Genomic DNA, 72089 nt, shown 5'->3' on the forward strand with positions numbered 1-72089 from the left:
TTCTTATCCAAGTAATGGGTCGGCCACATCCTTGCTTGGAGCGAAGGGGGTCGGCCAAGCATTAGCTTGGAGCCCAAGAGGTGGTCGTCCAAGCCATGCTTGGTGTCCAAGCATGGGGATGACCACACCATTAGAACTAAAGGGAGATTTTATTTTTTGTTAAATCTTTCCTTTTGTAGCCATTCATGAAAGGATTTAAAAGAGAAATTTAATTTTAAAATTTCCTTTTATAGCCATCCTCATGGTTTTAAAAGAGAGTTTTAAAATTTTAAAATCTTTCCTTTTATAGCTATCCACAAAAGATTAAAAAGAGATTTTAATTTTGTTAAAATCTTTCCTTATTTGTAGTTATCTATTATGTTTAAAAAAGAGATTTTAATTTTTGATAAAACTTTCCTTTTTTGTAACCATGATTTAAAAAGATAAATTTTAATTAATCTTTCCTTTTTGTCTACATGTTTTAAAAGAGAGAGATTAATTTTAAAACTTTCCTTTATTGCCATGTACAGTAGGAAATTTAGAAAAAAGATATTTTAATTGTTGTTAAAATTTTCTTTTTTAATGGGAGGCCACAAATAAGGAAGTTTTAATTATGTTTAAAACTTTTCTTTTTTGCCATGACCAAGGATTATAAAAGAGAAGGAGAAGGTGCCTCATAATAATATATACAACCTTAAGCCTTCTCTCTTTTCCTTGGTGTGGCTGGCCCCTTCCCTTCTCCCTTTCTCTTAGGTCGGAACCCCACTTATCTCCTCTTTCGCTTCCTTAGGGCCGGTGGTATCAAGGATTCAAAAGTCCTTGTGGCCAGTTGCTTGGAGAGGAAGAAGAAGAAGAGGAGAAGCACTTGGTGGCCGGTTGCTTGGAGGAGAAGAAGAGGAAGAAAGTTTCCTATTTTGACATCCCTTGGTGGCTCGAGAGTCTTGGAGGAGAAGAAGTGGTTCGGGTGGATTCCATCTTGGTAGATCGTTGCCCACACAACGTCCAAGAGGAGGAGAGGAATACAACAGAAGATCAAAAGGTCTTTAGATACAAATAAAGGTATAACTAATTAATGGTTTCCGCTTCGAATTAATTAGTTAGTTTTTTTTGCATGGATTCTAAAACACCAACACAAGAGGCTAGCGATTTTATGTTTCAATTTCGTACTATCGATTTTGTATTTCGATTTTGCGTTTCGATCTTGTGTTTCTATTATGGTCTCTATAATTAAACTTAGGGTTACTGTAAGAAGTTAAATATCCAATTTTTTTGAAAGGCTTTGTCTAGGAAGTGGTAGATGATCCCATAACCAAGAAGGCCTAGTGCTTCGCCATGTTTAACCTGGAAGTCAATTTTTGAAATAGATATTTAATCAACTTCTGTAATATGGTTTAACTTAGGAAGGTCACATTGGTTAAACTTGGAGTAAAAATGTTAAGTATCGTTTCCAATCCAAGTTTAACTTCTGAAGAGCAACTTGGATTAATAATGTTAAGCATCGTTTGCAATCCAAGTTTAACTTCAGTAGAGCACATGGGTAACTAGGTTAAGTTCTGTGCTTGTACAAATTTTTATACAGGGGAAACAGAACAGAATCCAGGTGTAGCAACCAATAATTGGTATTAGAGCTAGGTTTTTACCTCTGTGTGTTTGGTTTTTAGTTAATTATGTACTTTCCATACATAAATTTAGGCAGTATAATAGTAGGATGTGCAAATAGATTAACTCTGTGGTTGCAGGCATCTTAGATCCAACTATCATGACCCTATTGTGTTTGTGTGTGATTGGACCCTCGGACATGTCGCGAGCATTTTATGTGTGTGCATGATTGTAATTATTAAATAAAGCAGGAGTTGTATTAGTTTTAGGATTTTACATTTTTGTTCAATCTAGATTACATGAACATTCCTTCGTGGAATATAGGATTGATAAATGTAAAATTTTATTTTGTTGCGGATCGTATCCTTGCGAGGCGTGGTGCTATTTGAGGACCGGAGGTGCAGCGGAAAAGCAAGCAAGAAGGATGCAATGACATAAACCCTAGGGCCTACGACCAGAGTTGGCGGTGGCTAGGGTTAGCGATATACGGAGGACAACTATGGATGAGGCCATAATAGTTGGAAAATTAGTTTTCATATTTATTGCCTTTTATGCTGTGATGTGTGTGTTGTGTTTGTGTGCTTGTGTGCATGTTAAAATTCCTCGATTCTAAATAACTAAGTGGGAGAGGATTATTTAAATTCCACAGTCTCCATTACTAGTTTGTAAGTGATGCATTCAAACTTGCGCGTTGGCTCTGAGTGCCTTCCTCTATATCGAATGATTTTGTTTGCGGATCACTAGATCAAACTTCCTTTATGGATGATTATAGGAAGTTATTTAGGTGCGTGTGATCTTCTCCAACTGAAGGGGCACAATCCTATTTAATGGACTAAGTATCAAGCAATGATATACACTTAGGCGCATTTAATAGTATCCTCCCCATCGGAGTCACTGCTATTATTTGTGTGATCGAAGAAAATCAACTATTAATTTTATTTGTCATAAAGTTAGGATGATAAGAGAATAAAATTAATGGGTAAAACCTCCTCTTATAAATGTTTGAATTTGTATACGCCCACACTAACGTGACATACACAATTCACAGTGTTTTGAGGTGTTGGTAAATTTAAATGATATTATTTGAGGAATCAATATTATTTTAAATTCAAAGGTTTTGACAAAATATTTGATCAAAGACAGACCAACTATTAATTTTATTTGTCATAAAGTTAAGTTGACAAGATAATAAAATTAATGGGTAAGATCTTCTCTTACAAATGTTTGAATTTGTATACGTCTACACTAATGTGGCATACAAAATTCATGGTGTTTTGAGGTGTTGGTGAATTTAAATGATATTGAGGAATCAATATTATTTTAAGGTCTTGACCAAATATTTTGTGATTCTTAGGATGACCTTCAATCCCTTTGCTGTTATATTGAAAGAGAACAAACTTACTGGTCATAATTATATTGATTGGAAACAAAAAGTAGACTGTCCTCATAAAATTAAGAACAATAAATGTGTATCCTATTCATTAGTTATTGAAACATGTTTAGTGGTGTTATCTACCGGTACCTGGTGGGTAGATACGGGAGCCACTGATCATATCTGCAATTCATTATAGGGGTTCTAGGAAACCTGACGACTACATGAAAGGGAAATCACCGTCTACATGGGCAATGCTACGAAAGTGGCGGCTGTTGCAGTGGGAGATATTTATTTATCTTTTGATAGGAATAAAACATCGATTTTGAGAAATTATCTTTACGTACCAAGTTTTAGAAAGAACTTGATTTTAGTTTCTAAATTATTTAAGAATGGATATTCTACCTCTTTTGATGACAAAGTTGTTATCAAGAAAAATAGGAAAGTTATCTGTTTTGGTACGTTGGTTGGAAATTTATATACTCTAAATCCAATAATTCTCACGATGCAACAAATGGAAATTAATAACACATCTTCTAATTCTAATAAGAGAAAACAACCTTCAGAAATGAACCAAACATATCTTTGGCATCTAAGGCTAGGTCATATTAACATGAGTAGGATTCAAAGGTTAATAGCCGATGGACTTTTGGGTTCATTGGTGGTGGAAAATTTTCCAACCTACGAGTTTTGCTTGGAAGGAAAAATGACCACGAGACCTTTTAAAGTTAAGGGGTATAGAGCCAAAGATGTGTTGAAATTGGTTCACTCTGATTTGTGTGGACCTATGACTATCCAAGTAAGAGGTGGTTTCAAATATTTCGTCTCTTTTATAGATGACTATTCGAGATACATGTACATTTACTCGATGCGCTGCAAGTCTGAGTGCTTTGATAAGTTCAAAAAGTACAAGGCTGATATGGAGAAATGTCATGGTAAAAGTATCAAGACACTACGGTCTGATCGTGGTGGAGAGTACCTCTTAGGAGAGTTTAGAAGTTACTTGTCAGAGGCCGATATTCAATCCCAACTGTCTGCACCTGGTACACTCCAACAGAATGGTGTGGTAGAACGAAGGAATAGGACTCTTATGGAAAATGGTTAGATCAATGATGAGTTATTCAGAATTACCAAATTCATTTTGGGGATATGATCTGGAAACGACAATATACATTCTAAACATGGTACCTTCTAAGTCAGTACCCTCTACTCCCATAGAATTGTGGAATGAGCGTAAGCCTAGTCTGAAGCATATTTGGATTTGGGGTAGTCTAGCACATGTGCTGAAGGGAGACACTGATAAGTTGGAATCACGAACAGAAGTTGGCTTGTTTGTGGGTTATCCTAAAGGAACGAAAGGTGGTTTATTTTACAGTCCTAAAGATCAGAAGGTCATTGTTAGCACCAATGCCCGATTTTTAGAAGAGGACTATGTAATGAACCACAATACCATGAGTAAAATTGTTCTTGAAGAAATAAGAGAAGACATGTCTATTTTAGTACCAACAGTACAAGATGAGATACCATAAGAAATTGCAACACATGTCACAAATGATGCACAATTACAAGCAGTGCCACGTCATACTGGGTTCGGCAACCTAATAGATTCAGGTTTTTGGGAGAGTCTTCTAACTTGATCCCTGGTGAACATTAACCTGATCCCTGCACATATGATGAAGCACTCCAAGATAAAGATGCAGCATCTTGGCAAAGTGCAATGAACTCTGAAATAGAATCTATGTATTCTAATGAGGTCTGGGAGTTTGTAGAACCACTAAATGGTGTAAAAGCCATTGGGTGTAAATGAGTCTACAAAAGAAAAAGAGGGACAAACGGGAAGGTGGAAACTTTCAAAGCAAGGCTTGTTGAAAAAGAATATACTCAAAAAGAGGGAATCGATTATGAGGAAACATTTTCGCCGGTAGCCATGCTTAAGTCTATCCGGATTCTTTTATCTATTGCTGCTCATATGGATTATGAGATTTGGCAAATAGATGTCAAGACAGCTTTTCTTAATGGAAGTCTTAAAGAAAACATCCATATGAAGCAACCAGATGGATTCATTGCGAAGGGCAAAGATAATCTTGTATGTAAGCTCAATCGATCTATTTATGGACTGAAGCAAGCTTAGAGATCTTGGAACATCTGGTTTAATGAAGTTATCTAGTCTTATGAATTCATTCAGTGTCCAGATGAGTTTTGTGTATACAAGAAGAGTGACAGAAATGTGGTGGTATTTCTTGTACTATACATAGATAATATTTTGCTCATTGGCAACAATGTCAAAGTGTTGTTAGACGTAAGAGTATGGTTGTCCAAACAGTTTGATATGAAGGACTTGGGAGAATGTGGACATATTCTTGGGATCAAAGTAATAAGGGATCGCAAGAAAAGAATGTTGTCCTTATCCCAAGCTTCATCCATCGATACTATCCTAGCTCGTTTTAGCATGCAAAACTCCAAGAAAGGTTTCTTACCTTTTCGGCATGGAGTACCTTTATCTAAAGAGATGTCTCCTAAGATATGAAAGGAGATAGAGGATATGAAGGTAATTCCTTATGCTTCAGCTGTAGGGAGCCTAATGTATGTGATGCTATGTACGAGACCGGATATCTATTTTACCGTGGGCATGGTTAGCAGATATCAAAGTAACCCAAGACAAGGACATTGGACTGCCGTAAAACTTATATTGAAGTACCTGGGAAGGACTAGAGATTATATGCTGGTTTACCAGGCAGATGATTTGCTCCCTATGGGTTACATAGATTCTGACTTCCAATCAGATAGGGACAATAGTAAGTTTACCTCGGGGTATGTGTTTACTTTGGGAGGTGGAGCCATAACATGGAGGAGTGTTAAGCAGAAATGCATTTCGAACTCCAACATACAAGCTGAGTATGTGGCAGCCTCTGAGGCAGCCAAATAAGCTGTATGACTCAAAAACTTCTTGAAGGACTTAGATGTGATTCCTGGTTTGCCCAAAATTATCACAATTTATTATGACATCAGTGGTGCAGTTGCAAACTCGAAGGAACCATGAGCCCATAAGGCAAGTAAACACATTGAGTGCAAGTACCACCTAATACGAGACATCGTATAACGAGAAGAAGTTGTTGTCGCCAAGATTGCATTAGCAGATAACCTGGATGCTTTCACTTAGGCCCTTCCAGCGAGAGCTTTTGATGGGCATGTTGAGGGGATGCGAATCAGATGTATGGAAGCATATATGGCAGCATAGTCGTTTAGTATAAATGGGAGATTGTTAGGATGTATACTAAAAGCCTAGCTTTTTGAATAAACATGTCACGCCCCGGAGGAGTCCCTCTCCGAAGAAATTTCAGCAGCATCTCCCCTGTACGGCAGACAATCTGAAACTTTCTACATAACCACATACCTCAGCCACATGCGGCTGGAATAATAACAGAAATAAACAAACATATATATAACCATCACACGCAGTTAATAATAAACACACTGTAACAATGAACATATGACTCAAAAACAACCCTACTCAACTACACTCGTAAATCTCAAATCTGACGATAAGATTAACTTACCTCTTCTGTCGTCCAGGCAGGCATGTAGTAGAACAAATCCAAATCATACAAAAATCCATCGATCATATGAATCCATACAATATCCAAATCCTCAAATAGAATAAGTCTAACACAGTCTAAATAAGAAACCCAAAAGATAAATACTGCTTGAGATCTGCAGGGGACTAGCAACTGGAACTCTCTCCTGACAGCATTAACCTGAAAAATAACAACAATGGAGGCGGGGTGAGTCCAACACTCAACAGGTACAATTGATATGCAAAGTAAAGAAATAACACCTAGCACTAATCATGCGTACAGTCTCCTGATAAAAATAAAGATAAATGCAAACCAAAGTAGACAGGAGAGAATCTGTACTAACCAGGACCCGGTATAAGGACAAACAGTCCGAAAGGTATAGAAGACCTGTATGCATGTCAAACATAGGTATCCAAACAATATGCAGCATATAAATGCAGCAAACACAATCACAAACAATAAATGCATCATGCATATGATGCCAATGTCATGGTCACCCCTGACGCCAGTCAGCCAACTCATAACAAAAGTGGGACCGAGTGGGTAGAGCTGTGACAACCGTGCACTCTGCAACACTACTCCTGATGAGTGATCGAGTGGACGGGATGCTGTCGGAGTACACACGTACTCCTACCCCAAATCATAAATGGGAGCGAATGCTCTCATCTCCCGACGCTATGTAGGAGGGATCTCTAACGTGCTACACCGTCATACTACCCATGAGCGGACCAGCAGAGCCGAAGAGCCAAACCGGCGTTACTACCACGCGTGTCAAGCTACCCATGGCGTCGCACAGAGCACCAAAGCGGTGATGGAAGCGCAAAGTGCTCAACAATAATGGAGCAATCTATCGCACAGCATGCGATCATGCAAATGGTGCATGCCACTAAGCATGGTAATATACTAAACCAACCTCTGGACATATAACAATGGGCACCATAGTGAATAAATCATATCAAGATATACTGATCAATAAGGTATCAAACCTAGGTCCTGAACATGTGAAACCTGGTTATATCACTACCCATGAGCATGAAAAATCAGGTACGAGATCAATACGAGATGCAAACAAACAACCAATCAAACAGGTAACATGTATTGGGCAGTGATTAACCGAAAAAAAATAAGAAACATAATTAACGCAACATGTTAATTTCATTACTAAGCATATCAAAGACAATAAGTCAAAAGTACCCGCCTCCGATAAAAGAAAAGTCCAATTCCGACTCCGAGATACTCGTCTCGCGTCAAAGTCCTGTATCAATACTACATACAGGTTTAGCTAATTATATACAAATTAATTAGCTAAATCGAATCCCTGAAATCTAACTTAAATACAAACCCAATTTATAAACCTCAATTGGATCATCAATTAACTTATCCAAATGGAATACAACAAATACATTTATCAATCTAATATCAACTAATCAACTGGTACTATCCATTACTATTAATGAAATTAAATGTAGAATGGAATCACCTCTAAACTCACCTAAATCTGGATGTATCACTTTTAAATCCAAGGTCGAAGAATTTCTAATTGATACAACTGAAAACCTTGCTGCCAGAAACCAAAAACAATTAGCACATGATCCAACTACAAGAGATGGTTGCTACTGGAATTAGAACAAGTGACTTCACTGCTAGGGCACGAGTTAGAGGCTTCAGCATTAGGGAACTAGGGCCCAGGTGAGCAAGCAACGATCTAGGGTTCGGCTGGCCAACAATAGGGCGAACGACGGCGACACTGTGCAGAGGAGCAGCGGCGGTAGTACACCCAACTAGGGCACGAAAGTGGGCTGTGAGAGTCGGCTCGGCAGCACAGAGGGAAGGAGGATGGCGCTAGAGAAATGTGAAGGCTTTGCTCGGTTGTGCTTGCACTTCACCGGCGCTTGGACAGGAAGAAGAGGAAAGGCGGCGTCACTACTCCCTGTGGCGGCTGCGGCAGAAGGAAGGCTAGGGCACTGTGGTCGGCTGCCGGCGCTAGGGCATAGCAAGGACAACAACAAAATGGCCGCTGGAGAGAGATGGAACCGTGGCCGTCGGCTTCCGGCTAGGGCACAACGGCGGCGGGTAGAGGAGAGGTCGGCAGTGAATCAAGGCTAGAGCACAGAGGAGAGACCGGTGTCGCGGGCAGAAGGTCGGCGCTAGGGCTCCTATGGCCGGTGGTATCTCGGGAAGAAGAAGAAGTGGAAGGGGAGGAAGAAAAATAGCCGTGGCCGGCGGTTAGGGTTCGGGTGAGCAGGCGCGGGCGAAGAGAAGGAAACGGCGAGGAAGAGAGAAAATAAAGGAAAAGAAATAAGAAAAAGGAATTTATAAAATAAACAATTCCTCACTTAAATGGGTAGCCTAAACATGCCTTTTCAGGAACCCAAATTTTATCCTCGTTAACTTGTCCATACGAGTTCCAAAAAATTCCCGAAAAATTTCCAAAAATTTCCTTATTAATATTCGCCTATTTCCAGTATTTTACATTCTCCCCCACAAATAAAAATTTGGTCCCCAAATTTCATTATCTACCATCAGCAAGTACTAACAATAGACAGAAAGTATAAATGCTGAACGGTAAACTGAATCACATATCTCAAGTGAAAAGATGGGGATATCGAGCTCGGATCGTATCCTCGAGCTCCCAAGTAGCCTCCTCGTCCGAATGATGCTGCCATCCGACTTTAACCAGCCGGATAGTCTTGTTCCGCAACTGACGCTCCTTCCGGTCAAGAATCCGTACCGGAACCTCCTCATAAGTAATGTCAGGCTGAACTGGAACTGGAATATCTGCCAGCACATGCGTCGGATCGGGTACATATCTCCTCAGCATGGATACATGAAATACATCGTGCACGCCTGACAAGGATGGTGGTAGTGCCAGCCGGTAAGCTACCGCTCAGATCCTCTCCAAGATCTCGAAAGGGCCAATATACCGCGGAGCTAGCTTACCTCTGAGGCCAAATCTCTTCACCCCTTTCGTGGGTGAAACTCGCAGAAATATATGGTCGCCAACAGAGAACTCTAGTGGGCTGCGTCTCCGATCAGCATAACTCTTCTGGCGATCCTGTGCCTCTGACATCCTCTGTCTGATAGTACGGACCAACTCTACATCCTGCTAAACTTTATGAGGTCCCAACAACTGGGCCTCTCCAACCTCATCCCAGAGGACGGGTGTCCGACAAGGTCTACCATACAAGCGCCAAGCGGTGCCATCGGATAGCCGAATGAAAGTTGTTGTAGGCAAACTCTACCAACGGCGGATGGTCCTCCCAACCGCCTCGAAATCCATAACACATGACCTCGAGTCCTCTAAAGTCCGAATGGTCATTAGATCACCCATCCATGCTGGTTGGAAAGGCATCGAAACGGAACTATGTGCCTAAGCTGCTGAGCTGCCGAAAGCACGAGGCGTGAACCGTGGATCTCTATCCGAAATGATACTCAATGGAACACCATGTAGTCGATAATCTCCAGGCAATACAGATCTGCCAATCGATCCAGAAATCCTCTGGATCGCTAAGAAGTCGTGGATTTGGTTAATCGATCAACGATTACCCAAATCGCGTCATCCTCGCTCGTGTCCTCGCAAACACACCACCAGTCCATAGTAATATGTTCCGTTTCCACTCGGAAATAGGAATCGCTAAGTAATCCAGCAGGTCTCGGTGCTCCTTCACTTGCGACAAACAAGACATCTAGCTACAAAATCGCGATGTCTTCCTTCATGTCGCTTCATGTCGTTCCACCAATAGAAACACCTCAAATCTTGGCACATACGGTACCGCCTTGGTGGAAAGCAAATCATGAGCGATGAGCCCTCGGAAGTAACTCCTATAAGACCGGATGAGACCGGAAACGCATAATCTTCCTCAAGTGTAACACTCTCCTCGTCTTGTGTGAACTCGAGCTGCACGCGCTAAGCTATGCAAATAAATTACAAATCTCGATCGAGACTAGGGCTATCGTATCCTCGTCCCGATCAACGATCGAGCAACCATGATACCCTGCTCTGTCTATCCTTACCCTCAAGGCCCAAATCGGAGGAACCTTAAATCAAGTCTGTGACCACAACTCGGTAGCAAGCTAAAATCTCTCTAGACTTCAAGCTGAGTGTGTCGGCAAACATATTAGTTTTCCCCCGATGATAGTCAATCGTACAGTCATAATCCTTCAGGAACTCCATCCATCTCCTCTGTCGGAGATTAAATTCCTTCTGGGTAAAAATATATATTTGAGACTCTTATGATCAGTGAGAATCTCAAATGTAATGCTGCTGCCAAATCTTCAAGGCAAAATAATGGCAGTCAGCCACAAGTCATGTACTGGGGTAGTTCTTCTCATGCTCCTTCACTGCCAAGAAGTAGGAGACTACCCTGCCGTGCTGCATCAAAACAGCGCACAAATCCTGTAGAGATGCGTCGGTATAGAGCACGAATCCGTCCTCTTCATAAGGTAAAACCAAAATCGGAGCCGACACTAGTCTCCGCTTCAGCTCCTAGAAGCTGGTCCTGCCATCCTCAGTCCAAGTGAACTTCACGCCTTTCCTGGTCAGGCGTGTAAGTAGCATAGCAATCCGTGAGAAACCCTCAACGTATCTCCGAAAATATCGGGCCAAACAAAGGAAGTTGCGAGCCTCTTCCATAGACTCCGTCTACTCCCAATGGTAACAACCTCGATCTCCTGTGGAACCACGGTATACTCCTACTGATGACCGTGTGTCTCAAACATCTCACAGAAGACAACCAAAATACGCACTACTGATCTTCACATCTAGACGTTTCAGTCGAAACATCTCTAGAACTATGCAAAGATAGTGTACGTGATACACCTCAGATCAGGAATAAAACACCACATCATCAATAACGATAACGAATTATGATCCAATATCCTAGGGATACCCAAATCATCTAGTCCATGAAAACATCTAAGGCTCCGCAAGCCCTAATGGTAAAACCAATACACATAATGTCCGTATCACAGACATTCCCAATCCATAAGATCCTCGACAATAAATCTGAAATATGATCACCAACGATATAAATCATCTAAGCATAGATCCTCCAGTGTGAGAGCAACGCTCCATCACAGAAAATACCACATATGTGGGAGCAACGCTCTACCACAAGAAATCCTCAATATGTAGGAGTAACACTCCACTACAAATAATCTATAACATGTATCTGCAATAGATATGGGAGCAATGCTCTGCTACAAGAAATCCGAAATATGTATATGTGGGAACTCCGCTCCACCACAGACAATCCATAAGTGTCCAAGGCACCTTACTATCCAACTAGAGACTGCACGAGATCACTCAACCACATATCAATGTGAGTAGCCTAGGGTATAACAACCTAGTAAGCAAATCAAATCCATAGTCAACTCTATCATCATCCTAGTGGATCGGTCACCCACTAATAGAAGAATTAATTGACAGGATAATACAACTAATAATATAATGTAGACACTTACACTCTACATTCAACATACGTAGAATCATCATGATACTACTAACAATGAACCTGGCACACGTGCACACACAACATAGGTATGATCGACATAATCATCCAATTAGTACATACCAAACACACTCATAGCACAAGTATAAATCAGTGTAATACCTCTAACAATACCTACCGAACCCGTGTGCTTATATCGACATAGGTATAATCAACAATACACCTCAACAACACTCACATGACATATGCACACCTATGCCAAGAGTATAATCAACGTAATACTTCTAACAAATCATAATCGACACAAGTATACTCTCAAAACAATCATATAATAAACAAGATACCTCAAATATTACACCCAACACATCCGCACATATCATAACTCAGATTAGATCGATAAGATACATCCAATAAAACACTCAAACATATGTGCACATTCCACAACATAGTTTTTAATTGACAAATACCTCTAATAAACAATCAGACATGTATGTCTAACCACTCGGGTATAATCTACTAGAACCCACAATAATCATATGTATAAAGGTGTACGACCCAAAAGATAAAGTCAGAATTCAAGAACATCAAGACACTCTCATTTTTTTATCCTCAAAAATATCAGCCCACATAATATCAGATGAATAAGTCTCTACTCCCCATGAGAGCAAATTAATATTCCAAACATCAAATCATTATTTATCCACATAGTCCAATATCAGAGGAAGCAAATATCAATTTTATCATCCTGTTAACTAACCACAACTAACCAGATTTATTAAAATTCATAGGCACACTCAACCGTAAATTCTCTAGCACCTGATCTATATCTGATCACCAACTATAATCATCAAATCTGTGAATATCATACATGACACTTACTATATCACCATCAATGACAACCCAAATAATAGATCATCAAAATAGTTATCCACTAATAAATCATCAAAACAATATCTAGTAATAGATCATACGACAACCACATAACATTTACTCTCATAAATCATTAGAAATCAACATATCATAATAACTGATCTCACAATATCCCTCAACCTCAAACCTTTCTCAACAATGACCAAACATGATAACTCCCCAATGACCAATTTTCATCGTATCGGGTACTTTAATATCCAAAAGATATGAGTATAAAAATTCTACTAGCTAAGTCCACAGGAATATGTAGGTATCATCCATTACCCAACTAACAATAACAGAGGCTGGTATGTGCCTTCAACTCCTACTAGTAGTAACAGAAACTAAAACTACTGGTGGTAAGATATATAAAATCACCAGAGACTATAATCCTTGATCTTTATTAGGGTCGACTAAGATCAGTGGCTAACCCATCATTTGTAATACGGGCTACCACAATCAGACAGGTACTAAAGATAAAGTGCTAATACATGTCATAACTATCAAATTAAACATCATACCTATATGTCGTCTGGAGATGTTCCGTCGCTGTCCAGTCCCCAACTTCTGACCTCAAAATTCTGAACGAGAATATCGCCGGAAATCCAAATAAATCCGAAATAGAAATCCGAAACATAACCATATCGAAAATCCGAAAATGCCCAGTTTGACTCGCAAACCTAGCTAACCCAAATATCCAGAATACCAACAACAGGTATCCGATAAATCTCCAGAACACCAAAAGCAGGTATCATAACCCTGCTCAGATACCAATAAATTGGTATCAATTAAACCTCAAAATCCAACACACGGAAACCAACCAAGTATCGCGAAACTTTGGCGCTCTAATACCAAATAAATTGGTATCAGGTTATCCCAAATATCCAAAATACAAAGACAACGATCGTAAAACTGCCCTCTGATACCAAATAAATTGGTATCAGAATAAATCTTGAAAATCCAAAACACATAGCAAGTATCGTATACCTGCTCTGATACCACTAAATTGTCACGCCCCGGAGGAGTCCCTGTCCGAATATGTTTCGGCAGCATCTCCCCTGTACGACGGACAATCTGAAACTTTCTACATAACCACATACCTCAGCCACATGCGGCTGGAATAATAACAGAAATAAACAAACATATATATAACCATCACACGCAGTTAATAATAAACACACTGTAACAATGAACATATGACTCAAAAACAACCCTACACAACTACACTTGTAAATCTCAAATTCGACGATAAGATTAACTTACCTCTTCTGTCGTCCAGGCAGGCATGTAGTAGAACAAATCCAAATCATACAAAAATCCATCGATCATATGAATCCATACAATATCCAAATCCTCAAATAGAATAAGTCTAACACAGTCTAAATAAGAAACCCAAAAGATAAATACAGCTTGAGATCTGCAGGGGACTAGCAACTGGAACTCTCTCCTGACAGCATTAACCTGAAAAATAACAACAATGGAGGCGGGGTGAGTCCAACACTCAGCAGGTACAATTGATATGCAAAGTAAAGAAATAACACCTAGCACTAATCATGCGTACAGTCTCCTGATAAAAATAAAGATAAATGCAAACCAAAGTAGACAGGAGAGAACCTGTACTAACCAGGACCCGGTATAAGGACAATCAGTCCGAAAGGTATAGAAGACCTGTATGCATGTCAAACATAGGTATCCAAACAATATGCAGCATATAAATGCAGCAAACACAATCACAAACAATAAATGCATCATGCATATGATGCCAATGTCATGGTCACCCCTGACGCCAGTCAGCCAACTCATAACAAAAGTGGGACCGAGTGGGTAGAGCTGTGACAACCGTGCACTCTGCAACACTACTCCTGATGAGTGATCGAGTGGACGGGATGCTGTCGGAGTACACACGTACTCCTACCCCAAATCATAAATGGGGGAGCGCAATGCTCTCATCTCCCGGTACGCTATGACGGGGAGGGATCTCTAACGTGCTACACGCTGCGCCACACTATCCATGAGCGGACCAACAGAGCACCGAAAGAGCCAAACTGACGTGCTACCACACTATGTCAGGCTACCCATGAGCGTCACAACGGAGCACCAAACAGTGATGAAAACTGGCAAAGTGCTCAACAATAATGGAGTAATCTATCGCACAGCATGCGATCATGCAAATGGTGCATGCCACTAAGCATGGTAATATACTAAACCAACCTCTGGACATATAACAATGGGCACCATAGTGAATAAATCATATCAAGATATACTGATCAATAAGGTATCAAACCTAGGTCCTGAACATGTGAAACCTGGTTATATCACTACCCATGAGCATGAAAACAGTGAGATCAATACGAGATGCAAACAAACAACCAATCAAACAGTAAATATGTATACGATGATTAAAAAAATAAGAAACATAATTAACGCAACATGTTAATTTCATTACTAAGCATATCAAAGACAATAAGTCAAAAGTAGATAAAAGAAAGTCCAATCCAGACTCGAGATACGAGCTCAGTCAAAAGTCCTATCGATTACACTACTACAGGTTTAGTATATACAAATTAATTAGCTAAATCGAATCCTCTGAATCTAACTTAAATACAAACCCAATTTATAAACCTCAATTGGATCATCAATTAACTTATCTAAATGGAATACAACAAATACATTTATCAATCTAATATCAACTAATCAATTACTATCCATTACTATTAATGAAATTCAATGTGAATGATCACCTCTAAACTCACCTAACCTATGTATCACTTAATCCAAGGTCAAGAATTCAATTGATACAACGAAAACCTTGCAAAACCCAAAACAATTTGTACGATCCAACTACAAGATGGTTGTTCACGGAATTAGAATAAGTGACTTCTTCACTGCTGGGCACGAGTTAGAGGCTTGAGGGAACTAGGGCCGGTGAGAGCAACGATCTAGTGGTTGGCTGGCACGAGGGCAAGTACATCTGGCAACGCATGACTGCCGAGGCACACCCAACTCACGACACAGTAGGCTATGAAGGTGGCTCTCGGCGCGGAGAGGAAGGAGGATGGCGCAGAGAAATGTGAAGGCTTTGCTCGGTTTGCACTTGCAGACCTAACAGGCGAAGAAGAGGAAAGGCGGCTCGCTTCCTGTCAACGCGCAGATGGCAGGCTGTGGGCAGGCTGCGTCGACTATCGCCAACATGCGGGACAAACAACAAAATGCGTGGAGAGATGGAGAGAGTGGAACGGAGAGGCACGTGACAGGGCGGAGAGGAGAGGTCATGAATCAAGGCTAGAGCACAGAGGAGAGACGGCGCTAGGGCTCCTATGGCCGGCGGTATCTCGGGAAGAAGAAGAAGTGGAAGGAGGAAGAAAAATGTCGTGGCCGGAAGAGAAGGAAACGGCGAGGAAGAGAGAAAATAAAGGAAAAGAAATAAGAAAAAGGAATTTATAAAATAAACAATTCCTCACTTAAATGGGTAGCCTAAACAGGCCTTTTCGGGAACCCAAATTTTATCCTCGTTAACTTGTCCATACGAGTTCCGAAAAATTCCCGAAAAATTTCCAAAAAATTCCGGAAAATTTCCTTATTAATATTCGCCTATTTCCGGTATTTTACAAAACATTTATTTTGAAATAAGAATCACATTGGTCAAATGTCTGCATTTAGTAGAATATAGTTGTCTATTTAATTTATATTGTAGATAATATGGTGTGTGGTGCTATATAGAAGATCATGTTATCAGTTCCTTATAAATTATAAATAGTATCTCACAACCAAGATGGATTGGGACAAACCATTAGAATGGTTGTAGTGTAATTTAGTATTAATTTATCTTAACTATTAAATTACACTAGTACACTATGTGTGTATTGAGCAGGACCATTTGAGATTGTTTCTTTATACTAACTGTATAAAAGAACATAACCTCTGTTATAATGGAAGTGTATGCTCTTAATCCTGATATAATAACAAGCACATATACTTAGTATTTATTTCTTTAATTTATCAATGGGTGAGATTTAATTCGTTAAATCAATAGGTCTGATAAGTTGGGAAATGATATTATTTATATGGTGTGTTGTTGATTATAAAAGGAAATTGTGTCCTTGTAATCTAGGTTGATGATGCTCCTTTGAGGATCTCATAAGGATTGTCATGTAAACCCTACAGGTGGACCTAGTCCGACATGACAATGAAGTTGAGCCGTACTACTCTTGGATCTAGATATTAATTAAGTGAGTTGTCACTAAATCATTTAATTAGTGGACATTCGATATCTTAAACACAGGGAGATTAATGCACTCATGATAAGAAGAAGCCCATAATGTAATTTGGGATTGGTGCGATAGTTCAATAATAACTCTTTAGTGGTATGAGTTATTATTGATGAACACAAGAAGCTCAAGCTCATCGGGAGACCAAAACTAATTTCTCCTCTCGGTCCATGTTGTAGCCTCTATTAAGCCTTGTATCTACCAAGTCCACTTCTTACCCAAGTAATGGGCCGGCCACATCCTTGCTTGGAGCAAAGGGGGCCGACCAAGCATTAGCTTGGAGCCTAAGAGGTGGCCAGCCACGCCATGCTTGGTGTCCAAGCATGGGGCCGACCACACCATTAGAACTAAAGGGAGATTTTATTTTTTGTTAAAATCTTTCCTTTTGTAGTCATTCATGAAAGGATTTAAAAGAGAAATTTTAATTTTAAAATTTTCTTTTATAGCCATCCTCATGGTTTTAAAAGAGAGTTTTAAAATTTTAAAATCTTTCCTTTTATAGCTATCTACAAAAGATTAAAGAGAGATTTTAATTTTGTTAAAATCTTTCCTTATTTGTAGTTATCTATAATATTTAAAAGAGAGATTTTAATTTCTGATAAAACTTTCCTTTTTTGTAACCATGATTTAAAAAGAGAAGTTTTAATTAATCTTTCCTTTTTGTAGTTATCTACATGTTTTAAAAGAGAGATTAATTTTAAAATTTTCCTTTATTGCCATATACAATAGGAAATTTAGAAAAGAGAGATTTTAATTGTTGTTAAAATTTCCTTTTTTAATGGGAGGTCACAAATAAGGAAGTTTTAATTATGTTTAAAACTTTCCTTTTTTTCCATGATCAAGGATTATATATAAAAGAGAAGGAGAGGGTATCTCATAATAATATATACAACCTTAAGTCTTCTCTCTTTTCCTTGGTGTGGCTGGCCCCTTCCCTTCTCCCTTTCTCTTAGGCCGGCGCCCCACTTATCTCCTCTTTCGCTTCCTTAGGATTCAAAAGTCCTTGTGGCTGATTGCTTGGAGAGGACGAAGAAGAAGAGGAGAAGCACTTGGTGTCGGTTGCTTGGAGGAGAAGAAGAGGAAGAAAGTTTCCTATTTTGGCATCCCTTGGTGGCTCGAGAGTCTTGGAGGAGAAGAAGTGGTTCGGGTGGATTCCATCTTGGTAGATCGTTGCCCACACAACGTCCAAGAGGAAGAGAGGAATACAACAGAAGATCAAGAGATCTTTAGCTACAAAGAAAGGTATAACTAATTAATGGTTTCCACTTCGAATTAATTAGTTAGTTTTCTTTGCATGGATTCTGAAACACCAACATAAGAGGCTATTGATTTTATGTTTCGATTTCGTGCTATCGATTTTGTATTTTGATTTTGTGTTTCGATCTTATGTTTCTATTGTGGTCTCTGTAGTTAAAACCTAGGGTTACTGTAAGAAGTTAAATATCCAATTTCTTTGAAAGACTTTGTCTAGGAAGTGGTGGATGATCCCATAACCAAGAAGGCCGTGCCTCGCCATGTTTAACCTGGAATCCAATCTTTGAAATAGATATTTAATCAACTTCTGTAATATGGTTTAACTTAGGAAGATCACATCGGTTCAACTTGGAGTAAAAATGTTAAGTATCGTTTCCAATCCAAGTTTAACTTCTGAAGAGCAACTTGGATTAATAATGTTAAGCATCGTTTGCAATCCATGTTTAACTTCAGTAGAACACATGGGTAGCTAGGTTAAGTTCTGCGCTTATACAAATTTTTGTACAGGGGAAACAGAACGGAATCCAAGTGTAGCAACCAATACCTAGGACAATAATGATTTAAGAATAATCTATAATTCACGTTGACATCCTTTAAAGAACTAAAATATTCTTTTACATAACAATTTTTCATATGTGGCTTGTTTACAAGACAAACTAATTATAAGACCCTCCTTTAGGGGGATCGGTGGCCGGCTTGAAGGGTGGTTGGATAGACGGCGCCCCCAAATACTCACTTCTTTCTACAATGTTAGTGCGCAAGCGGAAATACAAACAAACAAGTAGAAAGACTAAAACTAAGAAAGGAAATGCAAACCACTAACACGTTCGTTTACGTGGTTCAGAGATAACTTACTCTTACTCCACGACTGTCCGTAAGGTAGACGATCCCTCAATCCGTCGGTGGATTAGTCCCCAGAAACTCCAGCTAGCACAATCCTCCTTGTCGGTGGACAAACCTCGCCACAACTCGATCAAGAACACTTGGATTGCTAGAGCACTAGATGACTACTAATTAGGCTTTAACCAAGTCTAATTTCGTCACCTTGACCGGCCATCCCAAGCTTCTTCTTATAGAGCTTGGAACAAATCAACAAGTTGATTTGCCCGTTACCAGTCGACTGGTCCTTGCACCAGTCGACTGGTGCTAGCCCAATGGCATTCCAACGACTCTTTACCAGTCGACCGGTCCTTGCACCAGTCGACTGGTGCCTGGCCGTTCAGGCATAGAAGCTCTCTGTGTTCACCACCAGTCGACTGGTCCCAGTACCAGTCGACTGGTACAACCCTAAACTTAGGGTTTCCCATCCCGAGTACATTTATCTCGCACTCGGACCCTCATGACTCACTTGACTCTTCTTCGCAGCTTTGACCTCTTGCCTTCAAGCCTACTTTCTTTTTGCTCTCGTCCCTCGGATGCATCCAAGCCCGCGGCTCGTCCCCAATGCCATCCTTCGCGTATGCCTCCAAGTCACTTCCCTCGGTCCTTGTCCTCGCTACCTTGTCCACGGTCCCTCGGATGCATACAAGCCAGCGGCTCGCCCCAATGTCATCCTTCATCGGACCCGAAGCCATCAACCTGAGTCACATATGTATCCTGCAAACCTGCACACTCACATACACATATCAAATAACGAGGGTAATCCTAACTTAAACCCTTTGCCCAAACACCAAAACACATGGTCGCACGGACCATTGGAATTGCTCCAACAATCTCCCCCTTTTAGGTGTTTGGAAATACGTTTAAGTAAGGGAAAACAAATAGCAAATAAACATGCTAATACAATGGACTTACGATGCCAAGGCTACACACTTGGACTTACTCCACCGAATGGACTTACGTTGCCAAGTCTACACACTTGGACTTACACTGCCGAATGGACTTACGTTGCCAAGGCTACAAACTTAGACTTATACCGCCGAATGGACTTACGTTGCCAAGGCTACACACTTGGACTTACACCGTTGTATGGACTTACGTTGCCAAGGCTACACACTTGGACTTATACTGCCGAATGGACTTACGTTGCCAAGGCTACACACTTGGACTTACACTGCCGAAACAAAATGCAACATGCATTGGAACCTATCACAAGGCTCCCTCTACACCTAAGCTCCCCAATGAGCTAGGATTTTACCACAAGGATATTTAAGAACCAATCACAAGGCTCCCCCTACGCAAAGACACTTAAGGTTTTCCTAACTAAACCTTACTTCTCCCCCTTTGCCTAACATCCAAAAAGTTCTCCAATAATATCCCAATTGTTGAAAACTTGTCATCCAAACTGACCCTCACCTCATGTATTTATCCCCCATGGATCTCATACATCTAAACGAGTTGACATGGTCAAGAATAGCGCTGAAAAATACTATTAGGCTGGTATCAGTCGACTGCCCCAAGTACCAGTCGACTGCCTCCTTTGACACAACCCTACAGAAGCATATTGTGGTCGAAAAACACTGTTACCAGTCGACTGGTATCTGCACCAGTCGACTGATACCCTATTTCTACAAAAATAAGCCTTTTTAGGCCAACTTCAGAAATGCACCAGAAATTCCATAGACCTCCAAAAATTTCTAAATTTTGTGAAGAGGTCTATTGTACCCTTGTCTACTTGGGAAAAATACATTACAAAATGTATCTATCACCAATCCTAGGATTGACAAAAAAAAATCCAAAACTAGCTAAATGGTTCAATTGAACCTTGACCTAAAGTCCTAATTTTGGCTTCCTCTTGATGTATTTGCCCATACCAACCCACAATGCATCCCTAGCATTGGTTTATATGGCATCTATACTTCCAAAACCAATTGTCATGCATTATGACCCCAATGTCATATTTCCTTGCATGAAACACAACCCAATTGTGCCAATTCCCTAAGGTTGAGACTCAAATCCATCTCCAAACCTTTTGGTACACTCCATGGCTCCTCTAGACTCCCAAGTAGTACCCACCTAAGATCCATTTGCTATGAGTCCCAAATTGACTCTTTGAGCTCCCCCTAGAGCCCTTAGCCTTAGCCACCTCCCTAGGTAACTCATCCACAATCGCTAGGCCACATCGGTGCACCTCCGGTGACACTTGGCCTACAAACCTAACTTTCTTAACCTTGGACACCTTGTCCTTGGTTAATTTAATCTTACCTTTAAATGACTTTCTCTTGCCATTTATTAGCTTCTCCTTGCTATAGTCATATGCAACCCTAGGATAAGACTTTTCCTTAGCATTAGAGACACTAGATCGGTATCCCAAACCCGATCTATCATTGTTGGGTCTTTGACTACCCAACACCATACCTAAACCCTTAGATCTAACATAGAATCTTTCTAGGGTTTTCTCCAACTTATCAAGTTTTGCCTTCAAAACTTGATTTTCCCTTTTTAGGTTCCTAAACCTAGAGTCAACATGTTCATATTGGACATTCCTAGACCTACCCATTTTTCTAGGCATATGTATTCCCTTCTTGGGATTAATGTCTTGGGTCTCCTTGGGTCTCCTTGGGTCTATCATTTGTAGAGTTATCATGAATTGGTCTCCTAGGGTTATAATCTACAATTACCCTATTCCTATCATGATATTTAAATCCAAAGTTATGCATGGGTAAATAATAGCAATTATTCCTAGCATGCATGGAGGAATTTAAATTTAACTTCAAATTTAAATTAGGGTTTACCTTACCCTTTACCTTTGGAGCTCCTCCATGACATGAGCCTCCATTCTTCCTCCACTTCTTCTCCTCCTTCTTTAAATGCGCCAACTTTTTGATTTCTTTCTTCCTTGGGCATTTGGTGTGGTAGTGACCCCGCTCACCACACGTGAAGCACACTATGTGCTTTTTCTCCTTCTTCCTACAACTCAAATTAGATTCAAAATGAATTGAATTGAGTTTAGGAGATACCTCTTTCTTACCCAATGTACATCTACTTTTATAGTGTCCCTTTTCATTGCACTCGAAGCACACAATGTGATCTTTTGATTTTGCTTCGGTGGAGGTGTTCACTAGGTTGATTTCCAAGACTTCTTCTTCTTCACTTGTCATGGATTCTTCTTCAACCTTTGAGGATGTATCCTCATCCACACTAGTGGATGACATTTCTTTATCCTTCTCCTCTTCGAAAGTTGAGTGCTCGTCACCTTCTGGTTGCTCCTCCTCATCTTGAGCCATTAAGCCCATCTCCTTGGTCTCTTCTTCATCTTGTGTAGGCATAGGTTATTCCCATTGAACCTTCTTTATCTTGTTCCACAAATCGTGGGCGTTCTCATATTTACCTACATGGCTCATCACGTCATTAGGCAAAATATCAATTAATATAGATATTACCTTATCATTTTCCTTTGATCGTGAGGTTTGCTCCTCCGTCCAATGTCGTGGTCGGAGCTTCTTCCCTTTCTTGTCCTTCGGGACTTCGAACGACTTTTTGACCACCATCATGGTGTCCCAATCCGTGTTAAAGAAGACCTCCATCTTCATCATCCAATATGTGATGTCCCATAAGCCTCTGCCTTCAAACTTTGGTGGTTCAATCAAGCCGGTCATCTTTGCTTCCTCGGCGGTTAGTCCGATGGAGAGCGACCTCGCTCTGATATCACTTGTTGGGGGATCGGTGACCGGCTTGAAGGGGGATTGGATAGACGGCGCCCCTAAATACTCGCTTCTTTCTACAATGTTAGTGCGTAAGCGGAAATACAAACAAACAAGTAGAAAGACTAAAACTAAGAAAGGAAATACAAACCGCTAACACGTTCGTTTACGTGATTCAGAGATAACTTACTCCTACTCCACGGCTGTCCGTAAGGTGGACGATCCCTCAATCCGTCGGTGGATTAGTCCCCGAAAACTCCGTCTAGAACAATCTCCTTGTCGGTGGAGAAACCTCGCCACAACTCGATCAAGAACACTTGGATTGCTAGAGCACTAGATGACTACTAATTAGGCTTTAACCAAGTCTAATTTCGTCACCTTGGCCAGCCATCCCAAGATCCTTCTTATAGAGCTTGGAATAAATCAACAAGCTGATTTGCCCGTTACCAGTCGACTGGTCCTTGCACCAATCGATTGGTGCCTGGCCGTTCGGGCACAGAAGCTCTCTGTGCTCACCACCAGTCGACTGGTCCCAGCACCAGTCGACTGGTACAACCATAAACTTAGGGTTTCTCATCCCGAGTACATTTCTCTCGCACTCGGACCCTCACGACTCACTTGACTTGTAACACCCACGAAATTATAAGATAAGTATATGAGTGTTATTTTCTTTAGAGCATAAAAATAAAAAGAATAAGAGAAAAGAAAAAAAAAATAGAAATCAAAATATAATAAGAAGAGAGGAGGTCAAGGATTGAACCTTGAACCTCCCACAAGTAATAGAGTTAAATTAGTGGATGGAACCATTAGAGAAATGAATGATAAGTGAATAAAAGAGAATAGAAATAGTCGTTAAAGGAGAGAAAATAGTTAAGTAAAAGAGCAAGAGAAAACCAAGTTGCTTACCTTCTTTTCCTCTTGGTTAAGAAAAGAAGCAAGCAAAAGATAAATTGCCTACTCCCCTCCCTCTCTCTATTTTCGTGGGAATTAAAGGAATGAGGGAAAAGAGGAGTTGAGGGAATGAATGAAGACATGCTTCATTTACAAAGGAATAAATTGGATTGGGAGAAGAAAAAACAAGAGATTAAATTCTTTTTCTTCCTCCTTCCTTCTCCTTCTTCATTCTCCACCGAAACCAAGAGCCCTTCCCTCTCCTTATTCCAAAAGCTAAGCTAAGTTCCTCTCCAAGAAAACTAATTTTCGAGAAGAAGCCTTCAAGATCTACCCCTTCCAAGCAAGAGAAACAAAAGGAGGTGCAAGAAGAAGAAGCTCTCTCCTTCCTTTGCACCTAGGATACCTTTTTCCTTAAGAAAAACCACAAGAGAAAGGATGTAAGTATCCCATCACCTGTGGTACAAGTAGTTTATAGGTGCTTTCATTTATGAAAATAGATTTCTAGAAACCTAAGGGGTGATCCATGGTAAGTTCGGCCAACAAGAAGAGGGACCCTAGAAAAGATTAGACCCTAAATATGCTCACCATGTTTTCTTATGATATGAACCCTTGATAAGAGCTTTGCTTAATATCCTCCTACTTATATGTGGCTTAGAATTTGAATTTTCTCTCTTTAAACTTTCAGCCAAGACAAGATTAAGGGCCTAGGAGAACTTAAAACCTAAACCAAGCATGCTATGATTTTTCCTTATGATAGAATATGAAGTAACATGATTTTTCTCATGCTTGTATGTGGAGTGGAACCTTATTTCATGCTTCATGGACTTTCGGCCACAACAAGTTTAAGGGCCTAAGAAACTTAGAACCCAACCTAATTATGCTTATGATGTTCCTTGTAATAATTGCTATGAAATTGGTTTAGGGTTCCCATGTTTTTATGACACTTGAAACCTAGTTCCAAGCTTTACAAGTTTCGGCCACAACAAGTTTAAGGGCCTAGGAAACTTAGAACCTAACCTAATTATGCTCATGATGTTCCTTGTAATAATTGCTATGATATTGGTTTAGGGTTTCCATGCTTTTATGACACTTGAAACCTAGTTCCAAGCCTTAAAGGTTTCGGCCACAACAAGTTTAAGGGCCTAGGAAACTTGGAACCTAACCTAATTATGCTCATGATGTCCCTTGTAATAATTGCTATGAAATTGGTTTAGGGTTCCCATGTTTTTATGACACTTGAAACCTAGTTCCAAGCTTTACAAGTTTCGGCCACAACAAGTTTAAGGGCCTAGGAAACTTAGAACCTAACCTAATTATGCTCATGATGTTCCTTGTAATAATTGCTATGATATTGGTTTAGGGTTTCCATGCTTTTATGACACTTGAAACCTAGTTCCAAGCCTTAAAGGTTTCGGCCACAACAAGTTTAAGGGCCTAGGGAACTTGGAACCTAACCTAATTATGCTCATGATGTTCCTTGTAATATTTGCTATGAAATTGGTTTAGGGTTCACATGCTTGAATGTTGATTTTAACCCAATGTGATGCTTGATAAGATTCGGCCATGATAAGTTTATAAGCTTAGAACCTAATCTAAACATGCTCATGATGTTCCTTATGGTATATGATATGATATTGGTTTAGGGTTTACATGCTTGTATGTTGATTTTTAACCTAAGTCACAACTATATGTTTCGGCCACTATATGACATTAGGGTTAGGGATCTAAATATGATTTCCCATGTACCTCACATGCAATGTTTTATGATGTGGTAAGAGCTTGCTATGCTTCTATGTTTAATTAAGTATACTTATGATCTATGCATGTTGGTAACCCTTATGATGTGCTGTGTGCCCAAGTTATGTATGCTATTTATGATGAGCTGTGTGCCCAAATGATGCATGATATTATGATGAGCTATGTGCCCAAATTATGCATGCTATTTAGGATGAGCTGTGTGCCCAAACTATCCATGCTTTTATGATGAGCTGTGTGCCCAAACTATGCATGTACTTATGATGTGCTGTGTGCCCAAATTATACATGCTATTATGATGAGCTGTGTGCCCAAATGTTGTATGGTATGATAAAAAAAAATGATGTGCATGAAATAATAAGAACCATGATATGTATGACATGCTACTTTACTTTATATGGCTTGTACCAAGGGTGGGCTCCATAAGCGCCCCGGGGTCGATGGACTAAGAAATGGGTCTCATTAGGGATGGGCTCCTAAGTGCCCCTAGGTCGATGGACTAAGAAACGAGCCTAGTATGTATGCCTTGTAGGGTTCAAGACTTGCTACCTTGGACCTACATAGGACGCGCGCATTTATGTATGTGGTACAAGCCGGGGCCCTAATCATGTTGAGATTATGTTTAAGTATGTATGTAATAAGTTTTCAAAAGACATGTTGCATATATTTTTCATGATACATGTTTTTGAAAGTCATCTCGCATAACACTTTATGATTATGTTATGATATGCCATGATACTTATGATTATGTTATGTTATGCTAGGATGCACTTTATGATTATATCATGATATGCCATGATACTTATGATTATGTTATGTTATGCTAGGATGCACTTTATGATTATATCATGATATGCCATGATGCATATGATTATGTTATGTTATGCTAGGATGCACTTTATGATTATATCATGATATGCCATGATACTTATGATTATGTTATGTATGCTAGGATGCACTTTATGATTAGATCATGATATGCCATGATGCTTATGATTATGTTATGTTATGCTAGGATGCACTTTATGATTTTACCATGATATGCCATGATGCTTATGACTATATTATGTTAAGCTAGGATGCACTTTAAGATATGCCATGATACCTTACGATTATGTTACGACATGATGCTTCTATACATGATATGATGAGTTTGCCTTTATGCTTTATGCCTTGGAGATTATGCTATGCTATACGTTTGTTTTTGTGAGTAGGAAAGGATCTTACTGAGCCTTGTGTGCTCATAGCTTACTTTCCTTGTACCACAGATAAGGGCAAAGAATAGATGTACTAAGGGAGCAGCAGGAGGGGGCAAGAAGGACGTGTGTAGTAGTGACTCGGCTAAAGAGAAAGACCTGCTTCTAGTTAATAAGAATTATGCTTATGTCGTTCTTTTATGACTCCATGACATTTCATCATGCTCTTTAGTATACCTCAAAGGAGGTAGGCTAATATCGGCCGGGAAGAAGACCCATATCAATTGGCATATACCTCAAAGGAGGTAGGCTAATATCGGCCGGGATATACCTCAAAAGGAGGTAGGTCTGTATCGACCGAAATATTCTTCCCAGGAGGAAGACCCATATCAATTAGCATAGACCTCAAAGGAGGTAGGATAATATCGACCGGGATATATCTCAAAAGGAGGTAGGTTTGTATCGACCGAAATATGCTTCCCAGGAGGAAGACCCATATCAATTAGCATATACCTCAAAGGAAGTAGGCTAATATCGACCGGGATATACCTCAAAAGGAGGTAGGTCTGTATCGACCGAAATATGCTTCCAAGGAGGAGGATCCATATCAATTAGCATATACCTCAAAGGAGGTAGGCTAATATCGGTCGGGATATACCTCTAAAGGAGGTAGGTTTGTATCGACCGAAATATGTCTCCAAGAAGGAAGGCCAATATCGGCCGGGATACATCTTTAAGGAGGCAGGCCGATATCGATCTAAACATGCCTTTAAGAAGAAAAGACAAGACCGGCCGGTTGACCAATACCTTGGAAAGATACTTGATAAAATATAGCCTAGTGCTAGTTAGGATAATTAACATAGAAGGGCGCCGACAGAAGCCTCATGAGGAATAATAATCATTAACTAAACCTAGTCATGATTAACTTCAACCGATACAAGGAACATTGGTATATTGAGCTATCCATGATATAATAGAAGCAGGAGGGGCGGGAAGAAACGATAGAAACACTTTAAAGGGACTCATGAGATAGGATAGAGGTAAGTATTTCAAATAAGATAATTAATGAAGATATTTGCAATATGTGACTATATGACAGGTATTATATATTTTGGCGGGAAATGTGTTTTTAGATTGTTTTGCAGGTGCTAAACGATAAAAAGGTACATCTGGGGTACAAGAAAGATTCCTTAAAAGTCATTCACCATAAATACGCAGCTTACGTCATCTCATAACAAACTCTAATAAATCGGGGTCCACTTCATGACTACGGAGGTTATATGAAGTGGTATAAAAAGGGGAATCCTCTCCGTTGGCTAGGTAAGTTCACATCATCACGCACATTCGTAACCCTAATTTTCGACTACTGTTCATCTTCTTCTTCCACACCAAGAAAGATCACTGACTTGAGCGTCGGAGGGCCTAGCCAAGGATTCCCATCCCGGTCCTAGGTCACTGACTAGTGTTGGCTGGTCTCTTGTGCGCAGGAGGTCTTGGAAGCTCCGGATCTGGTTTTCTCTTTGATTGGATCTCTCTCTCGTCACCGGGTCTTCGCGCAAGGAGGGCATTGGGTGATCCTATTCTTCCCGATCCGCTTTGGGTTTCTCGGATCGGCGTTCTCTAGGCTTTCTTCTCCATCAATAGTGGGTTTCTTCTTCCGGATCTCCGTCTTGTCCAGCTTCTTAGACAGGATCAAATTTGGCGCCGTCTGTGGGAACTTCACCTGAATCTGAGACTGCAAGATGGAAGAGGCCAGAAAATCAAACCTACTCACCATTAGTCGAGAGGATCTGGATTTCCTCATCAATTCTCACGTACAAAAATACTTACAACAACAACAACAGCTTCAAGCTCACACTGGAGCTACTCTACCAACAGCTCATAATCCAGCGATTTCAACTACTGAGCATCGAAAAGGAAAGGAACCGGAAGAGGTGGAACATGCGTATTTTCCCCCAGCTGCTGTTTCTCCAACAAGACGTCCACGAGCCTTTCTTCGCACTCCCATGGAGCAGGGGGGAAGGAGGCCTGTGTTTCAGGAATCCTCTGGTGAAGCACCAGACAGAGAAAAGCGTAAGATCAAAATGATAACTAGTGATAGCTCACCAGAGAAAGTCATCTCCCCATTCTCTCAGAGTGTACTGGATGATCCGCTTCCTAAGCGGTATCAAAATCTTCAGATCAGTGAGTACACTGGAACGACAGATCCAGAAGATCATTTATTGAAATTTGAGAATGTAGCATTATTACAACAATTCTCGGATGGGGTGAAATGTCGGATGTTCCTTACTACCCTCGGAGGAGCTGCACAACGCTGGTTCAAAAGATTGCTAGAGAAGTCAATTCGAAAATTCAAAGACTTCAAGAAAGTTTTTCTACACCATTTCTCCAGTAATAAGAGGTATCATAAGACTCCTTGGAGTCTATTTTCAATTAAACAAGCATCCAAAGAATCCATCCGAGCCTACATCAAAATGTTCAATCAGGTAGCCATCGATGTACCTAATGCTACGATAAAAATCTTAATGAGTGCTTTTTCTCAAGGTTTAAATGATAATGATTTCTTTAAAGATTTAGTGAGAAATCCTCCTGTTAATTTTGATTCCTTAATTGAGTGTGCTACTGAATTCATTAATGTGGAAGAAGCTCAAGCCGCTCGTAGGAAAGAGGGTGTTACCTCTTCTCCCATCCAGGTTAAGGAGAAAGCTCCGACCCCTGTTCCTCCACCAAGAGGGCCTAGAGCAACTCATCCACCTCACCGTCAACCAGAATATCGTCCACAAGCCGTACAACATGTGGAGATATAGCCAGAGGCACCAAGGAGATGGTGTACTTATCATAAAACTAGCAGTCATCATACTGAAGACTGTTTTGTTTTAAGAAATAAATGAGCTAATAGGGAGTGTTATCAGAGGCAAAATTATTATCGACAACAGTACCCCAGGCAGTAAAGCCCGCTCAAACTGGAATATCGCCCAGTCGAGCCTCGGCAGGATGCATTTCGGACCCCGGCCGGTACAAGCCAAGTGTCGGAAAAAGCTCCTCCTGAAGCTATGACGACTCGACAGGAAGAAAACAGGAGTAATGTTGCTCGGGGCAATATCAATATGATTGCAGGCGGGCCCACCGATGGGGATTCTAATAGGGCCAGGAAAGCACATGCTTGAAGACTGGAAATTCATGCCGTAGGATGTAGCATGGAGCGAGCGGCTGGTCCTGAGATAAGTTTTGGGCCTAGGGATCTCGAATGGGTAGAGATACCCCATGATGATGCCCTAATCATTAAAGCAATAATAGCCAACTACGCTATTTCTCGTACCTTCATAGACACGGGCAGTTCTGTTAATATTATATTCAAGAAGACTTTCGATCAGTTACAGATTGACCCGAGTGAACTTCAACAGATGGTCACTCCTCTATATGGATTCACAGGCAATGAAGTGCAACCGCTGGGACAAATAAAGTTGGCCATATCTCTAGGAGAGGAGCCTCTGATGAGAACAAGGAGATCTTATTTCATGGTGGTAGACGCCCCATCCTCTTATAACGTGATACTGGGTCTACCTGCCTTGAACGAGTTCAGGGTGGTTGTTTCTACTTTCTGTCAGAAAATTAAATTCCCTGTTGATGACCAAGTTGGGGAGGTGCGAGGTGATCAGAAGACAGCCCGAAAATGTTATGTAGAAATAGTTCGGGCTGAAGCTAACACTGCCCGGATAATTCAAAGAATGGAAGTTAATGCCATTCAGGAGAAGCAGCCTGTTCTGGTTTATGAAGAAAAGGAAGAAGTTCAGATCTAGACCGGTCGGCCTGAAGCTACTACATATATTGCGGCTGATCTTAATCCCACTCTGAAAGCTGAACTGGTACAGTGCCTGAAGAAGAACAATGATGTATTTGCCTGGACGCCCAAAGAAGTCTCGGGCGTTTTTCCTGCAGTCATGGAGCATTCTTTACACGTCTTCCCAGATGCCCGCCCGATCATGCAAAGAAAGAGGAGTTTTAGCGCGGAACAGAACCAAATCATCAAAGAAGAGATAACTAAACTTATGGAGGTTGGTTACATCAGGGAAGTACAATTTCCCAGCTGGTTAGCTAATGTGGTGTTAGTCTCTAAACCAGGAAACAAATGGCGAGTGTGCATTGATTTCCGAGATCTCAACAAGGCTTGCCCAAAAGATTATTATCCATTACCCAGGATCGATCAATTGGTAGACTCCACCGCTGGATGCGAATACATCTCTATGCTAGACGCTTATTAAGGCTATCATCAAGTTCCCTTAGCTAAAGAAGATCAAGAAAAGGTCAGTTTTATAACATCTGAAGGTACTTATTGTTATAATGTTATGCCCTTCGGACTAAAAAATGCAGGAGTAACTTATAAAAGACTTATGAATAAGGTCTTCCAGAAGCAGATTGGTAGAAATATGGAAGTATATGATGATATCTTAATTAAGTCTCTTCAAGCTGCTGATCTGTGCAGGGACGTAGAGGAGACCTGCAAGACATTGAGACGATATGGGCTCAAGTTAAATCCGAGCAAATGTTTATTCGGCGCGAAAGGAGGAAAATTCCTGGGATATATGGTGTCCGAACGGGGAATAGAAGCCAACCCAAGCAAGGTCAAGGCACTTCAGAACATGGAGCCACCGCGCAACATGAGAGAAGCTCAAAGATTGACCGGCCGGATTACAGCCTTGTCTAGGTCCATTTCCAGGTCGGCCGATCGTAGCTTCCATTTCTTTAAAATACTCAGAAAAGCAAATAAATTTCAGTGGAATGAGGAATGTGATAAGGCTTTCCAAGAGTTGAAAGATTATTTGTCTACTCTCCCTGTATTAGCTAAGCTTATAGTAGGAGAGACTCTTTGGGTATATTTGTCGGCTAATGAAAACGCTGTAGGCTCTATATTGGTCAGACAAGAAGGAAAAGAACAACAACCTATATATTTTTCTAGTCATTTATTAAAAGGAGCTGAGTGTAGATATACTAAGCTAGAGAAATTGGCTTATGCACTAGTCTTGACCGCTCGGAGGTTGCGCCCATATTTCTTAGCACATGAGATTATTGTATTAATCAATAGTACTCTCGGGCGGGTGTTACTCAACCCAGAGGCATCAGGTCGGTTGATCAAATGGACGACTGAACTTGGAGAATATGATATTCAATATCAACCTCGCTCGGCCATCAAGGCACAAGCTCTAGCAGACTTCATTATAGAAGTTCAAGGTCCTGAGGAAGAAAATATTTGGAAAGTTTATGTAGATGGCTCCTCAACTAGACAAGGTAGCGGAATTGGTGTTCTTCTTATATCTCCAAGAGAAGACAGACTTCAACTCTCTATCAAATTGAATTATAGAGCTACCAACAATGAAGCAGAATATGAAGCCTTGATAGCAGGATTGTAGGCCGCCCAACATATAGGGGCGGCTCGAGTCCTTATCTATTCTGATTCTCAATTAGCAGCCTAACAACTATCAGGTAATTTTGAAATTAATAATGACAGGCTCAGGTTATATGCTGAAGCATTTGATAAGTTGAAGTCTCAGTTTCAAGAAGTAAATATTCAAAAGGTTCCTCGATCTGAGAATCAAGTAGCAGATGAATTGGCTAAGTTGGCCTCTGCTATAGTACCATGGAGTCTAGATCGGCCCGTAGAACAAGCTCTGTTAATATCCTGTATTGAAAGACAAGCTGAAGCAGAAATTTAAGGTGACTGGAGGGCTCAAATCATATTGTATTTACAGCAAGGTATTCTTCCAAGTAATACAGAACAGACAATGGTATTTAAAAAGAGAGCTGCTCAGTACACTATGGTAGGGGAACAGTTATATAAAAGAGCTTTTTCTAAACCTTTGCTCAAGTGTATTGGTACAGAAGATATATAATTTATTTTACAGGAAGTTCATCAAGGTTCATGTGGTAGTCATATAGGAGGGAGATCCTTGGCCCGTAAAATCTTATTAGCGGGATATTTTTGGCCTACTCTACATGAAGACACCAACAAATTAGTAAGAACTTGTATGTCTTGCCAGAAACATCAAAATATTTCGCATCATCCCACACAGTTGTTAAAAACCTCTATAGTCTCATGTCACTTTGATCAGTGGGGCATGGACATAGTAGGCCCATTTCCTATGGCAGCTGCACAAAGAAGGTTTTTATTGGTAGCAGTGGATTATTTTTCTAAATGGGTAGAAGCAGAACCACTTGCCCGGATTACTGAAGATGTAGTTATTAAATTTTTGTGGAAAAATATCATATGCAGATTTGGCATTCCTTATAAATTAGTCTCTGATAATGGAAGACAATTTTAAGGAGATAGAATTTTAGCTTGGTGCAAAAGTTATGGTATTACTCAAGCTTTTACCTCTGTGGCCTATCCGCAAAGTAATGGTCAAGCGGAAGTAACCAATAGAGAAATTATAAGGGGTTTAAAAACCAAACTGGATCATGTTGGAGGCAGCTGGGTAGATAAATTACCCAGCGTTCTTTGGGCATATCGTACTACACCTCGAGAAGCTACAGGAATCACACTTTTTCAATTAGTCTATGGGGGAGAAGCAATAATTCCCATTGAGGTGGGAATAGAATTTGATAGAAGACAATTATATGATGCAGACAATGAGGGTCGATGGCTCATGGAGTTGGATTTGATAGAGGAAATTAGAGATAAAGCTGCTGCTTGTCTCGTATCATACCGACAACAAATGAGACAAAATTACAACAAAAGGGTCATCCCCAGATTTTTCCAAGTAGGAGATTTAGTATGGAAGCGTATCAAACCTGTCGGGGATGTCACTAAGTTGGCACCACAATGGGGAGGACCCTACAAAGTGGTGGAAAAGCTCGCATCCGGCTCGTATTATCTTCAAGATACTGAAGGAAGAATTTTGGAACGTCCCTGGAGTGCCAATCATTTACAACCTTACCGGACTTAACAAGACCATGCTATTTAAGAATATGTCAGAAGAAACAAATCATAATTATCTGAAGTAAGTTCCCGAAGAAAAGAAGATAAGTATTCTTATAGTTCATGTACTACATTTCTTTCAATAAATGCAATGCAAGGCAAATATTGCCACAAAAATAAATGTGGTGCATACAGATTGATAAGTATTGGCAGAACTTTATAATCTGTTTTCGAGCAATCAACAGTGAGAAATCTTAAAGACCTATTCAGCTCCCCTAAGAAAAATCCAGAAAAAGGTCAGTACAAACATCATAAATTGGTATAATAATGTAGTCGATTGGGAAATCTCATGAAGTAACTCGGATGGGTCTTCATGGGAGGAACCGGAGACTTTAAACCATCACAGAACATAGTCGATCGGGAAATCCCATGAAGTAACTCGGACGGGTCTTCATGGGAGGAACCGGAGACTTTAAACCATCACAGAACACAGTCGATCGGAAAATCTTAAGAAGTAACTCAGACGAGTCTTCATGGGAGGAACCGGAGACTTTAAACCATCACAGAACACAGTCGATCGGGAAATCTCATGAAATAACTCGGACGGGTCTTCATGGGAGGAACCGGAGACTTTAAACCATTACAGAACACAGTCGATCGGGAAATCTTATGAAGTAACTCGGACGGGTCTTCATGGGCCAGAGACTTTAAACCATCATAGAACACAGTCGATCGGGAAATCTCATGAAGTAACTCAGACGGGTCTTCATGGGAGGAACCGAAGACTTTAAACCATCACAGAACACAGTCGATCGGGAAATCTCATGAAGTAACTCGGACGGGTCTTCATGGGAGGAACCGGAGACTTTAAACCATCACAGAACATAGTCGATCGGGAAATCTCATGAAGTAACTCGGACGGGTCTTCATGGGAGGAACCTGTTGGGATTTTCGGGTCGCGAAAACCGCTTTTCGCGTCGCGGAAACCCTAAATCTCCCTAGCCAACGGATCCGTGCGAAGAATAAATTTTTTTGAAAAACTATGAGTACGAGTTTACCTAGATCTACACTTAGATCTACAAGGGAAAAAGGTTATACCTTTGAAGCGAAGCCCTTCGCGTTCCCGCTCATCCAAATGGTGCCGGATCTCAAAGTTGTCAACGTAGACAACTCTTTATATGTATCCACACAAACAATTCAATGGAGAGAGAGCCTTAGAGTGTGCTAGCACTCCAAAGGGTCTCGGCAATGGTAGAGGAGTAGAGGGAGAGCTTGAGGAAGAGGATGAAGTGAATGTGCCTTGAATGAAAAATTCATTCCATCCCATCACAATAGTGGCCAGCCACTTTCAAAAAAGTGTAACCCCCATTTCCACGTTAAGTGCAATTAATGTGGAGCCATTAAAGTGAAGAATTGTAACCTCCATGAGGTGGCATCTCACTTAAGTAACCATGATGATGTGGAGCATCATCATTGGTCCACATCTTGCCAACTCACTAATGATGTGGCAAAAAGTCAAGTCAAACTTGACTTTTCTTCTTCCTCTCAAGTCAAGTCAAACTTGACTTAATCTCTCTCATGGTTGATCTAACCCAACCATTTAATTCAAGCCAATTTAATATAATAAATCTAATTCATTTAATTAAATTGATTCAATGAGTCATAATCAAAATTAGACTCATTTAACACATGAATCAACTTGAGTCCAACTCAATTAGCCCAATTAGGATTACTCTTAATCCAATTTGATTCATCAAATGAATCTAATCCTCTTGGTTCATCATATGAATCTAATCTCCATCTAATTGTCCTTAGTGTGTGACCCTATAGGTTCTTATAATGTTGGCAATGCCCTAAACCCATTTAGGAGCATAAGTAATGAGCGATATCTAGCAACACATCATTACTACCCAAGTTACAAGAATGTTGAGATCCAACATCACCTTGTGACTACTAATTGTGACTCCTCACAAAATATGACAAGTGTCCTTCTATCCTAAACATCTAGATTGATCAATGTGAGGCATAGACCGTGTCATCCTCTGATCAATCTAAATCCTGAACTCCAAGTAGGCTCACTAAATCAAACGAGCTTAATATCTCATATTGACTCATTTGGGCATGTCCATGCACTTCGTGGTCTCACTCTATCAAGAATACCAATGTCTCTCCCGCCATATAGGAGGGATAGATCCCATCTACATCACTCACATCCCTCCGCATAATTTGTTACATACCCAGTAATTGCCTTTATAGTCCACCCAGTTACGAGTGACGTTTGACGAAACCAAAGTACATAACTCCTTATGTAGGGAACCATGGCGACTTCAGGTCTAAGGACTAGTAGTCATACTAATAGCCACATGAGAAAGTATATGACACTCATATAACGATCCATGATACTTTCTCATGGCGGGTCATTCAGTATACATTCTCTAATGTATACCAATGTGTCAACTTGATATCTCTATATCCATGACTTGTGAGATTAAGTCATCGAGTTGACCTACATGCTAGTCTTATTGCATTAACATTATCCCTGAATGTTAATACTCGACTAGGAATGATTAAGAGTAGTGTTCCCTATATCATCTCACTATCGGTTCAACTAACCGATTGATATAGGTGAGAACCTTCTACTTAAGGACGCTATTATACTTAGTTTATTTGACACCAATACAAGTAAGTATAATAACCAAAACAAATGCCTTTTATTTATATAGAATATGATACAACAAGTCCATAATACAATCATCAAATGATTGGCTCTAGGGCTCTAGCTAACAATCTCCCACTAGCACTAGTGCCAATCAGTGTAGGCTCTAAGCCCCAATGACCTAGTGTGACCATCATGCTTCCTCTGTGCCAAAGCCTTGGTCAAGAGATCTGCGATGTTAGCCTCTGTGGGTGCTCTGCAAATCTTCACATCTCCTCTCTCGATAATCTCTCGAATGAGATGGAAGCGCCGTAGTATGTGTTTGATCCGCTGGTATGAGCGAGGTTCCTTCGCTTGTGCTATAGCTCCATTGTTGTCACAATAGAGCTCAATGGGGTCAGCGCTACTGGGAACCACCCCAAATTCAGTTATGAACTTACGGATTCAAACTGCCTCCTTTGCTGCCTCTGATGCAGCAATGTACTCGGCCTCTGTCGTAGAATCAACCACTCACAAAGACCACCATTAATGCAAAATACGAACCGCTGCGATCGATAATCATCCCGGTCGGTCTAGCATCACTGTAACCCTTTATAGCTAGCTCATCATTGCCTCCATATATCAAGAAATATTCTTTAGTCCTTCTTAAGTACTTAAGAATATTCTTGACCGCTATCCGATGACTTTCACCGATCTGGTATCTATTCGTCATGCTCAAAGCATACGAGACATCGGTCGAGTACATAGCATGACGCACATGATCCTATGGCTGAGGCATAAGGGATCTGATCCATGCGGTCTCTCTCCTCTCTAGAAGAGGGACCTTGAGTCTTCGAAAGACTCACGCCATGTGACATCGACAGAAATCCCTTCTTGGAGTTCTGCATGGCAAACCGAAGGAGTACCTTGTCAATATATGTACTCTGACTTAGGCCAAGCAATCTCTTAGATCTATCTCTATAGATCTATATCCCTAGAATGCGGGATGCTTCACCTAAGTCCTTCATTGAGAAACATGTCCCTAGCCAAGTCTTGACAGACTGTAGCAAAGGGATGTCTTTCCCAATGAGCAGTATGCCATTCACATACAATATGAGGAAGACAACTATGTCCCCTACAATCTTCTTGTAGACACAAGGTTCATCTTCATTCTTGATGAAACCAAACTGTTTGATTGCATCATCGAATCGAAGATTCCAGCTCCGAGAAGCTTGCTTTAGTCCATAAATGGACATATGCAGCTTGCATACTCTGCTAGTATGCTTTGGATCTACAAAACCCTCAGGTTGTGTCATGTACACATCCTCGAGTAGGTTTCCATTTAAAAACATGATTTTGACATTCATCTGCCAGATCTCGTAATCGTGGTAAGCTGCAATAGCAAGCATGATCCGAATGGACTTAAACATCGCTATTGGTGAAAAGGTTTCATCATAGTCAATACCATGAATCTGCTTGAAACCTTTAGCTACCAAGCGACCCTTATAGATAAGTCCATCCATGTCAGTCTTTCTCTTAAAGACCCACTTACACCCTATGGGTTGTACCCCTTCAGGTGGATCAACCAAAGTCCATACTTGGTTGGTGTACATGGAATCCATTTCGGATCTCATGGCTTCTAGCCATTTCTCGGAATTTGGTCTCATCACAGCTTCCTGATTGGTGGTAGGCTCATCCTCTATGAGCACAACATCATCATGGTCAGACAAGAGAAATGAATATCTCTCAGGCTAACGACGTACCCTATCAGACCTGCGAAGAGGTATGTCTACTTGAACTGGTTGTTGTTCCTCAACTCCTTGTGGAACAACCTCATCCACAACACTTTGTGGTTCTAGTTCAACTTCCATCGAGGCTTCAGTGCTAGGATCCGCATCTTGAACTTCTTCAAGATTGAATGTACTCCCACTAGTCTTTCTAGAAACAAAGTCCCTTTCTAGAAAGACTCCAGTGTTTGCCACAACTATCTTGTGCTGACTAGGAATGTAGAAGTAATATCCCTTAGTTTCCTTGGGATATCCTATAAAGTAGCATTTGTCGGATTTGGGTCCTAATTTATCTGAGACTTGACGTCTAACGTAAGCCTCACAACCCCAAATCCTCATGAAAGACACCTGAGCATCTCTCCCAGTCAATATCCTATATGGTGTCTTTATCACGGCCTTAGATGGAACTCGGTTGAGTATAAAACCTGCCGTGTCTAGAGCATAGCCCCAAAGGAATGTCGGAAGATCTGTGTGACTCATCATAGACCGTACCATTTCTAATAAGGTATGATTCCTCCTTTCGGATACACCATTCCACTGTGGTGTTCCAGGAGGAGTGAGTTGGGATAAAATCCCACACTCAGCTAGATAGTCACGAAACTCATGGCTAAGGTATTCTCCACCTCGATCTGATCGAAGTATCTTAATACTCTTGCCAAGCTGGTTCTGTACTTCATTCTTGAATTCTTTGAACTTTTCAAAGGATTCAGACTTATGTGTCATCAAGTACACATAACCATATCTCATGAAGTCATCAGTAAATGTGATGAAGTACCTATAACCGCCTCTAGCAGCGACATTGAAAGGGCCACATACATTACTATGTATAAGTCCTAACAAATCAGTCGCTCTTTCGCTGTGCCCACTAAAAGGTGTCTTGGTCATCTTGCCTAGTAGGAATGACTCGCACGTCTCATAAGATTCAAAATCAAATGAGTCTAGCAAACCATCCTTATGGAGCTGGGATAAGCGCTTGTCATTTATATGACCTAAGTGACAGTGCCAGAGATAGGTTTGGTTCATGTCATTTGACTTGAACCTCTTGGTATTTATGTTATAGATAGGGCTCTCAAGGTCTAGAATATAGAGTCCGTTCATCAGAGGTGCACTACAATAGAACATATCGTTTAAATAGATGGAACAACATTTGTTCTTTATTGTAAACGAAAATCCTTTCTTGTCCAAACAAGAAACTGAAATTATGTTCTTAGTTAAAGTAGGCACATAACAATAATCATCTAATTCTAGTACAAGCCCAGAGGGTAGAGATAGATAGTAAGTTCCTACAGCAATAGCAGCAACCCGTGCTCCATTGCCTTCTCGTAGGTCTACCTCACCCTTCGTCAATGCCCTGCTATTTCTCAGCGCTTGTACATTAGTACAAATGTGCGAAGCACATCCGGTATCTAATACCCACGATGAATAAATAGAGAGGTTGATTTCTATAACATGTATACCTGAAGTAGAAATCTTATTTCTCTTCTTCTTAAGATCTTCCAGGTATTCTTTGGAGTTCCTCTTCCAGTGCCTTGCTTGTCCTTGATATAGGTGACAAAGATGTTCAACCATATCGTAAGCGCCCATCAACTCATGTTGCTTCTGAAGCTCAGAGTTCATGGTCGCGAGCATAAGACAGGACACATCTAATGCGTCATCTTGATGCTTCTTGTAAGCATCTCGGTCTGCTCGCGTGGCAGTGGAATGTACAGTTTACGTTCTTGGGTAAGAACTATTCTCAAGTTCTTGTACCAGTCCAGGAAATTTGCTCCGTTGAGCTTGTCCTTCTTAAGGACAGAACGCAGAGAGAAGGTGTTCGTATTCGACGTCATGGTAATCTACAACAGAAATAAATGCAGAAATAAATATCATATTCTTAATCATTTAATTAGGCCTTTAACTAAATGATGCTCCCACTGAATTCTATAATTCATATGGGACAAGATCCACATCATACTAACCCTTGAGTTAGCTTTGGCTAATACACCCAAGACTTAGTATGATCGGTAGGTAACAATTACCAATTACATCTCTATGCAACTCTTGTTTATAGGATCAAGATCCGTATTGATATTAAAACTCGAGTTAGCTTTGGCTAATACGCCCGAGAATTAATATAAACGTGATTTTGTCCTACCTTTCCAACCGTTGGAAGAATGCCTATAGTTGTACTCGATCCAACCGAGTAAACTAGGAATACTCAATCTAATTGAGTTTGTACTCGCCCATGCGACCAAGATTGTCCCTCCGTACCCTACCAAGATAATATGTGTTGCTCTGCTTTGGCAGATTCAACAACACATGTGATCGAGGTAGTGATAGGTATCACGGCACGGTAGGCATTAGAGTTGACGTGATTTAGATCTAATCTAAACGTCGATGTTGTATCATATACTCGATATAGATCTAATCTAATTGATAGGGTGCATCTTGTACACGATGTAGATCTAATCTAATCGTAAGGGTGCATCTTGTGCACGATTTAGATCTAATCTTAATCGTTATGCACTAATTAATTACTTAATTAAACATGCATCACATACACAAGTAATTAACTAAATTTTGTGATTATGTCATGGCCCTACTACGATCTTCTCAAGCTAATGAGAAGATCAGATGGTCAACCTAAGGTCAACAGCTTCTCAAGCACCTTCCTTTTGACCACCTTGTGTTGCTCGCGCCTTCCTCGTAACTCCATCTTGAGTGGACCTTCCATCGCTTCAAAATTTATATTACATTTTGAAACTCGAGTTACATTCGAGTCTAAGTCTAATTTACAACCAGAATATAAATAGGAAGGCACGACGCGCAGGTTGCGTATCAAATACAGCACACACAAACACATGACGACACGTAGGTCGTATTCTAAATTACAATACAAATCCAATCATATTGGGTATTTTTGGGCCATGACTATCACAAAAAATAATATATAATTCTAAATTATATATTTTTCATAATTTTCTGTAATTTTTCATAATTTTTACAATTTTTATGAGTAAAATTTTCCTGGCGGTCCCGATTAGCGATTTCAGGCGCAATCACGGAGCAAATCCCCTTGCGGGGTTAGGGGCAGTACCCCTACCCGCGATCTAACCATCGCGAGTTGCTCCTAAGCGATCCTACAGTGCCTTAGCCCGCTGTCCCAAAACTTTTTGGGTCGAAACATTGCCGTAACGGAAAAATCTTCGCGGTAGTCGAAGCCTACAAGTGTCTAAACACTTGTGCTTTGCTTCTACGAGAAAAATACCCTTTAAAACTATAAAAATCATGAAATTACAGAAATTCACAGAGTGTTTATTTTTCATAAAAACCAAAATAAACTCGTACACGCCTTCGTACGTGGCTCTGATATTCGCATCGCGGAAACCCCGAATCTCCCTAGCCAATGGATCCGTGCGAAGAATAAAATTTTTCGAAAAACTATGAGTACGAGTTTACTTAGATCTACACTTAGATCTACAAGGGAAAAAGGTTATACCTTTGAAGTGAAGCCCTTCGCGTTCCCGCTCGTCCAAATGGTGTCGGATCTCGAAGTTGTCAACGTAGACAACTCTCTATATGTATCCACACAAACAACTCAATGGAGAGAGAGCCTTAGAGTGTGCTAGCACTCCAAAGGGTCTCGGCAATGGTAGAGGAGGAGAGGGAGAGGGAGAGCTTGAGGAAGAGGATGAAGTGAATGTGCCTTGAATGAAAAATTCATTCCATCCCCTCACAGTAGTGGCCGGCCACTTTCAAAAAAGTGTAACCCCATTTGCAATTAATGTGGAGCCATTAAAGTGAAGAATTGTAACCTCCATGAGGTGGCATCTCACTTAAGTAACCATGATGATGTGGAGCATCATCATTGGTCCACATCTTGCCAACCCACTAATGATGTGGCAAAAAGTCAAGTCAAACTTGACTTTTCCTCTTCCTCTCAAGTCAAGTCAAACTTGACTTAATCTCTCTCATAGTTGATCTAATCCAACCATTTAATTCAAGCTAATTTAATATAATGAATCTAATTCATTTAATTAAATTGATTCAATGAGTCATAATCTAAATTAGACTCATTGAACACATGAATCAACTTGAATCCAACTCAATTAGCCTAATTAGGATTACTCTTAATCCAATTTGATTCATCAAATGAATCTAATCCTCTTGGTTCATCATATGAACCTAATCTCCATCTAATTGTCCTTAGTGTGTGACCCTATAGGTTCTTGTAACGTTGGCAATGCCCTAAACCCATTTAGGAGCATAAGTAATGAATGATATCTAGCAACACATCATTACTACCCAAGTTACAAGAATGTTGAGATCCAACATCACCTTGTGACTACTAATTGTGACTCCTCACAAAATATGACAAGTGTCCTTCTATCATAGACATCTAGATTGATCATTGTGAGGCATAGACCGTGTCATCCTCTGATCAATCTAAATCCTGAACTCCAAGTAGACTTACTAAATCAAATGAGCTCAATATCTCATATTGACTCAATTAGGCATGGCCATGCACTTCGTGGTCTCACTCTATCAAGAATACCGATGTCTCTCCCGTCATATAGGAGGGATAGATCCCATCTACATCACTCACATCCCTTCGCATAATTTGTTACATACCCAGTAATCGCCTTTATAGTCCACCCAGTTACGGGTGACATTTGACGAAACCAAAGTACATAACTCCTTATGTAGGGAACTATGGTGACTTCAGGTCTAAGGACTAGTAGTCATACTAATAGCCACATGAGAAAGTATATGACACTCATATAACGATCCATGATACTTTCTCATGGCGGGTCATTCAGTATACATTCTCTAATGTATACCCATGTGTCAACTTGATATCTCTATATCCATGACTTGTGAGATCAAGTCATCGAGTTGACCCACATGCTAGTCTTATTGCATTAACATTGTCCCTGAATGTTAATACTCGACTAGGAATGATTAAGAGTAGTGTTCCCTATATCATCTCACTATCGGTTCAACTAACCGATTGATATAGGTGAGAACCTTCTACTCAAGGACGCTATTATACTTAGTTTATTTGGCACCAATACAAGTAAGTATAATAACCAAAACAAATACCTTTTATTTATATAGAATATGATACAACAAGTCCATAATACAATCATTAAATGATTGGCTCTAGGGCTCTAGCTAACAGAATCGGAGACTTTAAACCATCACAGAACATAGTTGATCGAGAAATCTCATGAAGTAACTTGGACGGGTCTTCATGGGAGGAACCGGAGACTTTAAACCATCACAGAACATAGTCGATCGGGAAATCTTATGAAGTAACTCGGACGGGTCTTCATGGGAGGAACCAGAGACTTTAAACCATCACAAAACATAGTCGATCTAGAAATCTCATGAAGTAACTCGGATGGGTCTTCATGGGAGGAACCGGAGACTTTAAACCATCACAGAACATAGTAGATCGGGAAATCTCATGAAGTAACTCGGACGGGTCTTTATGGGAGGAACCGATGACTTCAAAGCCTAATCAACCGGGATTATATTGGCATGGTAAATACAAAGTTATATGAATTTATTCACAAAATCAGTTGACATTTTACACTGGATCAGAAGCTAGGGTTCAAGGGGAATTCTATGCATATGACATATTTTCTATCTGGAGGTCCATTCATATGGAAATCTTTATTTAAAAATCGCCCGGAGTATTATACTCAGCTCGGAACTCAGGAGTTTTATACAGTTCCTTATCTAAAATTACTCAGGATTATTCATTCTTTTGAAATATGGAGCACACTAGATATTATCTGCAGAAGGATTCATCTAGACAAGGTTTAACTTCAATAAATGAGCAAGGAATTCTCGAATAAAATTTATACTTAATGCTCGGAAGCATTTCAAAAGAGGCATTCTCAAACCAGCACAATAGAGAAACAGGTAAGTATCAAAAATTTCCTATACATCGCAATCACTTAATTACCAAGTTTTGGTTACACTTCTTTTCATTATTAGTTTTTCCATTACAAGTCTTTTATGGACAATCTTTTTAGATACATAGACATGATTAATTAAAAGGACCTTTTAAATATGCAAGTAGTTCCTCGTTAAGTCTGCGACGACTTATGAAAGAAGGGGGAGGTTCCTTGGGTAGATAACCACCCTCTTTTAACTGTCGAAGAACTCCCGATACAGAATGATTTAAAGCACCCACTATCCTACGGACAAATTCTTGGGCAAACGCCAAAGACTTTAAATAAGCCAGATGCCACTCTTCCCATCGACTCTTCTCTTGCTCCTTATAGCTTTGAAAATCAGCTTGTAGTTTTGTGTTTTGATCTTTTAAAGCATCCTTTTCTGATTTAAGCTGCTCCAATTCCTTCTGGAGTAGTGACAACTCAACATCTTGAGCTTTCCTTTGCTCTTGTTCCTGTAGGATAGTGAAATCATGAGAGGCTAGGTCTTGAGCTTGGTCAGAAAGACAAGCATTATGAAGCTTCTCTACTTTCTCTAAAATAAGACTTTTATGAAAAGTATCTAAGAGAGCTTTCTCCTTTAAAGCAATCTCCAGTCGGAGACCAGAATGTAGTTGATCCACCTATAATTCCAGAGTTCTCCTTACAAGCTCTTTGTCTTTCAGTAATTGTTGTGACTCCTCTAATTCCTGTCTCAATGCCCCTAATTGTTGATCTTGCAAAGTCACTTTCTCTTGCAACTGAGCCATGTCGTTATTAGGAGAAGGTAAAGTAGCCTTTAATGTCTCTAGTTGAGCCTTTAACTTATTGTTCTCCTGATCCTTAGCCATAAGTAGCTGGTCGATATACAGACTTGAGGCAAGGAACTAAATAAAAGGATGATATAGTTAAAGATAAGGATATGAAGTTGACAACATATAACCAGAAATACTTACAGCTATTGCTTGACGACTATGGCTGTCGGTACGATGTGGAAGACTAAGGCCTCTTAGTTGTTCTTGGCCTTATAGCCAAGATTCGGCCAATAGGCCTTGTAGTTGTAAAGAACCATAGCTAGGTGGATCAGAGGGTTGTCCCAGTTGAGAGGGCAAACCCATAGCCTGTTTAAATAAAGGGCGGGGAATGGATGAAGAAGGAGGTAGAGAAGAAGAAGATGCAATGGAAGGAAAAGAAATAGTAGAAACAAGAGAAGCAGAGGAAGAACTAGATGGAATAGAGGGTGACAATGCAGGAGAGGCTGATTCAGTTATGGAAACACTAATAGCTGAAGGACTAGCCAAAGGAGGCAAGGCCAATGCAAGAGGTGCAGAAGATACAGAAGGAATAATGGTCATCTCAGAAGCAGAAGCGGAAGCAGAAGGAGCTGAAATAATAGAAGAAGAGGGGATAAGTAGACCGGGTCTCATTATCCTAAGAAAAGGATTAGAGATAATGTGGGTAGGAGTTATCGATGCCTTACCTTTCTCGAGAGAAATGGGCGCCGAGACAAGAGGAGCTTGCACAAAGGTACCAAAGAAATCACTAAAGGGAGAATCCTCAGTAAGCTTTGGCTTTTTAACTAAGGCAACAAAAGGCTCTTCTTCTTCCTCTTCCATAGCTGCGACAACCTCTGCCCGTTGTTCTTCTTCAGATAGCAAACCCAAGGTGGAGAAATTAGGATGAGACCGGCGGGCGCGCAACCATTCTTCTCCAAGATTATTGACAAAGGACTTAGTCATAGTAGGATTCTTGTACATAAAGGCTGGAAGAAGAACATCAGCTGAAACACAGGAATTAAACACCGTTATAAAAGAGATATATTAATCAGTAAATGCGGAACAAAATGTTCATACATACCAAAAGATCCGTCCAAAGGAGTGTCAATATTGCTTATCCCGAAAGGAAACATTAAACCCTCCACAATTAGATGCGGCAAGCTGAATTTCGCTCCTCTCAGTTTAGGTAAGGCAGAAGCAACAAAGGGATCGTTAAGCAGATTATGGGTGCTAGGAAGTGGAGGTAAATCATATATCCATTGGATGGGAAACGGAGGAGGAGAAGGGAGACGCATATAGAAAAATTTGTGATACCATTCCCCTTGAGGAGGAATTCGGTTGAATAGAATAGCCTTAGTGTTAGAGTGTATACTAAAAGCCTAGCTTTTGGTATAAACATTTATCTAGAAATAAGAATCACATTGGTCAAATGTCTACATTTGTGATAAATGTAGTTGTTCAATTAATTTATATTGTAGATAACATGGTGTGCGGTGTCACACACAGAGGATCATGTTATCAGTACCTTATAAATTATAAACAGTAGCTCACGACCAAGATGGAAAGGAACAAACCATTTGAAGGTCGTAGTGTAATTAGGTATTAGTTTATCTTAACTATATAATTACACTCGTACACTTAGAGTGTATTGAGTAGGACCATTAGAGGTCGTTTCTTTTATACTGACTTTATAAAGAAACAAAGACCTCAGTTATTATGGAAGTGTGTGCTCTTAATCCTAATATAATAACAAGCATATATATTTGATATTTATTTCTTTAATTTGTCAATGGGTGAGATTTAGTTCGATGAATCAATAAGCCCGATAAGTTGGGAAATGATATCACTTATAGTGTGTGTTGTTGATTATAGAAGGAAACTGTGTCCTAGAGATACTAGGTTGAGAATGTCCCCAAGAGGAGCTCAAAAGGATTGTCATGTTAAACCCTGCAGGTGGACTTAGTCCGACATGACGATGAAGTTGAGTGGTACTACTCTTGGAACTAGATATTAATTAAGTGAGTTGTCAGTAACTTACTTAATTAGTGGACATTTGTTATCTTAAACACAGGGAGACTAACACACTCATAATAAGAAGGAGCCCAAAAATGTAATTTGGGATTGGTGCGGTAGTTCAATAATAATTCTCTAGTGGAATGAATTATTATTGATAAAATTAAGTTGTGTGTTCGGGGCGAACACGGGATGCTTAATTTTATCGGGAGACCAAAACCAATTCCTCCTCTCGGTCCCTATTGTAGCCTCTTAATTATAGAGTACTATACCCACCTTCTTACCCATCCTGTAGGGGGCCGGCCAAGCTAGCTTGGAGACCAAGCTAGGGTCGGCCATGTTTTGGTTCATGGGTGAATTCATGTGGCCGTCCCTAGCTTGAACTCAAGCTTAGGTGGCCGGCCCTATTAAAATAAAAAGGAATTTTATTTTTAAAATTTTTCTCATGTGGATAACATGATTTAAAAGAGAGTTTAAAAATTTAAATCTTTCCTTTTATAAGATTCTACAAAAGATTAAGAGAAGAGTTAAATCTTTTTTCTTATTTGTAGATTAAAAGGTTGATTTTAATTTTGGTAAAAACTTTCCTTTTAATCATGTTCATGATTTAAAAGAGAGTTTAAAAATTAAATATCTCTTTTATAAAGTTTCTACAAGGATTAAGAAAAGATTAGATATCTTTCCTTATTTGTAGATTGGAAGAGATTTTAATTTTTTAAAGATAACTTTCTTTTTATCCACATGTTTAAAAGAAATATTTTAATTTATAAAATTTCCTTTTTATTGACCATCATGAAGGGAAAATTATTAGAGAAATTTTTTATAAAATTTCCGGAAACAAATTAGGAAAATTTTAATTCTTGATTGAATTAAATTTCCTTTGCTTGGTTTAAAGTGGCCGGCCACATTGTTGATGAGAAAAAAAATTATTTTTAATTAAATAAATTTTCCTTATCAATGGCAAATGAATTAAGGAAATTTTTATTTAAATTTCCTTATTTGCCAAGGCCAAGGATTATAAAAGAGAGGGTAGAGGTGCCTTCATGGCTAACAACTCTATTATTTTTCCTCTCTCTTTTTCTTCCTTGGTCATCCTCTCCTCCTTTCTTCTCTTTGATGGCCGAACCTCATCCTTCTTGTGGAGACTCATATGGTGGCCGGATCAAGTTTAGAGAAGAAGAAGAAGAAGGAGAGAAAGAAAACTTTGTTTCTAGCATCCCTTGGAGCATGGTGGTAGTGGCCGAACCTCTTCATCCTAGAAGAAGTTTTGATGGCCGAAACTTGCAAGGAAAAAGAAGGTGCTTGGTGGTTCTCATCTCGGAAGATCGTTGCCCACACAACGTCCGAGGTTAGAAGAGGAATACGGTAAAAGATCAAGGTATAACTAGTAATTTTTCTTTCCGCATCATACTAGTTATTTTTGGAAATAATACTAAATACAAGAGGCATACGATTCTAGAGTTTCGAATTTGTTTTCGATATAGTGTTCTTTTGTTTTTCTTTTCCTTGTGATTTGATTGTTCTTTTCGGTTAACCTAAAGTTATTTTAGGAAATTAAATATTAGCTTTCTATAAAAGGTTTTGTCTAGTCGGTGGTGGTTGCTCCCATATCCAAGAAGGCCATGTGCCTCGCCACGTCAGTACTGGGAACCGATTATGGAAATTAATATTTAATGGAATTAATAACTTAAGGTGACTTGGGTCGAACGTGTTAAGTTCCGCAGGAGATCCAAGTCAAAACCTAAAAGAACAAATAGATTAAGTTTTGGATCAAACGTGTTAAGTTCCGCAGGCGATCCAAAATTTAATTTAAAAGAACACATGGTAGCTAGAAAAAGGTTCAGACCTTTGTACAAAATTTTTGTACAGTGGAACCTCTAGGCTTTCCGAGTAGCAACCAACAATTGGTATCAGAGCTAGGGTTTTGCCTCTGTGTATTTGGTATTTTTTTAATTATGCACATGTCATACATAATTTAGGCAGGATAATAGTAGGATGTGCTAACTTTGTGGATGCAGGATCCAACTATTATGGCTTATAGTTTTATGTGTGTGATTTGACCCTTGGACATGTCAAGGGCATTTATATGTGTGTGCATGATTGTATTATAAAATACAGCAGGAGCTGTATTTAGTTTTATTAGGATTTTATTTTTGATCTAGATACATGTACATTCCTTTTATGGAATATAGGATCAAAATTGTGAAATTCTATTTATGTCGCGGATCGAATCTTGCAAAGCGTGGAACCTTCTAAGGACCAGAGGCGCAGCGGAACAGCTAGACCCGATGGCGGTGGCCAAATATGGCAGCAGCTTTGGATGACAACACACGGAGGACAACTAGAGATAAAAGCCATAATAGTTGAAAATTAGATTTTCTATTTATTGCTTTTATATTGTGTGTGCATGTTAGTTACAAGTTTAGTAGGTTAGCATAGTTAAAATTCCTCATTAATAAATAACTAAGTGGGAGAGGATTTTAAGTAAATCCCATGGTCTCCATTATTGGTTTGTAAGTGATGCAAACAAGCTTGCGTTGGCTCAAGTGCCTTCCTCCATAACGGATGAGCTAGTTTGCGATCACTAGAACAGACTTCCATTTTGGATGACTATAGGAAGTTAATTAAGGCGTGTGATCTTCCCCAACGGAAGGGCATAATCTTATTAATGGACTTAGTGTCAAGTAATGGTATACACTTAGACACATCTAATAGTATCCTCCCATCGGAGTCACTGTTATTATTTGTGTGACCAAATGAAACCAACTATTAATTTGTCATAAAACTAGGTTGACAAGATAATAAAATTAAAGGGTTAAAACCCCTCTTACAAATGATTGATTTTGTATACGTCCACACTAACGTGGCATACAAAATTAACGGTGTTTGAGATAATTTTATTTGTCATAAAGTTACGTTGACAAGATATTTAATGGGTAAAACCCTCCTCTTACAAATGTTGATTTTGTATACGTCCACACTAACGTGGCATGCAAAATTTACGGTGTTTTGAGGTGTTGGTAAATTTAAATAGTATTGTTAGAGGAATCAATATTATTTTAAATTTAGAAGTCTTGACCAAATATTTGATTAAAGATAGACCAACTATTAATTTTATTCGTCATAAAGTAAGGTTGACGAGATAATAAAATTAAATGATAAAATTTCCTCTTTGAATTTGTATACGTCCACACTAACGTGACATACAAAATTCATGGGGATTTTTTCTTAACCAAATATTTTTGTGATTCTTAGGATGATGGTCAATCCCTAGCTGATATACTTTAGGATAGACTTAGTGGTCCCAATTATAATTGATTGGAAATAGGATTTGGACATTAAGGTAGACTGTCCTCTTAGAACTAAGAACAATATAGGTGTATTTTATTCATTAGTTGAAACATGTTTAGTGGTGTTATCTACCAGAACCTGGAGTGTAGATACAGATGCCATTAATCATGGGTTCTAGGAAACTCGACAACTAAATGAAAATAAAAACACCGTCCACATGGGCACTGCTGTAAAAGTGGCAGCTGTTGCAGTGGGAGATGTTTATCTTTTGATAAAAATAAAACATGGATTTTTGAGTAATTGTCTTTACGCACCAAGTTTAGAAAGAACTAGTTTTCAGTTTCTAAACTATTCAAAGAACATGATATTCTGCCTCTTTTAATAACAAAGTTGTTATTAAGAAAAAGAGGGAAGTTATCTGTTCTGGTACGTTGGTTGGCAATTTATAAATCCAATAACTCTCACGATGCAACAAATGGAAATTAGTAACACATCTTCTAACTTTAAGAGAAAGTAACCTTCGGAAATGAACCAATTATATCTTTGGCATCTAAGGCTAGGTTATATTAACTTGAGTATGATTCATTGGTAGCTGATGAACTTTTGGGTTCATTAGTAGTGGAAATCTTTCCAACCTGCGAGTCTTACTTGGAAGGAAAAATAACCAAGAAGCTTTCAAGTCTAAGGGGTATGGAGTCAAAGATATGTTGAAATTGGTTCATTCTGATTTGTGTGATCCTATGACTATCCAAGCAAGAGGTTGTTTCAAATATTTCGTCTATTTTATAGACAACTATTTGATATACGGATACATTTACTTGATGTGCCACAAGTCTAAGTACTTTGATTAGTTCAAAGAGTATGAGGCTGATGTGGAGAAATGTCAAGGTAAAAGTATCAAGACACTACAGTGAGATCGTAGTGGCAAGTACCTCTTGGGAGAATTTAGGAGTCACTTATCAGAAGTAGGGATTCAATCCCAACTAACTACACCTAGGTATATCCCAACAGAATGGTGTAGAAAAAGGAAGGTATAGGACTCTTATGGAAATAAGTAGATTGATGATGAGTTATTTAGAAAATTACCAAATTCATTTTAAGGATATACACTGGAAACGGAAGTGAACATAGTACCTTCAAATTCATAACTCTCTACTCATATAGAATTCTGAATAAGCGTAAGCCTATTTTGAAGCATATTCGGATTTGGAGTACTTTATCTGAAGAGAGACAATGATAAGTTGGACAGAATTCACTTGTTTGTGGGTTATCCTAGAGAAATGAAAGTAGGTTTATAGTCTTAAAAATCGAAGGTCATTATTAGCATCAATGATCGATTTTTAGAAAAGAACTAAGTAATAAACCTCATGCCCATAAGAAAATTTATTCTTAAGGAAATAATAAAAGACATGTCTAATCTAGTACCAACTGTACAAGATGAGATACCACAAGAAACTGCAACACGTATCACAAATGATACACAATTGCAGTGCCTCATCGTAGTGGGAGGGTTGTTAGGCAACCTAAAAGATTTATGTTTTGGGAGAGTTTTGGACTCGATCCCTGGAGGACATGAATCGATCTCCGGACATATAATGAAGCACTCCAAGATAAAGATGCAATATCTTGGCAAAGAGTAATGAATAATGTAATTAGAATATATGTATTCTAATAAAATCGGAAGCTTATAGAACCACCAAATGGTATAAAAGCCTTTGGGTGTAAAAGGTCTATATTAGGAAAAGAGGGATAGCAGGAAGGTAGAAACTCTCAAAGCAAGGCTAGATGAAAAGGAAACTTTTTCACGGTAGCCATGCTTAAGTCTATCCGATTCTTTTATCTATTTGGCAAGTGGATGTCAAGGCATTCCTTAATGGAAGTCTTGAAGAAAACATCCATATAAAGCAACGAAGGGTTCATTGCAAAGGGCTAAGAGCATCTTGTATTCGATCTATGGACTGAGGCAAAGCTTCAAGGTCTTGGAACATCCGGTTTATTAAAGTAATCCAGATCTATGGATTTAGTAATCAGATAAGTCTTGTGTATACAAAAGATGTGATGGAAATGTGGTGGTATTTCTTGTACTATACTTAGATAACATTTTTGGTAGTTGGAAACAATATCAAAATGTTGTCAGAAGTAAGGGTATGGTTGTCCAAACAATTCGATATAAAGGACTTGGGAGAATGTATATATTCTTGAGATCAAAGTAATAAGGGATCGCAAGAAAAGAATATTTTACTTATCCCAAGCTTCATACATCGGAAAAATCCTTGCTCATTTTAAGCATACAAAACTCTAAGAAAGGTTTCTTACCTTTTCAGGATGGAGTAACTTTATCTAAAGATATGTCTCTGTAGACATCAAAGGAGATAAAGGAAATAAAGGCAGTTCTTTATTCTAAGACTGTTGGAAGCCTAATGTATGCTATGCGAGATAAAATCTGTTTTGCCAAGGGCATAGTTAGCAGATATCAAAGTAACCCAGGAAGCAAAGCATATATTGTAGTACCTTAGAGCCACTAGAGATTATATGCTAGCTGTTAATTTAATCCTTGTGGGTTGCATGGATTTTGACTTCCAATCGGATAGGGACAATAATAAGTCAACCTCGGGGTTTTGTGTTTACTTTAGGAGGTAAAGTCATAACTATGGAAGAGTGATAAGCATAGGTGTTTTTCTGAACTCCACCATAGAAGCTTAGTATATGGCAAGCCTCTGAGGTAGCCATAAAAGCTAAATGACTCAATAACCTCAAGATAGACTTAGATATGATTTGGTTTATCCAAAATTATTACAATTTATTATAATAATGTTGGTGCAGTAGCAAACTTGAAGAAACCATAAGTCTATAAGGCAAGTAAACACAATAGAGCGCTTAGATTGCATCAGGTGATGACCTATAGATCCTTTCACTAAGGTCCTTAAGGCAAGAGCTTTTGATGGGCATGTTGAAGGGAGGGAATCAGATGTATGGCAGCTTAGTCTTTTAGTATAAGTGGGAGATTGTTAGAGTGTATACTAAAAGCCTAGCTTTTGGTATAAACATTTATCTAGAAATAAGAATCACATTGGTCAAATGTCTACATTTATGATAAATGTAGTTGTTCAATTAATTTATATTGTAGATAACATGGTGTGTGGTGTCACAGAGGATATGTACCTTATAAATTATAAACAGTAGCTCACGACCAAGATGGAAAGGAACAAATCATTTGAAGGTCGTAGTGTAATTAGGTATTAGTTTATCTTAACTATATAATTACACTAGTACACTTAGAGTGTATTGAGTAGGACCATTAGAGGTCATTTCTTTTATACTGACTTTATAAAGAAACAAAGACCTCAGTTATTATGGAAATGTGTGCTCTTAATCCTAATATAATAACAAGCACATATATTTGATATTTATTTCTTTAATTTGTCAATGGGTGAGATTTAGTTTGATGAATCAATAAACCCGATAAGTTGGGAAATGATATCACTTATAGTGTGTGTTGTTGATTATAGAAGGAAACTGTGTCCTAGAGATACTAGGTTGAGAATGTCCCCAAGAGGAGCTCAAAAGGATTGTCATGTTAAACCCTGCAGGTGGACTTAGTCCGACATGACGATGAAGTTGAGTGGTACTATTCTTGGAACTAGATATTAATTAAGTGAGTTGTCAGTAACTTACTTAATTAGTGGATATTTGTTATCTTAAACACAGGGAGACTAACACACTCATAATAAGAAGGAGCCCAAAAATGTAATTTGGGATTGGTGCGGTAGTTCAATAATAATTCTCTAGTGGAATGAATTATTATTGAGAAAATTAAGTTGTGTGTTCGGGGCTTAATTTTATCGGAGACCAAAACCAATTCCTCCTCTCGGTCCCTATTGTAGCCTCTTAATTATAGAGTACTATACCCACCTTCTTACCCATCCGATGGGGTCGCCAAGCTAGCTTGGAGACCAAGCTAGGGTCGGCCATGTTTTGGTTCATGGGTGAATTCATGTGGCCGGCCCTAGCTTGAACTCAAGCTTAGGTGGCCGGCCCTATTAAAATAAAAAGGAATTTTATTTTTAAAATTTTTCTCATATGGATAACATGATTTAAAAGAGAGTTTAAAAATTTAAATCTTTCCTTTTATAAGATTCTACAAAAGATTAAGAGAAGAGTTAAATCTTTTTTCTTATTTGTAGATTAAAAGGTTAATTTTAATTTTGGTAAAAACTTTCCTTTTAATCATGTTCATGTTTTAAAAGAGAGTTTAAAAATTAAATATCTCTTTTATAAAGCTTCTACAAGGATTAAGAAAAGATTAGATATCTTTCCTTATTTGTAGATTGGAAGAGATTTTAATTTTTTAAAGATAACTTTCTTTTTATCCACATGTTTAAAAGAAATATTTTAATTTATAAAATTTTCTTTTTATTGACCATCATGAAGGGAAAATTATTAGAGAATTTTTTTATAAAATTTCCGGAAACAAATTAGGAAAGTTTTAATTCTTGATTGAATTAAATTTCCTTTGCTTGGTTTAAAGTGGCCGACCACATTGTTGATGAGAAAAAAATTATTTTTAATTAAATAAATTTTCCTTATCAATGGCAAAAGAATTAAGGAAATTTTTATTTAAATTTCCTTATTTGCCAAGGCCAAGGATTATAAAAGAGAGGGTAGAGGTGCCTTCATGGCTAACAATTCTATTATTTTTCCTCTCTCTTTTTCTTCCTTGGTGTGGCCGGCCATCCTCTCCTCCTTTCTTCTCTTTGATGGCCGAACCTCATCCTTCTTGTGGAGACTCATATGGTGGCCAGATCAAGTTTAGAGAAGAAGAAGAAGAAGGAGAGAAAGAAAGCTTTGTTTCTAGCATCCCTTGGAGCATGGTGGTGGTGGCCGAACCTCTTCATCCTAGAAGAAGTTTTGATGGCCGAAACTTGCAAGGAAGAAGAAGGTGCTTAGTGGTTCTCATCTCGGAAGATCGTTGCCTACACAACGTCCGAGGTTAGAAGAGGAATACGGTAGAAGATCAAGAGGTTTTTCTAAAAGGTATAACTAGTAGTTTTTCTTTCCGCATCATACTAGTTATTTTTGGAAATAATACTAAATACAAAAGGCATACGATTCTAGAGTTTCGAATTTGTTTTCGATATAGTGTTCTTTTGTTTTTCTTTTCCTTGTGATTTGATTGTTCTTTTCGGTTAACCTAAAGTTATTTTAGGAAATTAAATATTAGCTTTCTATAAAAGGTTTTGTCTAGTCGGTGGTGGTTGCTCCCATATCCAAGAAGGCCATGTGCCTCGCCACGTCAGTACTGGGAACCGATTATGGAAATTAATATTTAATGGAATTAATAACTTAAGGTGACTTGGGTCGAACGTGTTAAATTCTGCAGGAGATCCAAGTCAAAACCTAAAAGAACAAATAGATTAAGTTTTGGATCAAACGTGTTAAGTTCCGCAGGCGATCCAAAATTTAATTTAAAAGAACACATGGTAGCTAGGAAAAGGTTCAGACCTTTGTACAAAATTTTTGTACAGTGGAACCTCTAGGCTTTCCGAGTAGCAACCAACACTTAGGACGAGATTGAAATTTGAAAACACCAACATCTACTCGACGAGGAATGAAGAAGTGATGAAAAAGACGAGGAGACAAGGGAAAATCTAACAGTTTGGATACCCCGATAAAACCCATAAGGATAGAAAAGGATTGAGGGACAAACTGATTAAGTGGAATATTAAAATAGAGGCTAACATTACAGAAAAAAGGGTGAAGAGGAAATCAAAAACCTTGTAGGACTTGATCTCGGAAGATAGATATACACCCTAAAGGAGGAAGATGCGGACCATCATGAGGAGTGGGACGGGTTATATAAGAAGGAAAACCATAGGTCACATGTAAATCCACTTCTTTTGTATCTATAAGATCGGAAACACACGAGAGAAACCAAGCAGGAGGGGAACTTGCCATAGTAGAAGGAAGAGAAATCAAGGGAGAGGAAGAGAGAAGTGGGAAGGCGAAAGCGAATAAACCTTTGTTTCCTTTCTTGCTAATAACCCCAAATAGGGCAAAGGAGAGAAGAAAACAAGAAAAGAAAAGGTACTCGGAATGCCAATCGTCATAAACGGGTGATAACATTAAAAGATAAAATCAAGAAAGAAAGGTGAAGTTAAGTAATCTTCCTTGAAAAATGCATAAAATTTTCCTAGATACAATTCTTAAGAAAGTTTGACGGATATAAAGGAAAATTGAGTAGATAATTATAAAGCTCGGATTATTTGGCAAGAGTTGGGTACAAGGTATTAGTTAATGGATAAGACTTAGTTAAATATTATCGAACGAGGTCCATAGATATGAATCGGGTGGTTCTGATAGATCGGCCGAGACAAAGACCACCCAAATGTGTCGACCAAAGGCTTACCGCGATGAGTCAAATAGCATACACTATTAATACATGAGATAATATACGTAGATATGAGCGTAGGTCGATCAAGTAAAATAAATCGACCGATGTTGAGAATATCATAATAAAACTACACCAGATCGGACGAGACATAACGGATCTTTGAAATATCGGACGGTACTTATCAGCCTTGATATATACTGTCCGGTCATGAGGAAACAATCTAAAACATAATAATCTGTTGGATGAGGTTGTATGATAACCAGCCAAGCAACATTTGACATATTTAAACAAAACAGATGACTATCATAAGAAAGAGTGAAATTAACAATGAAAAAGGGATAATCAGCTTCACATAAGTTTGTAAGATTGTCATCACAGAGTTTTGGTCCCCTTTTTTCTTTTACAAGAATTTGAATTTGAGTCATACTAAGGTCAGCTGAGGGTATAGATCAGGGGGCTTGTTCTCAATGAGTTTGCGACGATTTAGGAAATTAGGAGGAGGGTCGCGAGATAAGTAGCTCTCCTCTCGTAATTGTTGAATCGCCCCTTGAGCTCCCACAGTAAAGGATGATAAGATGGATTTCATGATCGGCCTATTGAATTAAGGAGATTCAATCATGGCGGTGGCCCGTTCCTTGTAACGAGTGTCTTCGTTCGCCTTGTAGACCACGAAAGCCGTTTGGGAAGTCTTCAGTTCATTCTCTTTAACAGAAAACTCGACTTTAACTGAATTAAGGGAGGTGTTCAAGGAAGTTATTTCATCTTCCTTCAGCTGCAGGGCTTTGAGTTTTTCAGCCAATTCTGCTTCATAATCAGCCCTTAGTTCGCCAATTTTGGAAGTCAATTCTTGGTTGAGATCTATAGCCGATTTGAATTATGCTTGAAGACTTTCAATCTGAGCTTCAAGTTGCTTCTTGGTAGTAGCAGAAAACACGGCAGAAGACAACTCAGTAACATGTTGTCTTAGCTTATCATTCTCGGACCTTAGTTTCTTGTTCTCATTATATAAATTGTACATCAGTCGAGATAAGCCCATGTTTTCTATCCATCGCTAGAAATATAATAAAAGGTCAGGAGATAACCACTAAGAAGTAGAGAGTAGACGTTAGTAAACATACCTGATTCTCCTTATGGGAGAAACGGTCAATTGCTTCAGAAGTATTGAGTTCTTCAAAAATGGGACGAACTTCATCCCAATCACCAGCGAAGGAACCTCCTAGCAATATGGGGAGGACAGGAATAGTAGAAGAACCAGCAGAAAAAGAGGAAGTAGGGATAGAGGGAGGAGCAAAGACTAAATAAGAAGAAGGTGAGGAGGGTAAAGATCCAGAAGTTGGAATAGATAGGGGAAAGGTGAAAGAGATATCACCAGAAGTACTGGCATTAGAGAAGGGTGAGGCAGGAAAACTAAGAGAAGGGTAGAGTTCGGCCAACGTGGGCTCATCAGAAGGAGGGTCAGCAGCCTTCTTTTTGACGGAGGAATTCTGGTAAGTTTGCACCCCGGGCGTTTGCCGGTAACAAGTTCAGCTATTGATTTATTGGGGCTACCAGAGGACGTGAGTTCAATGATGAGAAGAGGGGCAGATGAGGAAGCAGCAGCAGCCACTGGTGAGGTAACAGCGAGTAAAGAAATGACAAGGATCTCTGCAGAAGGACCTTCAGGAGCCTCAAGAGCATCAAGAACCCCCAAAGAGCTGGATGCTTCAGCTAAAGGAGTCGGCTCTTCGATTGAAGGGGAAGGAATAATAGCATCCAGAAGTTCGGCTTCTTTGGCATGAATTGCGTCCTCTTCCAGACGTAGTTCTTCATCAATCAAAGCGTCATAAAAGCTCTCCACTACATAGAAAAGAAAAATAGTTTAGTTAGTTAAAAGCAAGAAGAAAGAAACAAGGTATTACCTAAAGGGACTTGAGTATCAGGTTTGATGGGGCTTAAGCCAAATAGGTATAGAAGATAGACTCTTAGCCACTTGGGGATAAAAAGTCGATGACTTAACAACTTCTCACAATAAATAGGAAAAGAGGGATGAAGATGAAACTCCTTGACGTCGGGCAAGGGGGGCAAGAAGGATTTCCAGGCATGAGACCAAGGAATGAGTCTTGGAAACTTTATGAAGAAAAAATGGGATTTCCAAGCTTTGAGAGACGAGGGCATATCCTAAAAAAGAACCATTTTAGTCCGTGATTGAAACAAGAAAACACCAGGTTCCGAACACTTGGGATAAGAAAACATGAAGAAATTTTGGGGAGTAGGAGGAATATCTAGCAAACGAAACAGCATGTAAGTACCACATAGATAACGAAATGCGTTGGGAGCAAATTGTTGCAAAGGAATATCAAAATACTGGCTTAATTCAATCAAGAAAGAAGGAATGAGAAACCTTAAACCTCCTATCAACTGATCCTTGAAAAAAGTCACACAATTAGCAGGAGGATGATGAGGACGATCATCCGATGTTGGGATTATGATGCCATACTCCCGGGGAATTTCATACTGACGACGGATGGTTAGCCTAGCGTTTTTATCAAAAGAAGAAGACATGTGGATGTACCAAGGAGCAATTGTTTCCTCAGCCATGGACAAGAGTAGAGGCTAGTAAAACAACAGATTACTTACTGAAAACAAGAAAGAAGATCACCGAGAAACGGTGAGCACGGGGTTTGGTCGAAGACTACAGCGAGAAAAGAATGCTAAGGAAGAGAAAAGAAAGGACAAAGCTGAAAAGAAGATGAAGGGTTTAGGGTTTGAAGAACACACAACTGTCGTCAGATCAAAACGCTTTTATCTCAGCAGATGTTAAGGATCACAGGAAAAAGGCAAAGGCTTACGTGACATGGCAGCGAGAGAAAGTATGTGTCATATAATCATAAAGAGACATTTATATTGGATGTGACAGATTGGAACACGCTGGGTTGGTAACACCTCATTGTACGCTTATAACATTCTCTTACCCGAAGAAGAGCCAATCACCAACCAGGAAGTTTCGAAAGGAGATGTAATTAATTGGACATAATAAAGTGAAAAGGACTGAATTTTGACTAAGCCCAGGCTAAGGACAAAAACATTTAAGGATAGAGATTAAGGTGAATAACAGATTTTAAATTAACATCCTTATAAAATGCAAACTAGCATTGATCAAAATAATTTTATATTAGCCGGCATAACTTTGGTTATGCTAGACAAGTATAATATCAGTTTAAATAACATTGTTTATAATCAACATGACAATACCAGCCGGTGTAATGTTAGTTACAATAGGGTGGTCTTGTTTATGACAGATAAGCTAATATTGGTTTGTATAATATAGTTATAGTATAGAAATGTTCCAATGGTCAAAATAGCCTCGACCATGATAAATGATACATAGGATATACGAAGGGGTAATGAACACAACATCACATTTATTCTTATAAATCAGAAGGATTCAATAGAATCACTTAATTCAATACAAAAGTTTGTTTTTACAATTAGAATCTGGTCAGGTACATGACATTACAGTTCCCCTCAGAATATTAAACCTTAAACAGATAACAAAAATTTACAAACATAAGCCCTTGAGATGCTCAGAAAGTTTTAGTCCCACTATAGTCAAACTTACCATGGAGCAGAAGTGGAAACATTTTACCCAACGCAGAGGAAGCTCTTCTGAGCTTGTCAAGGCACAGAAGTGGCAATATTTTGCCCGGGACAATGAGGATTGTGGAGCAGAAAGATTCGAGGGAAAGGGGAAGGGGATAGATCTATTCAGACCATGATGGAAAAGTAGTTGAAAGAGCCTCCCCCCAAGCCGTGGAGTTCTGCAACTAGAGCCACCCAACTTAGCCCATCAGTAATATGTGTTGTGCCCTTCTCACGACATCCATGGGCTATTTAGTTGGCTCCCCATGAGTAACGAAAACCTCTTTGAAGTTTCTTGAGCCTGCAGAGCCTTGGCACCTTTGGATGAAAAGTCTGGACTTTGAAAAACTTCATCTCTTGAGACAGTCCCTTGAACCCTAGAGTTAGCCGAAATAAAAATTTGAATAAACTCATATATAGATCTCGCCTTGTCCGACAAAAGTCGCCTCCAAAGAGGAGGATCCAAGACCATAACCTTAGCAATGAAAGTTAGCAAGGAAGGAAAAGAACTAAGATGGGTGGTGAACGAAGAGAAGGTTGTAACCCTATTTAAAGGATCAAAGGAACCAAGGAATCATTGTACTGAAGTTCACGGGATTAATATACTTAGTTTCATCAGATAGTTGTACACAAAATCTGTGAGGTCATTTCAATATCTGGGGCAGAGTCACGGGTAGGAAAAGACAAAATCAGACTTATGTCTAGTCAGTCGTCTACACCTTCTTCGACTAGACTTGAAGAGAAGGCTAGTGATATGGGTTAGGTTTCATGGGTCCCCGATAAGAAGGGGAAAGGATATAACCAAACGGAGAAGGTAGGCTAATATCGGCCGGGATATCGACCGAAATATACTTCCCAGGAGGAAGACCCATATCAATTAGCATATACCTCAAAGGAAGTAGGCTAATATCGGCCGGGATATACCTCAAAAGGAGGTAGGTTTGTATCGACTGAAATATGCTTCCCAGGAAGAAGACCCATATCAATTGGCATATACCTCAAAGGAGGTAGGCTAATATCGGCCGGGATATACCTCAAAAGGAGGTAGGTCTGTATCGACCGAAATATGCTTCCCAGGAGGAAGACCCATATCAATTAGCATATATACCTCAAAGGAGGTAGGCTAATATCGGCCGGGATATACCTTAAAAGGAGGTAGGTTTGTATCGGTCAATTGGCATATACCTCAAAGGAGGTAGGCTAATATCGGCCGGGATATACCTCAAAAGGAGGTAGGTCTGTATCGACCGAAATATGCTTCCCAGGAGGAAGACCCATATCAATTAGCATATACCCCAAAAGAGGTAGGATAATATCGGCCGAGATATACCTCAAAAGGAGGTAGGTTTGTATTGACCGAAATATGCTTCCCAGGAGGAAGACCCATATCAATTAGCATATACCTCAAAGGAAGTAGGCTAATATCGGCCGGGATATACTTCAAAAGGAGGTAGGTCTGTATTGACCGAAATATGCTTCCAAGGAGGAGGATCCATATCAATTAGCATATACCTCAAAGGAGGTAGGCTAATATCAGCCAAGATATACCTCAAAGGAGGTAGGTTTGTATCGACCGAAATATGCCTCCAAGAAGGAAGACCAATATCGGCCGGGATACGTCTTTAAGGAGGCAGGTCGATATCGATCTAAACATGCCTTTAAGAAGAAAAGCCAAGACCGGCCGGTTGACCAATACCTTGGAAAGATACTTGATAAAATATAGCCTAGTGATAGTTAGGATAATTAACATAGAAGGGCGCCGACAGAAGCCTCATGAGGAATAATAATCATTAACTAAACCTAGTCATGATTAACTTCGACCGATACAAGGAACATTGGTATATTGAGATATCCATGATATAATAGAAGCAGGAGGGGCGGGAAGAAACGATAGAAACACTTTAAAGGGACTCATGAGATAGGATAGAGGTAAATATTTCAAATAAGATAATTAATGAAGATATCTGCAATATGTGACTATATGACAGGTATTATATATTTTGGCGGGAAATGTGTTTTTAAATTGTTTTACAGGTGCTAAACGACAAAAAAGGTACATCTGGGGTACAAGAAAGATTCCTTAAAAGTCATTCACCACAAGTACGCAGCTTATGTCATCTCATAACAAACTCTAACAAACCGGGGTCCACTTCATGACTATGGAGATTATATGAAGTGGTATAAAAAGGGGAATCCTCTCCGTTGGCTAGGTAAGTTCACATCATCACGCACATTCGTAACCCTAATTTTCGACTACTGTTCATCTTCTTCTTCCACACCAAGAAAGATCACTGACTTGAGCGTCGGAGGGCCTAGCCAGGGATTCCCATCCCGGTCCTAGGTCACTGACTAGTGTTGGCTGGTCTCTTGTGCGCAGGAGTTCTTGGAAGCTCCGGATATGGTTTTCTCTTTGATTGGATCTCTCTCTCGTCACCGGGTCTTCGCGCAAGGAGGGCATTGGGTGATCCTATTCTTCCCGATCCACTTTGGGTTTCTCGGATCAGCGTTCTCTAGGCTTTCTTCTCCATCAACAGTGGGTTTCTTCTTCCGGATCTCCGTCTTGTCCAGCTTCTTAGACAGGATCACTAGTAAAACTGAAAGTTTTGAAAATAATTTTGTAACGCCCGAAAAATTCTCAAAACTGTTTTAGAAATATAGTATGATTTTTCTGGAATTTTTAGATATTTTTCCGGAATTTTCCGAGTAGCGGAAGTAGCAAAAACAATTAGGAAACGAAAATGGCCTAGGCGGGAATCGAACCCGAGACCTATGGGTTGAGGGATAATGCTAGTAACCAGTGAACCCAGCAGGGCCGTGCTGAAAGGAAAGGGGAACAATTTAATTTATATTAGAGTTGGGCCTAGTTACCCACTTAATATAAATAAGAACTTAAGTTGGGGTTTGGTTTATTTTAAGTTGGTTCGGCAATTCCCCCTCACAAAAACCTCACGCCGATCCTCTCCAAACCCTCAACGCCGAACACCCCTCTTCCTCCTCCTCTCTCGGCGCCCAAGCCACAAGGGCTCTCGGATCACTTTCCGGCGAGGACTCCAACACGAAAAAGGTTCATCTCAGCGAGAGGAACGCGAAGACGTGAACGGATCGTCGAGAGGATCAGTTTTCCGGAAAACCTAGCGGATAGAATCGTAAGAAATTACGATCAAGAGGTAAGAAACCCCTCACCTGCAGTATAATAGTTTCCGCTTGAGTTTTTATGCTCTAGTTAGGATGTATGCAGATTTTTATCGATACCTAGGGTGTATTTAGCTCTCTTCGCCAATTAGGGATTAGTTTAGCGCTTTTAGATGGGCCGAATACGTCTATTCTCCTTCAGTTGGGGATCATAGACGCTGTTGGGTGCCTAGAAGCGATTCCCTAATGGAGAGGAGGGTTTAGGCACACCAAGTGTTCGATAAAATGATTAGATCAGCTAAAATGCAACTTAGGCATTTTAACAGCTTAGATAAATGCATTAGAAGCATTTAAACCAGTAAAATAGTTATTTCAGCTTATATGGATTAGATATCCAATGGGTGGGCTCCCATAGTCGCCTCTAGGTTCAGATAACCTAGTCCTAGGTTCAGATAACCTAGTTATTTTCAGTGGCACTGTACTGGATTAGATATCCATTGGGTTGGGCTCCCACAATCGTCCCTAGGTTTAGATAACCTAGTTAACCCTACTAAATTCGGGACTTGCAAACCCGGGTCTAGTTAGGGATGTGCGCAACAGCATGTTTATTATTTTCACTTATTATGTATTAGTTTCAAACTCAAAATCAGATATGCTAGTGGAGTTTGTTTTCAGATACTGTTTTAGTTCCAGTTAGCTTAACTTATGATTAGCTTAGTGTTATTACTTGCTATGCCATGATTCCAGTGTATATGCCATGCTTATATGTTATGCCATTAGATTTCAAGATGCCATGGTTTAGCTTTTCAGTGCATGTTTTCAAATAGCATGATTTAAATCCATGATTGCATCGTTGCATGTTTTTGTGAGGTAGATGGTTTCTTACTAAGCTTTAAGCTTACAGATTCTATTTTTCCTTATATTGCAGATAAGGGTAAAGGAAAGATGGACTAGCGGAGGAAGTCGAGGGCAATGCGAAGATGGTGTGTGTGGCAGGAACTGGAATGAAAGATCTTAGGGATCTAACGAGCTTCATTTATACATTAGAACTCTTTAGCATTTACTTTCAGCACTTTCAGTTTATTAGTTTGATACTGTCGTTTTCATGCACGTTAAGTTGTTAAAATGTGTTTTAGTGAGTGAAATGCCATGAACCAGTTTAGAATTGCCACTACCTGTTATTAGAATAGTTTATTATGCAGTAGGTAGTTGTTGGATTGTATTTTGGCACACCGGAGTCCTGAAATCAGAGTTCCCGGCCGAAATCAGACACTGATCGGTCCCCAGACCGATCAGTGCCTGGTCTGCCGACCAATCCAGCACGGGACAGGAGCGAACCCAGATTCTGCAGGTTTAAGGATCGGTCAGCCGACTGATCCAGGTGCGAACAGTAGCACCAAAAGCCACTGATCGGTCTACCGACCGATCAGGGCACTCCTGGATCGGTCTGTAGACCGATCCAGCCAGGAACAGAAGCAATGAAGCTTCAGGATCGGACAGCAGACCGATCCAGGGTCTTGTGACCGTACCAGTATCAGTAGATCGGTCTGTAAGGCGATTAGTTTATAAGAATCAATTAGTTAGCAAAAATTTTAATTAGCCCAGCTTTCCGCACAGTATAGCTTCAGTAGTTAATGTAGCGATCCGGCAATGTTCCATACTTCCTACACACACATCAGCATTGTACCTGCAGCTTCCAAGTAAGAATACCTCTACTCTCTTTATTGTTCTTGTTTATAGTTACAGTTCATGTTATATGCTTATTGCCGATTAGTACATGATAGTTTAAACATGATGTCAGAAATTATATAACTGTGATAGTATTAGTTATACATATGTTCTCTATGTCATTAGAAATGGCACGAGGACGCCCAGCTAGAAGGGCACTAGCTACTGAGCCCCAGCAGGAGGCAGGCAGTTCACTGAACAGCAACAGAGATAGCCACCTTAAAGGCTAATCAGTAAAGTACCCCATTTGACAACTCCGGTAGTCTTAGAGGTTCCACCAGTCCAACCTGTCCCAGCAGCTGAGCCAAGGAAGGAAGCCTATCTAATCCAGTGGCAATGAGTCAAGCCGAGAACTTCTCGGCACTAGTGAACCATGGGATGCTCAAGCCTGGTTCAAAACACTGGAGAGCACGAGAGAAGGTGAAGTGTGCCTCCTTCGCTTGATAGGAGATGCACGCATGTGGTGGGAAAGGATCAGAACGAAGCGCCCCGTGAATCAGATGTCATGGGGGGACTTCGAGAGGGAATTCTTCGAGGAGTTCTTTCACATGCGGGTTACAAACCGCCACTACGACGAGTTCACGGAGTTTCGTCGAGGCAACCTTTCAGGAAGCCGTGAAGAAATTCAACAGTTGGCTCGTCTATGTCAGAGTTAGTCGGCACCGAGAAGGAACGAGTCCGGTTGATGCTCAAGATGCCGAGGCCCGAGATAGCACGGAGGAGCTAGTGAGCGGTGCCTTGACCACGGAGCATTACCGAACAGCATGAAGCAGCGAAGCAAGTCTCCTCGAGTCCAAAGGCCAAGGAAGCTCTCACACTCAGAAACAGCAAGGCCACAACGGAAGCGCAAATCAGGGAGTGACCCAAGAGGAGGGCCATCTAGCAAGTTATCCAAAGTGTGCTACTTGTGGGAAATTCCACCCGGGGTAAGGGCGCACGAGGATGCTGAATGTGGACAAGAAGGGCACATGGCAGCACGAACAAGGTCTTCCTCCACAACAAGCAGATGGACAGCCAACTCGGTCGTATATGGCAGCGTCTAGAAGGCCCACATATCACGGCAGATTAGAAGCCCCCTATGGCGAACGAGGATCTACTCACTCACGGAGGACGTAGCAAATGCCTCGCACAGTCAGATTAGCATTTTTCAAGTCTCTCTATTTGATCGGGGCAACCCATTCATATATAGCCGGATGTTCTCAAAAATTAGAGGTACCCCGGAGATACTCCGCGCTACTTTCTTGGGAGAGATCATGGCGACGCTTAGGTCATTATAGCATGAGCTCTTTGCGATCCGATAGTGCTAGAAATGACCGACTATGACGTTATCTTCGAATGGACTTTTGGTCTAATCGCCTCTATCGAGTCACGCCCAACAAGCGGAAGCACGGTTCGAATCGTCGGAACCAAGGAGAAAGGCCAAGAGGTTTCTCTCTGAAACATTCTGGATGCAGGATTCTTAGCACACGAGTATCGGGACGAGGGACCAGCGCAGAGGTTCGAGTCGCTTACTACCTGACCTTCCCGAGGAGCTACCAGCTTAGCACGCAGAGATTGAATTTGAGATAGAGCTCATCCCGCACAAATCCAATTTCCAAGCGTCGCATGGCTCCCAGAATCAAGGAACTTGTGAGCAACTACAAGAGCTTCTTGACAAAGGTTTCATCCGAGAGTCACTCACCATGGGGAGCGCCGTGTTGTTCGTGAAGAAGAAGGATGGAAGCACTGCGTATAGACTACGGATCACCAACGGGTCACAATCAAAATGTATCCTCTTCCCGAATAGATGACCTATTCGATCAACTGAAGGGGCATCGGTGTTCTCTAAGGTAGATCTCAGATCAGGTTATCATCGTAAAGGTTAAAGAAGGGGATATACAAGACTAGATACGGACACTACGAGTTCGTGGTCATGCCCTTTGGCGTGAATCCAGCTACATTCATGGATCTCATGAACAGTATGGAGTATTTAGATAAGTTTGTTATTGTGTTTATCGATGACATTCTTATCTACTTCAGAACTCGGGAAGAACATGCGAGCACGAAACTAGTATTGCGAGACACTTCAAAGAGCCGCTTTACGCCAAGTTCACGAAATGTGAATTTGGCTAGATCAGTGTCCTTGGGTCACATCATCTCAAAGGATGGTATTATGGTGGATCCCAGCAAGATAGAAGCAGTATGTAACTGGAAGAGACCTAAGAGGATATTACAGGAAGTTTGTAGAGGATTTCTCCGTAGCCTCCCCACCGCTCTTACCGAAGAACGGAAATTCCGTGGGCGGAGCAAATGAGCTAAAAGGAGATTGACCGGTGCTCCTATTTTGGCTACACACAGACAGCTTTGATATCTATAGTGATGCCTCTAAGTTGGGACTAGGAGCGATACTGATGCAAAATGGCATCCAGACAACTCAAGGATTATGAGAAGAATTACCCTACTCATGACCTTGAGCTTCCATCTTCTCTCTCAAAATTTGGAGACATTACTTATATGGAGCTCGGCAGTGTGTCATCGTAGTCAAGTACTTCTTCACCGTATGATCCGAATATGCGACAGCAGTATGGCTTGAGATGGGTCAAGGAGCATAGACATCCTCTACCACCGTGGAAATCCAATAAGGTAGCAGGAGCAGTGCTACCATAGTGCCACTTAGCTCTGTAGCCCGTCACCGCCCTGAGGGAGATCGTGGATTTGGATCTCAACTCATCGCGATGCCTCTAACCCTGACAGGAGAGTCTACCTTGCTTGGTGATATCAACAATCACCAGTGATCGTGACCCCGAGGATTCAGAATCAAGCAAGGGCTGATGCAGAGAATCGCAGAGTGTCCGATAAGGCGCAAGTGTTGTATTTCCATGCACTGTTCGCATCGAGGAGGGAGACAGATTTGAGGTGAGGCTCACAGACTCTACATGTATCTGTGCTCCACCAAAATGTATCAAGACCCAAGAAACACTTGTGGTCTGTCTCGAAGACATCGACTGTTAGCATCCTCACACGGAGGGTCAAAGCATCAATGAACCATGGGGAGTTCTCGCACTACAGATTCCGCAATGAAAGTGGAGGATATCTCGATGGACTTTATAGTGGCTCAACCACAAATGGTTTTGATGCCATCCGGTAATAGTTGACAAATTGACCATCACCCACTTCCTAGCTATCAAGATATCCTACTCCATGGAGAAGCTAGCTCGGTTGTATCTCTGGGATCGCCGTATCACTGGAGTCCCACAATCATTTCCAGATAGACAAGGAGATTTACATCACACTCGTAAGTGTGTTCAATTCAATGGCACCCAATAAAACTAAAGATGCCTTTCCATCCCTGAGATGGTTTGAAGCGGCAACTGCACTCAAATATGCTCCGAGCCCAGCCCTAGATTCTGGGTGGGATTTGCGCCATCCGAGTCCAGCGAATCTACATCTGAGCATCGTGCCACCACTGCATGGCTTACTCCCATGAAGCACCCGGGCGGAGGTCACCAATGACTGCATGAGGAGTGGTGGAAATGAGCCAGAGCCAGAGCTAGCATGCTACCACTGCAGAAATGGCTACAAAGCCGACATTCGAGGATAGAGACAGCACAGCTGTCAAGAGCCTAAGGTCTTGCACATGAGACCCTAGAGTTTCTAAAATGGGGACAGCTTTTTGGAGTAGCCATGAAGGGGAGTCATGCGCTTGGGAAGTGGCGTGCTAGCCCTGTATATGGGACCACCTTATCACGAAGGGTGTAGCATAGAGCTAGAGCCACTTTGAGCTGAGCTTGCCTGTCCACAATTGTCCTATGTCTTGAAGAAGCATGTCAGTACATATCGGTGATTGAGCCCATGGCAGTCCGTGATGATCTCAATGAGATTCGGCTATTCATAATAGACCGATGCGTTAAACATGAAACAAGGAAGTACCATTATCGTCACTGCCAAATCACTGAGCAGCAGAGGCGACTTGGGAGACAGAGTCCAGCATGAGACAGAAGTACCCAGAATTGTTCTAAGTTCGAGGACGAACTTTTTATAAGGTATGGGGGATTGTAACGCCCGAAAAATTCTCAAAACTGTTTTAGAAATATAGTATGATTTTTCTGGAATTTTTAGATATTTTTCCGGAATTTTCCGAGTAGCGGAAGTAGCAAAAACAATTAGGAAACGAAAATGGCCTAGGCGGGAATCGAACCCGAGACCTATGGGTTGAGGGATAATGCTAGTAACCAGTGAACCCAGCAGGGCCGTGCTGAAAGGAAAGGGGAACAATTTAATTTATATTAGAGTTGGGCCTAGTTACCCACTTAATATAAATAAGAACTTAAGTTGGGGTTTGGTTTATTTTAAGTTGGTTCGGCAATTCCCCCTCACAAAAACCTCACGCCGATCCTCTCCAAACCCTCAACGCCGAACACCCCTCTTCCTCCTCCTCTCTCGGCGCCCAAGCCACAAGGGCTCTCGGATCACTTTCCGGCGAGGACTCCAACACGAAAAAGGTTCATCTCAGCGAGAGGAACGCGAAGACGTGAACGGATCGTCGAGAGGATCAGTTTTCCGGAAAACCTAGCGGATAGAATCGTAAGAAATTACGATCAAGAGGTAAGAAACCCCTCACCTGCAGTATAATAGTTTCCGCTTGAGTTTTTATGCTCTAGTTAGGATGTATGCAGATTTTTATCGATACCTAGGGTGTATTTAGCTCTCTTCGCCAATTAGGGATTAGTTTAGCGCTTTTAGATGGGCCGAATACGTCTATTCTCCTTCAGTTGGGGATCATAGACGCTGTTGGGTGCCTAGAAGCGATTCCCTAATGGAGAGGAGGGTTTAGGCACACCAAGTGTTCGATAAAATGATTAGATCAGCTAAAATGCAACTTAGGCATTTTAACAGCTTAGATAAATGCATTAGAAGCATTTAAACCAGTAAAATAGTTATTTCAGCTTATATGGATTAGATATCCAATGGGTGGGCTCCCATAGTCGCCTCTAGGTTCAGATAACCTAGTCCTAGGTTCAGATAACCTAGTTTCAGCAAAACAGATTAGCTATTCAGTATTTTACTTTCAGTTGGCACTGTACTGGATTAGATATCCATTGGGTTGGGCTCCCACAGTCGTCCCTAGGTTTAGATAACCTAGTTAACCCTACTAAATTCGGGACTTGCAAACCCGGGTCTAGTTAGGGATGCGCGCACAGCAAAGTACGGTTGCCGGGCCCTACAGCATGTTTATTATTTTCACTTATTATGTATTAGTTTCAAACTCAAAATCAGATATGCTAGTGGAGTTTGTTTTTCAGTTACAGCTTTAGTTCCAGTTAGCTTAACTTATGATTAGCTTAGTGTTATTACTTGCTATGCCATGATTCCAGTGTATATGCCATGCTTATATGTTATGCCATTAGATTTCAGTATGCCATGGTTTAGCTTTTCAGTGCATGTTTTCAAATAGCATGATTTAAATCCATGATTGCATCGTTGCATGTTTTTGTGAGGTAGATGGTTTCTTACTAAGCTTTAAGCTTACAGATTCTATTTTTCCTTATACTGCAGATAAGGGTAAAGGAAAGATGGACTAGCAGAGGAAGCTGGAGGGCAATGCGAAGATGGTGTGTGTGGCAGGAACTGGAATGAAAGATCTTAGGGATCTAACGAGCTTCATTTATACATTAGAACTCTTTAGCATTTACTTTCAGCACTTTCAGTTTATTAGTTTGATACTGTCGTTTTCATGCACGTTAAGTTGTTAAAATGTGTTTTAGTGAGTGAAATGCCATGAACCAGTTTAGAATTGCCACTACCGTTATTAGAATAGTTTATTATGCAGTAGGTAGTTGTTGGATTGTATTTGCACCGAGTCCCTGAAATCGGAGTTCCCGAATCAGAATCGAGATCGGTCTCGACCGATCGTGCTACGAGATTGGATCGATCCGACCGATCGATGGATCAAGAGATATGATCTCCTCAGGATCGATCACCGACCGATCTCAAGATAGAGTCTCAAGAGATTTAGTACATCGGATCGGCATTGTCGATCGATTATACTGGATCGGTTCGCCGATCCGATTCCTCGCTGGATCGGGTCCGACCGATCCAAAGACGATAGCGAACCCAGATTCAGAAGTTTAAGGATCGGCCACCACCGATCCAAAGTCAAAGCACTGAAGCACGATCGGTCTCCGACCGATCAGGCACTCTGACTCGATCGATGAGACCGATCCGATGAAGGCAATGAAGCTTCGGATCGACAGACGGAGACCGATCCAGGTCTTGTGACCGCATGTCGATGAGATCTCGCCCTAGGCGATTAGTTTATAAGAATCAATTAGTTAGCAAAAATTTTAATTAGCCCAGCTTTCCGCGCAGTATAGCTTAGTAGTATTGTAGCGATTCGCCTTACAGCTTAGTACCCAGAAGGCGGGTCGTTACAAATTTTCCTAGAATTTTAAAACATGATTTTGAAAAACTTAATAAAAGGAGTAATTTTGAAAAACTTAAAATCTATTCTATTATGCACATACCTAATTATCTTCTAAGTGTGCTGAACTCAAGTTCAGGTAAGGGTTTTATGAAAATGTCTGCTAGGTTTGATTTGGATTCAATATAGTCAAATACAATATCACCCCTAGCTACATGATCCCTTACAAAGTGATGCTTAACTTCTATGTGTTTAGTCCTTGAGTGGTGTATTGGATTTTTGGTTAAGTTTATTGAACTTATGATATCAATTGAGATTTTTATATTTTTAAATTCTAGTTGATAATCTCTTAAGGTATGCATCATCCATAATAGTTGAGATGCACATTCACCCATGACTGTATTTTGCTTCAGTGGTAGATAAGACAACACAGTGTTGCTTTCTGCTGGACCAACTTACTAGGCATTGACCTAGAAGTTGGCAGCTACCACTTGTATTTTTTCTATCTAGTTTACACCCAGCATAGTCTGAGTCAGAATACCCAACTAGGTCAAACATGCTAGTCCTAGGGTACCAAAATCCTACATTTAGAGTTCCCTTAATGTATCTTTGTATTCTTTTTATATTGGTTAAGTGTGATTCTTTTG

This window comes from Zingiber officinale, chromosome 11A, assembly GCF_018446385.1.
Source record: "Zingiber officinale cultivar Zhangliang chromosome 11A, Zo_v1.1, whole genome shotgun sequence".
Lineage (NCBI taxonomy): Eukaryota > Viridiplantae > Streptophyta > Magnoliopsida > Zingiberales > Zingiberaceae > Zingiber > Zingiber officinale.